We start from the raw sequence: 71,639 nt of genomic DNA, 5'->3' as shown, positions 1-71,639 counted from the left end.
AAGCCTGCTTCTCCCTCTCCTACTCCCCCTGCTTGTGCTGTCTCTGTCTCTCTCAAATGAATAAATGAAATCTTTTTAAAAAATAAATTAATTAAATAAATTTTAATAAATAAATAAATAAATAGAACTCAAAAGACGAAGCTTTGAATCTGGATCCTGTCCCCTTGCTTATGGATGGTTTTCCTCAGTTTCTTTTCTTTTTTTTTTTTATTTACTCTTTTAAGTTTAAAAAAAAAAAACATTTTATTTATTTATTTGACAGAGAGAGATAACAAGTAGGCAGAGAAAGAGGACGAAGCTGGCTCTCCACGGAGCAGAGAGCCCGATGTGGGGCTAGATCCCAGGACCCTGGGATCATGACCTGAGCCAAAGGCAGAGGCTTTAACCCACTGAGCCACCCAGGCGTCCCTCAGTTTCTTTTCTGTAAAATAAGGTTAATGATGTCCACCTCCCCTGATTCCTGAGCAGATTAAGTAATGGGTGAGCATCAATGGTAGTAGAGCTTGCAAAATTTAAACATGTATGTTTATATATACATATAATATATAGTGCAAAATTACTCTTTACTGCATATGTGTTACAATTCAGAGTTTTGCAATCATATACTTATGGCCTAAAAATAACTTAAGACCCTCAGATTTAACAAGTCATTAATTAACTTATTTTATCTGATAAAATTATATATAGAATGAATTTGCCTATGTTATTCCAAATACGAGCCTCAGATTATAAATTACCACTTTGGGGTTCACTTTAATAAATCCAATCCAAGAGGTGTATTTTTAATATTGCACTATAATTTTAGTTGAAAAATATAATAAAGAGTTGCCATACACCTTTTACACAGATTTTCCTCATACGTTAACATTTCCCCATACGTTAACATTTTACTAAATTTATCATTCTCTCTTATTTACATATATTTATATTTATACATTATTTGTATATATTTCTATATATGCAAATATATTATATATTTCTATATATACAAATATATTACATATTTCTGTATATACAAATATATTATATTTATTTTATATATCATTTTATTTTTAACATTTTACTTATATAAAAATATATAATATATAAAGTATTTATGACAAAATGTTATATTATATATAATAACATATTATTGTATTTATTATTAAATATATAACATATTTGTATATATAGATATGTAAATATAAATTTATATATATGTGAGAGAGAGAGAGATATAAAAAACATAAATCTAGATGTTGGTCTATATCCCTTATTCAAATGTTTCCTTTTTTCTGAAACATTTGAGACTAGTTTCAGACCTGATGTGTCCTCTTTATCCCTAAATATCTCAATGTATATTTCATAAAAGCAAGAACATTTTCTTACAAGATTCTAAAAATCAAGATATAAACATTGATTTGATATTGTTACCTAACATAGAGATCTTACCTAAGTTTTCTCAATTGTGCCACAACTGCCTTTTATAGCAAAATAACAACAAGAATTTTTCTGGTCTAGAATTGTGTTACACGGTCATGTGTCTGTAGTTCCTTTGATCTGAAACAGTCCTTAGTCTTTTGTCTTTCATGACCTTGACATTTGTGAAGAGTAAAGTCTGGTATTTTGAACAGTGCTCTGAAATTTGGACTTGTCCTATGTTACCTCGTGATTATGTTCAGGTTCTGCATCTTGGGCAGGACTATCACAGAAGTGATGTGTCATTCTCAGGGCAAAGTGTCAGGAGGCATGTGATATCATGTGGTTTTAACTTTAATCACTTGGTTAAGATGGTGCCTGCCGGAATTCTCTGCTGTAAAGTTATTGTTTTTCTCTTTGTTGTTTGTAAGTATCTTGTAGGGAGATACTTTAAGTCTATGTAAATATCCTGTTTTCCATGATACCTTCTCCTACCAGTTTTATTATTCATTGTTGACACTTGCCTGAGTAAATTGTTACTATGACAGCTGCTGAACAACGATTTTTCTAATTCTACCACTCCTTCTATGTTTCTTAAGTTGGGATTCTACTTATTTGCTTATATCAATATGGACTCGTGGATTCTTATTTGATTCTATGCGTTGTGATCCCTTACTATCATTATTTAATTTGATGTTCAGTTTATACCAAATTTGGTTCCTTAAAGCTGGTTCCTTTGTCCTTTTGACATGTTTCCATGATTGTTTGTGTGTTTGCTTAATTTCTGGAAACTAGATGTTCATCTATATTTCCCTTATGCAAATCTGGAATCAGCCATTTCTTCAAACAGCCCTTGTTTCTTTTAGTGGATAATTTATACCTCAACTCTTAAAAAACAATGAAGGAGAAGAAGAAAAAGGAGGAAGAGGAGGAGAAATGCCTAAAAAGGGGGCAGGGAGGTTTACAAATATTACAGTATGTGTTTTAATAAATCAGTTTTTTTTAAGATTTTTATTTATTTAGTTGAGTGATAGAGCATCCACACACATGCAAGCAGGGAGAGGGGAGAGGGAGAGAGATAATCCCCAGCAGACTCCCCCCTCAGTGGGCAGCCTGACTTGGGGCTCAATCTCACAACCCTGAGACCACAACCTGAACTGAAATCAAGAGTCAGATGCCCAACTGACTCAGCCCAACTGACCCAGGTGCCCCAACAAATCAATGGTTTTAAAACTAAAGGTATGGGGTGCCTGGGTGGCTCAGTGGGTTGAGCCTCTGCTTTCAGTTCAGGTCATGGTCTCAGGGTCCTGGAATCGAGCCCCGCATCGGGCTCTCTGCTTGGCAGGAAGCCTGCTCCCCGCCCCCCGCTCTGCCTGCCTCTCTGCCTACTTGTGATCGCTCTGTCAAATAAATAAAAATCTTTAAAAACAATTTAAAACAGGGGCGCCTGGGTGGCTCAGCGGGTTAAAGCCTCTGCCTTCGGCCCAGGTCATGATCTCAGGGTCCTGGGATTGAGCCCCGCATCGGGCTCTCTGCTCAGTGCAGAGCCTGCTTCTCTCTCTCTCTCTCTCTCTCTCTGCCTGCCTCTCTGCCTACTTGTGTTCTCTGTCAAATAAATAAATAAAATCTTTAAAAAATAAAATTTAAAACAAAAGGTATGACGCAAATATAGTGGTGCTTCTTATAAGACAGTTACACCAAGTCTGCATTTGAGGTTCTTCTGAATATGAGTCCAAATCACCTCCCTGTCTCCCCAGAACCTCCATAATGGCCCTATGCCAGCAGCGCTTAAATGTGGAGAGAAGGGAAACCCCCAGTGTGATGGTAAATCTCAGGGAGCTCAGGTCTTTCTTCTCTGAACCCTGACCTTGACCTCCTCACCCCCAGAATAGATGTTTTATATATTGATAGATTGGGATTTTACTCAGTTTTATTTGGGGGCATTTTAGGGCAGTGGGGTAGGGAAGGTGGGGTAGGGGAGAGCCAGGCTACTTGATTCCAAATCCTGGTTCTGGGGTCTCCTGGGTGGTTCAGTCGATTGACATCCAACTCGCTGTTTTTGGCTCAGAGGGTTGTCCCAGGATTGTGGGATTAACCCTGCATCCAACTCCACGCTCAATGTGGGATCTGCTGGAGATTCTCTCCCTCTCCCTCCTCTTCTGCCCTGCTCTCTAAAATAAATAAAATCTTTTTTAAAAGGTGGCTCTGGCAAGTGACTTAACTTCTCTATGTCTTAGTTTCCTCATCTGTAAAATGGGGAAGTATTGCCCCCAGAGGACTTTGAAGAGGGTGACACTGTCAGATGTATGTCAAGTACAAGAAGCAGCAGCTGGCTCGCAAGAGTTTTATGTTGGTGTCATGACTTCCCCTGAAGACTGCTGTCTTTAGAGACATCTTCCCATTCTAGATTTATCACTTCAATTTGGCCTCGGGATTTCCCCTGCCCTCAAGGACTGGAGCTCACAAATCAGAAGTCATGACCCACTGCAGCCTATCTTCAGCCCTGGCAACCTGCAAGCACCTGTGCCTCAGATGCCCACATTTGTCAGGACCCTTTCCAGGGTGAGTGACAGAATCCCAGATCCTACCAGGTGACACAAAGTAAGGATCCCACTGGCTCCCAGAGTGCTTTGTCCACCTTCAGGCATGGCTGGATCCAGGGACACAATTATACCACCTATGCCCTCCATCTTTTCTGGACTCAGTTTTCCTCTGTGTTGGCTTCATTTTGAAACTTCACCTTCATGTAGCAACAAGATGATCGATGGCCGCAGCTTCATGTTCGACCAGCTGAGGGACTTCGGAAAAGAGAGAGAATGTGTCTCTCCTAGTAACATTAACAAAGGTCCTAAGGCTGATGCCTATTGATCTGTTTGGATCATGTGATGCTAGACCTCTCCCATTTGCCCCACCATGGCCACTCTCCATCCCTTTCCACCCTCCTCTGTGCCTTGGGAAACTGACGCACACAGACTACAAAAGAGACTCCCTTGCCTTCTGGGTTGGGGTTGGGCTCAACGAATGGGAGGCACATGCAAGAGCTTGGAGGATAGAAAGGAGGTTACAGTTAGGGTGTGGATTTTCAAGCTCTTTCCCTTCAAGGTTGCTTTGAGCTGGCTGTGTGTTTTCACTAAAGGTCCCAGCTCCTGCCAAGGAACCTTCTCCACACAACACCATTCCTCTTAGACCCTGTAATCATTCCCTCTCCTTACCTCTCTGGGCTATGAGGATGATGGCTCCTAAAACCTGGAGGCCCCAGGGTACTACCAGCTCTTGTAGGTTTTCCTGGATCCTGCCTTCACACTTATAAAAGACCCTTGATTATACTTTCCTCAGTGACCCGGTTGAGCCTACCATCTGTGTCCTGCTGATGTCCAGACTCATTTCAGGAGCCCCAGGCTGGTCTTCAGTGATCACAGAAGGAACAAACAATGCAACAAAGATGTGAATGTCAGAGTATTTGTCAGTTTCAAGACACGAGACCGTGGTGATGGTATCAGTCTGGAAAGCCAGGGTTCCCCTTGGTCTTACTTTTTTAACCTCCCTCTTCTAAGGACCCCTTCTTCTAAGGTCCCCAGTTCCATTGAGTGGCAGGGTGAGAAACGGAAATGGATTTGGAGCCCAAGGCCAACCACCCCCTCTTTTGTATATCTCCCACTGATTGTGTGACCTGAATAAGGGACTCAGGTTCTCTGAGCCTCCCTTAAGCAAAGAAACCTTGCCTGCCTCCCTCAAAGGCTGCTAGCAGAATTGGAAAAAAATGGCTACGGGGAAGGATGGCTAATGTCTGGCATTCTCCATCTACTGTGTATTATGGGGCTTCAGGATTTCTGGGGTGTCCATTAGTACCACTGTGCTGTAAGTACCATTTCCCATAAGTACCATTTTGATTCCATTTGTTTCCATTTTGACCACAGAAGATTCCAGTCCTCTGTCACACACTTTCTACATGACCTTAGAGATAATCTCCTTCACCCCCTTCCCCTGTCACCAGCTATGAAGATCAAGAGCAATAATGTCTGTTTATGGTCTCTCTGGGCCATCCCCAACCAGCAGGAGACTGTAATCTCGTTGAAGGCGGGAACATCATAGTTTGTTCCTTGTCATATGCCCACGTCTAGGAGAAACGAGCACAGATCAAGTGCTTAGGAAGTACGTGCTAAATAAACACAGGCACACAGGCTTTAAGAAAGATCAACTCTTATTGTTTGATTCCTGGATGTTAAAAAGCAAAATGAAGGAGCACAGAAATGGAGTTATAAAAACTGCCCTCATGGCCAGACTGGCTATGGGAATACCTGTATTGTAGGCTCGTTTTGAGACTGATGTGAGATTGTACACATAGGGTGCTTGGCGCCATGCCCAGCCCAGAGCAAGGATTCCGTCAACCCTGGGTGGATGCAGAAGCAATGACCCATCCGAGACCAGTGCTTGTCTGAGGGTCCTTCTGCTCCTGCTAGCCTGGCGCTAGCTACTTAGCTAACACTGGATCCCAAGGACAGAAACCAATGTCTTGGGACAGAAGTGGCTTTCCTATGTCTTAAGGAGGGACTCTGTGGAAGATGAAAAAGCAAAGAGGGCCTATGGACCTCGCTCAGAGGACAGGGCACCAGCTACTAACTTGCCCTTTAGACAAGCGATCTCATCTTTCAAGGTCTCAGTCTCCTCATCTGGAAAACAGTGATGTTTATACTCAGTTCCATTTACCTCACAGGTGGTCCTGGGGACCAAATAAGAAATGGTTATACCTGGGGCGTCTGGGTGGCTCAGTTGGTTAAGTGACTGCCTTCGGCTCAGGTTATGATCCCGGAGTCCTGGGATCAAGTCCCACATCAGGCTCCCAGCATCATGGGGGAATCTGCTTCTCTCTCTGACCTTCCCTCTCATGCTCTCTCACTCTCTCTCTCTGTCTCTCAAATAAATAAATAAAATCTTAAAAAAAAAGAGAAAGAAATGGTTATACTTAAAAGCTCTTTTAAATTAAAGGTCACGTAAGAAGCTCAACAGAGGATGAGGGAAGGTTTTTCAATCACCAACGCCTCCCCCACACTCACACTTTCACGCCCAGGGGTGTTCAGACCTCCATGTTCAAGACTTGTCCCCAGGCCCACTCCATCCCTCCTCTTTTTCCTTTGCTCTAATCAATGAATCTTGATTGAGCAATGTATACCCCACCACCCCAGGCTAACACCAAGTGATCTTTGAGTAAAGGCCTGGGCTTGAAATGGTCCCCGGTTTCTATTGATTTGGAAAGAACTTGACTTGGAATCCTTTAGGATTGCCAAAACACAGAGCTCTGCAGGCTCTGGCCCCATGGGCAGCTCACGTGGGAGAAGAGGAGGGAGCCATCTCCACCCCTCCTGAAAAGTGAGTCACCCTATCGACATGCCCTTCTGATGTCACAGCTGGTTCTACCAGATCCCCCCTGGAGCGGAGCCCTGCCCTTACCAAGCCAAACCCTCTCCTTCCCCCTCTGTCAAAAGAAAGAAACACTTGCCAGCTAGAACTACCAGAACCCCAGAACCCCATTCTATTGAAAAGTCTTTCATACTATCATAGTTTTTGTCAACCAGTTCTTACTGACTGACACAAAGGAAAGAGAAAACTTTTGCTCCCTTTCTGCCCTCCATCTCAGTCTGTGCCCTATTATTATTAATAATAATTATTAATAGCTTCCTGTGGAACATTCCAGATTCCACATAAGGCATAGTCAGTGCTCTTTATTAGGACTTTATTTTTTTTTATTAGAGCGGTTTTAGGATCACAGCAAAATTGAAGGGAAGGTGTGGAGATTTACCATATCCTTCCTGCCCCTGCATATGTCCAGCCTCTTCCATTACCAATATCCCCCTCCAGGGTGGTACGTTTGTTAGAATCCATGAACCAACAGTTACACAGCACAATCACCCAAAGCCCATAGTTGACATTGCAGTTCATTCGCAGTGTTGTACATTCTATGGGTTTGCACAAATATATAGTGATCTGTATCTACCAGTCTGGTACCACACAGAGTATCTTCACTGCTCTAAAAATCCTCTGTGTTCCGCCTAGTCGCCCCCTCTGTTCACCCCCGACCACTGATCCTTCTACTCTCTCCACTGTTTTGCCTTTTCCAGAAAGTCATACTGCTGGAATCATACAGCATGCAGTCTTTACAGGTCGGCTTCTTTCAGTTACAGATATGCATATAGGGTTCTTCCATGGCTTTTCATGGCTTCGTAGCCCATTTCTTTTTAGCTCTGAATAATATTCCATTGTCTGGAAGTACCACAGTTTAAACATTCACCCACTGAAAGACATCTTGCCTGCTCCCAAGTTTTGGCAATTATGAATAAAACTGCTACAAAAACCCAAGTACAGGGGCACCTGGGTGGCTCAGTGGGTTAAAGCCTCTGCCTTCGGCTCAGGTCATGATCCCAGGGTCCTGGGATCGAGCCCCACATCGGGCTCCCTCCCTTCTCTCTCTCTGCCTGCCTCTCTGCCTACTTGTGATCTGTCTGTCAAATAAATAAATAAAATCTTTAAAAACAAACAAACATCCAAATACAGATTTTGGACATACGCTTTCAACTCTTTTGGAGACATATCAAGGAGTGTGATTGCTGGATCATATGGTAAGAGTATACTGAGTTTTGGGGCACCTGGGTGGCTCAGCAGGTTAAAGCCTCTGCCTTCAGCTCAGGTCATGATCCCAGTGTCCTGGGATCGAGCCCTGCATCAGGCTCTCTGCTCAGCAGGGAGCCTGCTTCCTCCTCTCCCTCTCTGCTTGCCCCTCTGCCTGCTTGTGATCTCTGTCAATAAAAATAAATAAAATCTTAAAAAAAAAAAAAAGAGTATACTGAGTTTTGTACGATATAGCCTAGCTGTCTTCCAGAGCGGCTGTGCCATTTTGTATTCCTGCTAGCAATGGATGAGTTTCCTGTTGCCCCACATCATCTCCAGCAGTTGATGCCGTCGGTGTTCTAGAATTCGGCCTCTCTAAAATATGTGTGATGGTATCTTGTTGTTTTAATTTGCATTTGCCTGACACACATTACGTGAAGCATCTTTTGTACGTTCCTTTGCCACCTGAGTATCTTCTTTGGTGAGATGTCTGGGAAGGTCTTTGACCCATTTCTGGATTGGGTTGTTTGCTTTCTTACTGTCGAGTTTTAAGTGTTCTTCGTATATTTTGGATAATAGTGCTTTATCAGATATGCCTTTTGCAAATATTTTCTCCCAATCTGTGGCTTATCTTCTCAGTTACCTGATGAATATTCAGTTTTAAAATTTAATTTGATTTTACAAGTAATACAGAAAGGTACTATCTGTGGGGAAGAAAATGAAACGGTACAAAATCTGCCTTGATGTTTATCCTCCATCCGAGTCCATTTTCACTACAGCCCTTGGGTTATGCCTATTATCTCTTCTGAGCGTATTTTTCCTCACCCTTCTCTACGTGTTTCTATTAGTACATATTTCTATTTCCATGGGGAATAAATAGCTCTATTTTGTGTGCACAGTTTACATAAATATTGGCATATTGCTCCTATTATTTGCCAGTTAGTCATACTGAGTCTTGAAAATTCATTGATGTCAGCACATACATAGCTACCTCATTTTAAGCATAGCATTGTATTGCATTAAATGAACATATTTCAATGTATTTCACCTTTCCCTTTTGATGGGATGCTTAGGCAGCTCCAATTTTTTCTTCAGTTCCTTTATAAAAATGATCTTTTCAAATTTTGGTCAAATTCATGCATGTTCACGGTATTTTAAAAAATCAAATTATATTATAAGGTTTCTAGCAAATACCAGTATTGCAACACACACACACACACACACACACACACACACACACACACCTGAGTCCTGTTCTTCTGAGAAAATTACTTTCTATTCTTCCAGCTGTTTCTTCTGGCATTCACCTCCATATTTGTGAATCAGATGCTTATATACTATTTCTTGATTTATCTACCTGAGATATGATATCCTGCCTTCCTGTTGAGGTAGGTATGCTTTATACACATCACACACACCCACTTGCTTCCCCTCTTTCCATTCTTCCTATATAATTCATGACAACTGTCTGGTTAAATCCATATTCTCTGTTTACATCATTGTCATTTTATTTTTTCCTGCCAAGCCAAGGTTCTTATCGTTAACTGCCCCCAGGGAGATTTTAAATCACCCAGGGAGCTTTTAAATAATCTTGAAGCCCAGCCTGCACCCCAGATCAATTAAGTCAGGCTATCTTCAACTTTTTCCTTGTCTACCTTCCATTGAATATATATATTTTTTTCTGCTCTTACATCTTTAACTTACAAGAACTCTTTCTTGCTTTCTGATTGCATCTTGCAGCAAACAAGGTAGGCATTGGCCCTTGGCATTCACCCTTGAGTCCTGCCCAAGGCTGTTTACTACAAATATCTATGACATTCTGCCCAAGGGGTATTTTCTTCCCAACAGCATCCTCAGCCCCAGTTCAGGACAAGCTGGAAGTAAGAAGGTCTCTCCCCCCGGAATCAGTTAGTGGATCCGTGTGCACTAGTTAAGATACCTCTGAAGCAGGTTCTATACCAGTTCCCAGGGTTCTCCAGAAATATCAAGCTCTGGGTGCCCACAGTAGTACCTGCCTAGGACAACACACCTTTTGCTGACTTCCTTCCCTTCCCTCCCTCACTCCCCAACTCCTCAACTCATATTTTCTGGGATTACCTGACAAAAATCACTTGCACTGGAATCATTATCTCAGAAACGGGCATATGGGGAAACCCAAACCAAAACACTCCTTTTTTTTCTTTTTAAATAGAATCTGGTGTTTCATGGATGCGATACCATATTATCTCTCCGAGGATATTAATTACAGTGAGATCTAACATTTGCTTAACATTGCTGCTATATGGAGACTTAGCTTGGCCCATAACATCTCCAGGTTAATTTTCCGGGGTTTCTCCACAGGTAAGTCTCCAGGTTCCTACCATAGTGAGGACATGTCTCAGACTGGCAGCACCCTTAGAGCCAAGGGGCTGGAGGGGCAGGGTTCTTTATGGTCAGCACACAGACTTTCACAGAGCTTCCCTGTTTTTTGTGTAGTATTCTGCCTTTTGCTGTGCCTGGTGTCCTTTCTTGGGGAGCCTCCCTGGTCCCATTTTTCTGTAGAACAAACTTCTACCAAGGTCGGGAAGGGGTAATTTATCTGAGAGGGGTCCTAGGTAGATGGTTATTCCAGTTATAATTTATAATCCAGAAATCACCCAAAACTAATCAAACAACAATATGCATTTTTTAAAATCTCTCCTAGTTTCTGAGGCTAGAGAATTTGGGAAAAGCTCGGAATGAGCATTTCTGGTTTCGGATCTCTCATGAGGTGATTGAAGCTGGAGTAACAGGGGCCAGGCATCTATATCTCTGTGTCTTTCCGTCTCTGTCTCTCTCAATTCTCCACCCCCATACCCATACCCATTCTCAGGGTCATTCTCGGGGTCATTCCATGGGTTCTTCCATCTGGGTTTCCTCACAGCATCATGGTCTTGGGACATTCTCACTGCTTAAATGGAGGCTTAGGTTTCGCAAGAGTCCCAGCTTCAGAAATTACACAGTGTCACCGCCCCCTGTGTTCTGTGGTCACAAGCGAGTCACGAGCCTGTCCCGTTCAAAGGGAGGGAACATAGATGCCATCTCCCAATAGAAAGGGTGTCACAGTCACCTTGTAGAACCCATCATGTGCAATGGGAGATATGGCTGTGGTCATCCCCAGAAAATCCAACCTGCCACGGCTTCTCACACAAGGTTTTAGCCGTGCTTCTGTTGGCAATCCCTCCCCACCTCTGACACATCACTTTGATTCAGTTCCTGGCATTTTGGGGTTTTGGTCCATGAATTGTCCTGCTTCTTTTGGGGGCTTCCCTGTGCAGATGCACAAGCTGGGCAGGGCATGTCCGGCCTGCGGCTGCTTGCTGGCTCGGTCTTCTATGTGCATTTTCAGCTCCACTTCCTCGTCTGCTCTCCACCCACCCCCAAATTTGTCTACACCTCTCATCTGCTACTGTCCTATCTCCTGGTCTTTTGGTTATTTGTGAGCTGATACCTGTTTGGTTCATTTACTCTGATTTTGGTTGGGCTTTGGGGAGGAGGCAAAGGAAAATACATATCCTCAATCTGTTATTTCAACTAACAGTGCCATGCTTCCATTTTTTCTCCTAATAGAAATTCCTGCAATAATGCCTCATTATGCACAAAAGCAGGCACTAGTACCTGTTTGTATAGTTTACCTTAAAAAAATGGATCATGATATCACTCGGCACCAGGGAAATACAAATCAAAACCACAATGAGATATCACCTCACACCAGTCAGAATGGCTAAAATCAACAAGTCAGGAAATGACAGATGCTGGCGAGGATTCGGAGAAAAGGGAACCCTCCTACACTGTTGGTGGGAATGCAAGCTGGTGCAGCCACTCTGGAAAACAGCATGGAGGTTCCTCAAAATGTTGAAAATAGAACTGCCCTATGACCCAGCAATTGCACTACTGGGTATTTACCCTAAAGATACAAATGTAGTGATCCAAAGGGGCACGTGCACCTGAATGTTTATAGCAGCAATGTCCACAATAGCCAAACTATGGAAAGAACCTAGATGTCCATCAACAGATGAATGGATCAAGAAGATGTGGTATATATACACAATGGAATACTATGCAGCCATCAAAAGAAATGAAATCTTGCCATTTGCGACAACATGGATGGAACTAGAGCATATCATGCTTAGCGAAATAAGTCAAGCAGAAAAAGACAACTATCATATGATCTCCCTGATATGAGGAAGTGGTGATGAAACATGGGGGCTTTTAAAAATATATTTTAAAATTAAAAAAATATTTTAAAAATATATGGTAACTTTGTAATATCTCTTCCTGCTTTAAGCACCAGATTTACTTTGGAATTATTTTTTTTCTTAAGATTTTATTGATTTGACAGAGAGAGAGAGCACAAGTAGGCAGAGCAGCAGGCAGAGGCAGAGGGAGAAGCAGTCTCCCCGCTTAGCAGGGAGCCCGACTGGGCTCAATACCAAGACCCTGAGATCATGACCTGAGTCAAAGACAGAGGCTTAACTGCCAGAGCCACCCGGGTGCCCCTGGAAAAACCCCTTATCTGTGCACCCAGACAGCTCTGCCTTACTGCTGCTCAGGTTTTATGGTACTGATAAGGAGATCCCTTGCCTCTACCATTGTCAAAATACAGCAAATGACCTCTGTTGCCTGTCAAAGTATAACTTGAGAACATTAAAAACATGGCACCCTCAGACAAATGAGCCCCCACCCCAGATATAATGAGGGAATCAGCAGGGTGGTAAAAACTGGTTAAACGTTAATTTTTTTAAATTAAAAATTGTTAATGAGGGGGCTCCTGGGTGGCTCAGAGGGTTGAGCCTCTGCTTTCAGCTCGGGTCATAGTCTCAGGGTTCTGGGATCGAGCCCCGCATTGGGCTCTCTGCTCAGCAGGGAGCCTGCTTCCCTCTTTCTCTCTGCCGGCCTCTATGCCTACTTGTGATCTTGCTCTCTCTGTCAAATAAATTTTTAAAAAATCTTTAAAAATTATTAATGAGGGAATCAGCAGGGTGGTAAAAACTGGTACATACGAGAAGTAGAGGAAAAGAAGTTATATAGTCCATCAAGAAAGACATATGAAAATTAGTGTGCTAGGTTTGAGGCAAAAAGGACTTCTCTCCTACCAGGCAATAAAACCATAACCTTTTAGGTTATCCTTCCAGAGAAAACTCATTTGCATCTCCACCAAACAAATTCTACAAATTAGCACACTGCCTTACAGAATAGGGGCCCCAGTCAAAAGGAAAGTTCAAGTCCAACAGAAGTATATTCCCCAGATAATGAAATAATCCCAGCGTGGTCAGTCTACACTGAAAAGGATGTGCAGTCCTCTTTTCACCTTGTTTCCAAGTTTGGGACAATTTTTCTGAATATTCTCATTCTTTTCCCTGGTTCCCAAACAAATTCTTTGTAATATTTCCCAAAGGGAAAGTGGCGATGGTTTCTGTGGGGACGATGGTATCCCTCAGGTTCCTCCCCTGTACCTACATTCTAAGGAGGTAAGCCTGGTCCCCAGAGACCTGGGTATTTCCAATTAGTCACTGTACCTAGCCAGATACAATTCACATACTGCACTTATTTAAAATGTGTGATCCCATGGCTTCTGGTATATTCACAGTCATGCAATCAGTTTTGAAACATTTCCTTCACCTCAAAAAGAAATGCTTTTGGCAGTCACTCCCCATTTTTTCTCAGCCCCTGGCCACTGGTAATCTACATCCTGTCTCTATGTATTAGTTTTTTCTGAACGACCTTTTCTACAAATGGAATCATACAACACAGGGGTCTTTTGTGTCTCATTTCTTTCATTTAGCACAATATTTTCAAGGTCCATCTATGCTATAGCATGCATCACTCCTTCATTCCTTTTTGTTGTTGAATAATATGCTGCTGGATAGATACACCCCCACTTTAATCAGTTGATGAACATATGAGTTATTTCCATTTTTGTCTATTAGGAAAAATGTTGCTATAAAGCTGAGTTACAAGATTTGTGAGGATCTATGTTTTCGTTGCATATCTACCAGGGAGTGGAATTTCTTAGCCTATGGTAACTAATACCTAACCTCTTTAGGAGCTGCCAAGCTGCTCTCCAAAGTGGCTTTGCCATTTTATATTCCTACCTGCAGCGTAGGGTGGGGAACTGGAGTTCCAATTTCTCTACATCCTTGCAACACTTGTTATCATTTGCCTTCTTGATGACAGTCATCTTAGTGGGTGTGAAGTCATAACATGATGCTTTCATGGTCTTTCTTCTTAAATCAGTCTTGCACAGAAAACAGTTTTGCATACAACTAAGGAGCGGAACACAGTGGCCTCATGGTTCTAAGCCTCTACTGTGGGTTGAGTCTGATAGATGAGTGAAGACAGTCTTACTGAGCCATTCCACAGGTGGGAGCTCCCAAAAGGGGTAGGAGGCTTAGACCAAACCTTACCTGCCCAGGAGGAAGCATCTAGAATGCATGATCTTCTGGCCAAACACGGACCACATCATCCTCATGGTAAAAGGAGGCAGTAAATACCCAGGATTGTTGTGTGAGGCAAGAGAGAGGAGACACGCAGTCTGCCCCTGGGCTGGGCCCCTTCAAGAATGTCTCCAATTGCTGCCAGGAGTCATCTGTGTGCTGCCCACGAACAAATGACCTCCTTCACCACCTCCTCATCACTCAAAGTCACTGTCAGAGATGCCACCAGATCCCCAAACTCAGTAAACAAGTTGCCACCTTTTTGAAAGTGTGAATACCTCTGAGAGGGGTAGGCATCTTGCAAGAAGTCAACAGCTGGTTGCGAATGAGCTTATCAGATGCCAACCCACACCCTGCCAAGACAGAGCTTGGAGCAAGTGGGTGTTTTGACTCACTGGACAGGGTGGGGAGAAATGGGAAGGAGCTCTGGTGGCAAAGGGGTAGCTCTGCTCAAGAGGTGGCATTCCAGGATGCCAGGAGCGGGTCAGCGCTGGATCTGCGGGCCCTTCACCTGCACCTTCATTCATCAGTGATAAACAGGGATCGTGATTAGTTTAGGGCAGTCCACGAGGGGTACTAAGTGCTTTGCAGATAATTTTCCCCTTTTATTTATGTAACAAGCCTACAGAGCCCACGTACTGCCACCCATCTCTCACACTCCATGTGCCACATCTATAATCTCACACAGATCCTGTTGACTTCCCGTACAAAATGATTCCCTAATCTGACCATTTCTCACCACCTTCCCAGCCAACGTCTCCTCTCAGTCTTCCTGCAGATCTCCCGCTGCTCTCCCTGCCTCCCCACTTTGCAGTCAGAGCAATCCTTCACCAAAGGACAGCCTTCCTGTATTTGAAATGCTCCATCGGCTTCCTATCTTTGTCACTATTAAAACCAATGTCCTTAGAATGGTCTACAAAGTGCTACCTGAACTTCCTTCTCTTACCTGGCTGACATCACCTGCCCACAGGCTCAGCCACAGGAATCCGGCTGCTCCTTAGACACAGGAGCTTGTTTCTGCTCAGGGCCACCAGGACTGCAGTGCTCTGCCTAGAACACTGTTCTCCCAGAATCTACATGGCTTCTGCCCTCATTCCCTTCGAGCCTCAGCTTCAATGTCACCTCCTAGAGAGACATTTCTTAGCATTCCCTCCTCCACCTAAAAGAGTCCTGCACACGCCAGATTGCTCACTGTCAGAAAAGAGGGTTACAAATATAGCAAGGGAGAAGACTAGAATGAATTCTGTGGTGATAGATTGGAATCAGAGATAGGGAGTGAACTCATGGTTTTCAATAGACACAGATATATATAGAAATAAATACAGATGGAAATGGGTGTGTGTGTGTGTGCGTGCACGCGTGAGTGTGTATATGTGCGCCCGTACACGTGTGCATACATACATGTAATCTGTAGCTGAGGCCATGGGAGAAGGCCTGGGAGTCCAATAACAGTGAATACACCTCATGCCCAGATCTTGACTTCCAAATATTATTCCCTACTAAAAGCAATCATGATCCCTTGGAGAAATGGTTGATTCCAGGTCGGGGGCAGGGAAAGTTCAAGAGGAGCCTGGAACATTCTTTGTGCCAAAAACTAAGAAAGTGCTGGAACTCCTGGGTGGCTCAGCCAGCTGGGTATCTGCCTTTGGCTCAGGTCATAACTCCGGGGTCCTGGGATTGAGCCCTACATCAGGTTCCCTGCTCAGCAGGGAGTCTGCTTCTCCCTCTCTCCATGCATGCTCTCTCTGTCTCTCTCAAAAAACAAACAAACTGGGCGCCTGGGTGGCTCAGTGGGTTAAGCCGCTGCCTTCGGCTCGGGTCATGATCTCAGGGTTCTGGAATCAAGTCCCGCATCGGGCTCTCTGCTCAGCAGGGAGCCTGCTTCCTCCTCTCTCTCTCTCTGCCTGTCTCTCCATCTACTTGTGATTTCTCTCTGTCAAATAAATAAAATCTTAAAAACAAACAAACAAACAAACAACCTAAGAAAGTGCTCAAAGGATGGTATTACACATCAAAAGGATACAGGAACTAGTTCGAAGGGTCCCCCATTAGCCAAATAAAGGACAGCTTGAATACCAAAATACCTAATGACAAGAATCAATTACAATTCACTGAATAAACTAGGAATCCATTGAGTCCCTGCCAACATAAATAAATAGTTTGATAAGGACCAGGATAATTACACAGTTTTCAAAATATTTCCCCATAAAATAGTTCTTAAAAAGGTAAAAAGAGTAACTTTACAGTGGAGAAATCTGGCAGATGTTAATCAAGTGATTGAACTTAATACCTCAAGTAATGGGGCAAATAGAAATTGTTCCGCATTTAATAGGAGGCAATGAGAAGTACACAGCATTATTTTTTTAAACTACGTTATTTTTTTTTAAAGATTTTATTTATTTATTTGAGAGCGAGAACAAGCGATTAGGAGAGGCAGAAGGAGGGAGAGAGAAGCAGACTCCTTACTGAGCAGGAAGACCAACACAGCCTGGATCCCAGGACCTGGAGATCATGACTTGAGCCAAAGGCAGATGCCCAACCGACTGAACCACCCAGGCATCCCCACAGCATTATTTCTGTGATAATACATACATATATATACATTTTGTATATATTTTTTTCTGTCATACATAAGTTATTTTGGTGATTATATATACATTTTTCTATGATATGCATTATTTCTGTGACTTATTATTATTATTTCTGTGTTCAAGATATATAACCTAAATCAAATCATGAAAAAACATCAGATAACCCCAAATCAAGGAACAGATTACAAAATAACTGATAATAATCTTTGAAAAGAAATGGAGGAACTGCTCTAAACCAAGAAAGATAAATGAAATATGACTCTGTAGCTATGTGTGGCATTGGATGTTAATCAGACTTAATACGGTCATGGTTTCATGGTACGAACATGTATGAATCATTATGTCATACACCTGAAACTAATACATTATATGTCCATATATCTCCATTTTTTAATTTTTTAATTTATTTTTATTTTTATTTTTTTTAAAGATTTTTATTTATTTATTTGACAGATAGAGGTCACAAGTAGGCAGAGAGGCAGGCAGAGAGAGAAGGGGAAGCAGGCTCCAATTCGGGGCTCGATCCCAGGACCCTGGGATCATGACCTGAGCCAAAGGCAGAGGCTTTAACCCACTGAGCCACCCAGGCGCCCCCATATATCTCCATTTTTAAACAGTGCCAACTAAACATGGTTTAGTAAACATGGTTTAGCAGAGATGTTTTGGCTCTAAAGGACATCACTGGAGCAAATGGAAAAATTAGAATAGGGTCTAAGGATTATGGTGTTGGCAGAATAACACGATTCTTGCTCCAATTAAGGTGAGTCCCTGCCTGACTCCGTGATGGTTCCACCAATGCCACCGACCAGGACCAGCCAGGACCACCTTATCCCAACCATCTCTGCCACTGTCACCAGCATCCCCTCCTCCACTCTCTCAGTGAAGTGATTGATCCCACCTCAGGGGTTCAGAATTTGGATTCTCTTCTTGGGCTTGGATTGTGCTTTCTGGGGCTGGCAGTTCATCCGTGAGGACTTCTGTGGTCCTCTGTGCCCACTGAAGGCAGCCGAGCCTTGCAGCATTCCCAAGGCCCATCACTAGCATCTGGGCTTCCCAGACCATCTTCCAGTCAAACAAGAAGACTTCCACAAGGACCCAGAAATGATGTGTTTCCTAGAACAAAGATTAGAGCCTGTAGGTGCAACATCTTTTAGTTTTGTTACTATTATTATTGCTGTTCTGTGGTTTTTTTTTTTAATTCCTTGGTATAGTCATTAGTATCTATTGCAGGAATAAAAAGCTATGAAATCTCAGGCTCAGAATCTTCTAAGCAGATGCCCTAAGATGAGGAAGAGTGGGAACTAAAACCTAGGGGAGGGGAAGCCTAATGTCGAGAGGTTCCTGCATGTTCTTTTGCCTCCAACAGTTAGAGCAGCTGGTCCTTCTGGGCAGCAAACTTTTCTGCTTTAACACCAACTGCAAAGTGGTAAGCGAATATCTGTGATTTCTAGTGGTGACAGACTCCCAGGTACAGCTCATGTGCTTTGTTCTTATTTTTGTTTTTGAGCATTTACTATATCCATCATGGAAGGAAATGCTAAATTTCATTTAAAGGTTTGTGAATAAGGATGTAATAATTTTCATCCAAGTTTATGAGAATACTGAGTCCTAGCCACCTACCCCAGTTAAGGACCCTGAGTTATCATGTGGGGAGTCTGACAGCCCAGAAATCACTTCAGAAAAGGACCTTCGAGATGCCCAAGGAGATGAGGCGGGCTTAAAGCAGGGCAAAGGTTACGGGCACCCAGACCAGAGGCTAGAAGTGAGTGGTCATCTGGACAGAAAGCCAGCTGGCTTGGTGACAGATGGGGCATGAAAGGTGATGGTGATTCTGGACAGTTTGGAAGAGCAATTGGGCAGGAAACAGATGAAGCTCCACAAAGTACAATGGCCTTACCATGGGCGTGGCACCTGCTACTTTGGAGGTTAGCCCACTTCCCTCCAAATGCCTCCCACAACCTCCCTGAGTGGGTGTGGCCCTCAGAGAAGTACCATTTACCCTCCCTCCAAAATATCCCTCCCCCATCCAGGATTTAGGACCCATTCTGCAAAATCTCTTAGTTCTGACCCTCCTTAACCCTTTTAGAGAGCTGTTATTCATATTTTAGCCCAAGTGATCTTATCCATCCTTCCCTGAGAGTATTAGGAGAATCTGAGTTCACCAAGCTTCTGAGAATAGGTGGGTATTGGGGCACCTAGGTAGCTTGGTTGATTAAGCATCTGCCTTCAGCTTATATCATGATCCCAGAGTCCTGGGATTGAGCCCTGCATCGGGTACCATGCTCAGTGGGGAGCCTGCTTCTCCCTCTCCCTCTGCCGCTCCCCCTGCTTATGTGCTCCTACTCTGTCAAATAAATAAATAAAATCTTTAAAAAAATAGGTGGTTTTGAGGAATGGGGGCTAAAAGTGTGCCCCCTTTCCAGTTGGGCAACCTTGAATAAAGGGGACCTCACTGAAGAACCAGATGAAAATTTTTATTTCTATCACTTCTAGCCTGGGCAGGCTGTGCCCCATCTCCCCCCCACCACAACTGCCACCTCAGTCCCCTCACAGGCACTTTCTGGGTAGAGGGCAAAGTGGGTCACACTGTAAGGATAATTAGGGGGAAAAAAAGAATAAAAAAGTGATAGCCCTAAGCAAGTTACAGATAAATGTACAGAGGTGAATTGTTGCCAGTGGGACCTAATTAACATATTGTATTCAACTGTCTGGAGCCTCAAAGACACCTGAGATGAGGACCCGCATTCCCTGTAGACCCCTTCCTTACAGAGAGAACTCAAGATCCTACTGTCCTACCATCTATTCCCTTCCCAACCAGGAAAAAGCCTCCATTAATTCACAAGTTGTTGGGGGAAGGGCTAGGGTAATCAACAACCTGTAAACATCGGTCATTTGTTCTGATTATAAAAGACTCAAATGCACTTTCGTGTATTTCCTTCCAGTTCTTTCCCTATGCATTTGTTACGTGCCCGAGAAAATCTATACATACACCCCAGTACCCTGCTTTGAGACTAAGTGAAGCAATACAGAGGAACGCGGGTTGTAGTCTATGTCCTTACTACATACATAGCAAAGGACCTTGGAGGAAACACGCCAACTTGTGGGAATGTGAAAGGCAAAGAAGGGCAACTTTCACGAACTTGGGCATTTCCCGGTAAATGTTGAGTGACCGTATATCACTGAGTGAATTTCCTATTCCTATTTCCTATTGCTGTCACAGACTTAGTGGCATAAACCAACACAAATTTCTAATTTTATAGTTCAAGAGCTCAGAAATCCAAAATGGGTCTCTTTCGACTAAAATCAAGGTGTTGGCAAGGCTGGATTCCTTCTGGAGGCTCTAGGTGAGATCTTTGTGTCTTTGCCTTTTCCCAGCTTCTCGAGGCTGCCCACAGTCCCTGGCCCATGGCCCCCTTCCTTCTTTAAAGCCGTAATCACACCCTCCTGACTACTGTTTCCATCACTGCATCTACCTCTGATGCTCCTGCCTCCCCTTAAGGACCCCTACAACATTAAAGCCACCTGGATATAACACAGGATAATTTCTCCATCTCAAAATCCTGCATTTAATCACATCGGCAAAGTCTCTTTTTCCGAGTTTGGTAACATAGTCACAAATTCACAAGCTACAGAGATTAGGGAGTAGATTATCTTTGGAGAACAAGGCAGGGAGGGTGGTGTTATTCTGTTTACTGATAAAACACATTTTGGGGCACCTGGGTGGCTCAGCCGGTTAACCGTCCAACCCTGGATTTTGGCTCAGGTCATGATCTCAGTCTCGTGCGACTGAGCCCCACGTCAGGCTCCAAGCTCAATGTGGAGTATGCTTTTCCTTCTCCATCTACTCCTCCCCCAACTTGTGCTTACATGCTCCCTCTCTCTTTCAAATAAATAAATAAAATCTTTTAAAACTAAATAGATAACCCTTTTAAAAAAACATATGATAAAATGTATTGCATCACTAAAATTTCAGGATAATCATCATTTTTCATGGGGCCTAATATTGTACTGTAGGGATATACCACAACTTATTTAAGCAGTCCTGCAATTTGGGATATTTGAGTTGTTTTATCTTTCATGATTTTCATGATGAATGTCTTTGGGTCTTTTGGGAGGGGGATGTGTAGAATTAGAAAAGGATTACAGAAATGGAGTTGGTAGTCAGAAAGGCCTTGGTTCAAATCCATTCTCTGCCTCAATTCTCCAATGTCATTAGAGTCTCGGTTTCCTCAACTGAAAAAACAGGATCCTTACAACTCCAACCTCAGCATTTTTAATAGCTCTCTTGAGCTATAATTCACATACTATATAATTCACCCATTTAAAGTACAAATTCAGTGGGTTTTAGCCTCAGGGTTTTTGCAAGTTTCAGTGATACTGAACATGTGAATTGTCAGCACTCTTAATAATTCTTTGATCATAATTTATATTATTTTCTTAGGCTAAGTTCTTAGAAACAGCCATGTAAGATAAAAGCCTGAATTCTCTCAAATGTTTTAGAAATAGACCTTGTGAAGCTAGAAGGTATTCTTCTGAGGGTTTTACATTTTTGTGGCGTGTGTGTGTGTGTGTGTGTGTGTGTGTGTGTTTAGATAGACTTTGGGAGCATAAGAGTTGGTATGAAATTGTTAACCTATTTGACCCAAGATGCTCTCTTTCATTCTCCCTTGTGTAATCCTGGATTGTACTCACCCCTAAACCCACACACACATAGTAATTAGGGGAAATCAATTATGGTTCACTGTCACCCAAACTTGCAGAGCTACCGGCCTGTCCCTCTCCATATCCTGATGTGACTTACTCCAGTGAGGATTGCATTGGTACCATCCCGAACTGCCAATCTTAATTCATATACTGTGTGGTGGGCTGGCAGGAAGGAGAGGTGGTAGGTCTCCACCAAGGCCACAGGGAGCCCAACCTACCCACCAACACATCATAAAAACATACTCAGTGTGGCTGTGGGAGGACTGAGTGCAGGTTTCAGGGCTGAGTTAGTGAAGTGCCAGCCAAATCCAGGAGTGTGTTGCACCAGAGTAATGTGTGGGTGAATCCTTGGCATCCCAGCAAGTGTGAGAGCAGGTTACGTGAGATGGGTGTGGGTTAGGTGTTGAGGGATGAGAGGAAGGTGCAGAGAGGATGTGTGGGGTCAGACATGGAAAGGGGTGGAGCTGAGGAATGGGACTCCCCCTGGGTTTGGACCTAGTAGTCAGACCAGGGGTTTGGAACCATTTTGGGGTCCCAGTGTCCTGTGAGTATCTGATGGACGCTAAGGAAAGAATGCACACATGCACACACACACGCATATGCAGTGACCCACACGTTTTGCCTATTGTGTGATGCATTCCTGGACCCAGGAAGCTCATTCAAGGGCTCCGGATTAAAACCTCTGGCCTAGACTAGTTCACAGGGACTTGCCAAAAAAAAATCCAAATGCTCATTAAGAGCTGGAGAATGTTTGTGCCTTCTTGCATGGAAGACATTTAGAGAGGTTTAGAGGTTTCAGACTTAAATTCCAAAGTGCACTTACTCTATAAATGCTTTGTTTATCTTCTTCCAGCTTTTGTTTTGAAAATTTCAAATCTACCAAAAAGTTGTGATCTCATGTAATCTTCAACTATATTCTACAACTATCAACGTTTCTGCCCTAATTGCTCCCCTCTCCCCATGTATGCTTGGGCCCTAGGGAACCCACGTTTCTCTGGAGAACCATTTGAGAAGAAGTCGCAGATATTATGATACTTCATCCTTAAACACTTGGCATGTAACTCCTAAGATCAAGAGACTTTCCTTCATAACCACAAGATAACCCTCAGACTCACAAAATTTAACATTGATGCAATACTATTATGTAATGTACATCCTATGTTCAAATTGCCCCAGGAGTCCCATTCATTAGGGTCCTTTTGGCTGTATTTCTCCTTCCCTTCCTCCCTCCTTTCCTTCCTACCTTTCTCATTCAGGATGGGATGCAGAATTACAGAGTTCTCTCTCTCAGGCTCCTTTAATCAAGAACACTATTCCGGAGTTTTGTTTTCTTCTGTGTTGTTTTCTCTTGTGACACTGACAGTTTCGAAGAAACCCAGACTTTGCTGTTTTGCAGAATGTTTCCCTGTTTGGATTTGTCTGATTGTGTCCTCATAATGAGATTCAAGTTAAGCATTTTGGGCAGATGTCTTGTCCCTTCTTGGTGCATCACTTTACAGGGTCCGTTGGTCCTTTATTGATGATGTTAAATTTGACTTGTGGTTACAGCAGTGACCTCCACTTTCTAATCAGTTAGTGATCTGTAGGGTAACACCGTATTTGCTGAAAGCCTCTAAATGCGGCAAATGCTGGTGAGCCAGTGGTGAGCATTCAGATTCAGTCCTTGCTCTGATGCTGTTTCTACACTGGAGGAGAGAGAATTACAATTACAAAACATGCAGCTTTCCGAAGGATAGAATGCTGAGATAGAGAAGTATCAACTCTGCCATTTAAAGTGAACTTAAAGGGGTGCCTGGCTGGTTGGCTCAGTCCATAGAGATGCGACTCTTGATTTTGGGGTTTTGAGTTGAAGCCCCATATTGGGGCTTTTCTATTTAAATTATAGATTTAAATAGAAAATCCATTAATTTTTTGTTTTTAATATGGGGCACCTGGGTGGCCTAGCGCTTGAGCATCCCACATTTGATTTTAGCTCCGGTCGTGGCCTCAGGGCTGTGAGATCAAGCCCCATTTTGGGCTCTGCACTCAGTCAGGAGTCAGCTTAAGATTCTCCCACTCCCGCTCCCTTCTGCTCCTTCCCTTCCTCAAATAGATAAACCAATCCTTTTTTTTTTTTTTAAGCGTTTTTTAAATTGATTATTTTTTTTTTTTTTTTAGTAATCTCTACACCAAACATGGGGCTCAAACTCACAACCCCGAGACTGAGTGACATGCTCTTCCAACTAAGCCAGCCAGGTGCCCCCCCGCCAAAAAAATTTTTTTAAAGATTTTATTTATTTATTTGACATAGACACAGCGAGAGAGGATACACAAGCAGGGGGAGTGGGAGATGGAGAAGCAGGCTTCCTGTTGAGCAGGGAGCCTGATGCGAGGCTCAATGCCAGGACCCTGGGACATGACCTGAACCAAAGGCAGATGCCTAACGACGGAGTCAGCCAGGTGTCCCAAAATAATAATAAAAAAAAATTAAATTATAAAATGAACTTAAAGACTGCTTGGGAAGATGTCAGAGTAGGAGGACCTTGAACTCATGTCGTTCCATGTTTACAACTAGATGTAATCTACATTCCAGTAAATAAAATGAGCCTTAAATTTGAGACTTGAGGAGGAGAAAGAAGGCAGGCACGGGAAGGTGGGGATGGAGGGATTGGAGGCAACCATGGCCAAACTTGGAGGATGGAAGGAACCAAAAGCTGGGCACGTGGTGGTCTCAGGGAGGGAAAAATGATAGGAAAAGGGCTCTGGGTCTGCTAACAGTGGTACTGAGCACCTGGTAACTGCTGGACACTGTTTTAAGTGTTTTACATGGTTTACCTTGTCTAAGTCTCCCCATAGCCCTGAGAAGAAGGCCATTACTGCTTTTATGCTGTAAAATCTGCAGCACAGAGAGGTTAAGTTATCTGCCCAAAGTCACACAGTTTATAAGCAGCACAACTAGGATTCAACCTGGGTGGATCTGACTCTACAGTTTATGCTCTTAACCATAAGAAGGAGAAGCGGGGTTCCACCTAGAAAACAGAATATAAAAAAGCACTGGAGTCAGAGCTCCAGTGGGAAGTGCTGTTGATAAAGGATGTGGAAGGGGAAAGCAAGACAAAGGAAAGGTCCAGAAGATCAAAGAGAGAAGAAGGTCAGGAGCTAAAAAGCAACATGATAAAACAGGGCAAAGGTTGCCTGGCCAACCTCCCCCTCCGTCCATGCCCAACTGCTCGCAGGTCCCTTCAGGGAGGACTCACTATTCTTCTGCTCTGTCCTTCCCCCCAAAAACAGGACATGTTCATAGTCTCAAAGTGCCTCCGCACATACCGCTTATTAATTACAGAGGGGAAGGAAAATGGGAACTTTACAATGAGCTACCTGGCCCACTCCAGCTTAACCAAGTGACAGAAGTAAGCATTCGGTGGGTTCTCGGGGAAGGCTCTGGAAGGGAATTAGGGGCTCGTGTAAGAGAGGGGTTTTGTGAGGAAGGAAGGCTCTGGTTGAAGAGAGAAGGGGGAGTCTTGAGGTTGAGGAATCCTGGGTGATAGGGCAGGATCCATCGGAGAAAGAGGAGGTGTCTCCGGGAGGGAAGAAGAAATCTTGAGGTGAGGGATGTGCTCAGTGGTAAGAGTGAGTCATCGGGAGAGACCTGATGGGGACGGGTCGGTTGACGGGAGGGTCAGAACGGGGTCAGTATGGGGCGGGTAAACTCTGCATGACGAGAGGGTGGAGGGCTTGAGGCAGGGGTCGCCAGAAGAGTCCTGAAAGCGCCCGCCACGGGTAAGGCTCAAGGCAGCGGTCAGCGGCTGAGTGAGGCCCTGTGGCGGGCGCCCCTGCGTCCCCTCAGCAGGGCAGCTCTGGGAAGAGGGCTTGAGGCGGCGGGCGGCCGGGGGCGGGGCCGGAGGCGGGGCCGGCGCCGCCCAGCCGGTCCCCCCGCGCTGCAGGGGGCGCTGTGAGGCTGGGCGGCCCCGGGCCGGGCGGCGGCCGCTCCTAGTGAGCGCGGCCCCTTTTCCGGGTTTCCTCCTCCTCCTCCTCCTCCTTCTCCTCCTCCTCCTCCTCCTTCTTCTCCGCCGCCGCCGCCGCTGTCCCTTTCCCGGCCGGCGGCCGCCGCTGCTGGTGCCGCCGCCGCCGCCGCCGCCGCCTCGGAGCCGCGAGCCGAGCGGAGGCCGCCGCGGAGCGCGAGCGCCGCCCGCCCCGCCGCCCCGCCGGCCGCTCCAGGGCCCGGCCGGCTCGGCCGGAGCCCCCCGCGCCCCCAGCCCGCCCGCCCCCGCGGGCCCGGCCTGGCGTGGCCGCCTGCCGCCGCGCTCCTCCTCCTCCTCCGGCGCCCCGCGGCCCGCCGCCTCCTCTGCCCGCCGCCCCGCGCCCCCCGCCGCGCCGCCGCCCTCTGCGCCCCGCGGCGCCCCCCGGTCCCGCCCGCCATGCCCGGCCCGGCCGCGGGCAGCAGGGCCCGGGTCTACGCCGAGGTGAACAGCCTGAGGAGCCGCGAGTACTGGGACTATGAGGCTCACGTCCCGAGCTGGGGGTAAAGCCGCCGCCGCCTCCCCCACCCCCGTCCGACCGCTCCCCGGCGCAAACCGCACTGGTCCCCCACCCCGCGGTCTGCCTTCCCCTCCGCCCCGCCGCTGGCCGGCGCTTTCTCGGGTCTGGGGTAGGAGGCAGAGCCCCCTCCCCTGCCGCCCGCCGCACATGTCCTCTCCGGTCTCCCCTTCTCCCCGCCTTGCGCACCCCTCTCTCCCCCTTACCCAAGGAATGCTTTCTTACTGAGAAGTGTAAGGTCCAGGGACTGAAGCCTGGTGGAAATGAGGGAGCAGCCCTTCCTCCTTACACTTCTGGGTTTCTATTTGGGGTGGGCAGTCAGCAGCTGTCCTCTGGAGCTATTAAAATTCTCTTGCCTTTTTAGTTTTTTGAAATGAGGCTGGGTGGGAGGAAATCTTTTAAAGACATCCACATTTCCAAAGCAGGCGCTGGTACCTTTGGGGTGTGAAATACAAGGCGGTTGCTGTGGAGCTCTAGGCAGCGGGGCACCCTCTGAACCTCCACGATGAATGCTTTGCTCACCCTTCTAGATTGGCTCAGAGCCGTGCCTTCCTACCTCTGCTCCCCAAGTTCTGATGGACCAATAAGGTTAGGAACTGTGCGCAGAGTGAAAGGAGCCAAGTTTATGTTGTGACTTTCATTTAGGGAATGAGTCGTGTCCTGATGTATAGACGCTTCCAACACTTGATTAATGGAAGTGGCTGGATGGGGGTGTATAGTGGGCATAGGCTTGGTTAATCCCAAGTCCTGGCATTTATGTGTCACTCTTCCCTTTCACAGTAATCAAGATGATTACCAACTGGTTCGAAAACTTGGTCGGGGAAAGTATAGTGAAGTATTTGAGGCCATTAACATCACCAACAATGAGAGAGTGGTTGTAAAAATTCTCAAGGTGAGTGTCTTATGAGTGGTATTAAAAATGTGGTCCACTGGTCCGGACGTAAACTTCAGCCGCATTGTAGAACGAGCAGTGCAAGCTCTCATTTCACATATGATTCTGTCTGATGTCCCTTCACTACTCCTCCCACCCGTTTTCCTGTGAACTTTGAAGTACCTCCGTAGACCTGTTTCAAATCTAAGCATGGTCGTTCGGGAACATGTTCTGAAATGCCATTGTGGGCTCCCAAAGTGAAAATTCCAAAGGGTTCATTTGTTAAAACAGGAGATAGGGATTCAGATGAAAGAAAACCTTTTCCAGTGAAGATCCTGTCAATTGAGGGGTTCCTTGAGTGTGGGATTTGTTACCCTTGCTGCTCGAAATTATTCCAGAAAGAGAGCTGGAAGAAATGAGAGGAGCTCCAAAGATGAATTTGAAGCTTGGGTGGAAACACCTCAGTGGCTGATCAGTTGTTTCTTCTCTCTGGCAGTAAGAGTGTGTCAGGTGGGGTTGGATATGGCGAACCAGTAGTGCCTAGAAGGTTCATTGTTGCTTATCAAGAAGTTAAAGTGAAATTGGGAGCAGTAAGGAGTATACTTACAATCACTAAAATTAATGCTTGGAACAAACAGTCTTGGGCTCTGGTTTAGTCTGCTTGAGTTTAATAAAGATACGTCTTTTATGGTCTCTTTGGTGAAGACATCTTAATGAGCATGAAGAGTTGGCTAAATTCTCCTTTAGGTAACTGGTTGGATAGCTTTAATAATGTTTGATAGGGTGTACAAAAAAAAAGTAATTCTTAGGATCTGTGAAGGGTCTTCATCGTTGCCAGATCACTTAATGTGTGCGCATGTCATTTAGTGAAATATTGAAAAGATTAAAGAGTGATTAATATAAACACTTTTGCATATATAAGATATCCGATGTGGCCATTTTGCAGAGGCTCAGTGAATAAGGATATGGGATTGGAGAGCTGTTTTTGTGTGTTAAGGACAGAGTTAGGGTAGCTGTGTCCCTGTTTAATATGAAGGGTCAGGCTTACACTGTCTGAAAAATCAGTTTTCAGAAAAGTGATCAGCTTTGTTACTCAGTGCCATTTGAGCCCAATGTTGAAGAAACAGAGTTGAAGTAGAGAGAAGTAGGCAAAGTTATCTGTGCCATCAGAGGCACTGGAGTGAGAAGTGAGGAATTGATACTGAAGATGGGGAGTTTGACTCCCCTCTTCCCCAGATGTGAATTGGACCTCAAAAGTCACATGGTCTTTTTTTTTTTTTTTTCTTTACAAGTATAAATATTTAAAGAAATGTTCCCTTCAGGGAAGTCACCATATGATTTTTTTCCTTTATACATGAGCATAAATGTTTTTAATATAAGCTGCTTAAATCCTTCTAGGAGTGAGCAAAACATAAAATTGAACTTAGGAATATCCGTATTCCACTGCTGTGCATTTGAAAGAATGAAGTGCTGACTCCAGAACAATTTCAGAAAAATACTAAACTTTTATGCAGTAGCAGCATTTTTAGAATAAGTGTGTAACTTCCTGTCATGTCTTTTTTGGAGGAATGGCTTTAGGTATATACGTAAGTGAAAGTACGTTTATTCATGAGAACATCGTATTACTCTTTAGTCTTCCTTCTAGAGATCTTCATAGCATCCGTTCCTGGATAGTTTTTCCCCGGGAGAGTCGCAGGATATGTTTAGGGAACCCAAAATGGAAGCCTGCTTTTACAGGCAAGAAACCTAAGGACAGGAAAACTTACTTACCTGATACCACTATGTTGAAATGACCCTTAGCCAGAACTCCTATTTCCTATTTCTTCCTCTCTCTCTCTCTCTCTCTCCCCTCATTTTAATGTGTGTTTTTAAGATCCTCAGAATAAGGTCCTGTGTTCTGGAATAAGATTTGGAAGGCTCCTTTGATGCTCTAGTTAATGAAGTGTTCTTGTATCTTTTCCATACAAGTTATCTTCAGGATACAGCCTGAACCAACTTCGTTGCCACTGGTGAAAACCACCCTCATTTCTTTCTTTCTTTTTTTTTTTTTTTTTAAAGCCCTGTGGCATTTCTGTCTAGATTTTGTTTTAGCTGAAGGATAGGTAAGAAACTACTAATGATATTGTGGTTTTCTTGTTTTCACAGGCTGAATTAAAGTGGATTAAAAATATTGGGGGTTTTTTGGTTTTTTTAAGAGGACAGTGTCTTGATCCCGTTTTCACCCCTGTTCGGATAAGTTATGACTAATATCTTTTGTTACAGTGTTTGGTCATAGGAAATTAGGCCCTTAACAGAGTTCCAGCTGCTTATAATTCAGAGGAATCTAGAAAAAAGTTCTCTTCATAAAAGGCCTACTACTGTACTTTAACTGCAGGAAGGGTACTCACATACACACGGTGGCTGAGAGAGAAGGTGTATACCTTAAAGACAGGGCTGTCTTCCTTTTTGGTCAATAACATTTTCCTTCAGTTCTTTGCAGTAAAAGAGAATGGTCACATGAATTAATTACCACAGAATTCTCTCATTTAATTTGCAACTGTAGATTTTTTTGGTCAAAACACATTGGAACTCTTTAGAGGTTTTAGCAATTTAGAAGTCGGTGAGCAAAATTTTACTCTCTATTTTGAAGTGAAATTGTGAGGTTGAAATCTTAAAATGTTCCAATTAATAGGAAGGTTATACCTTTTTTGACCAAAATTGTTTTAAGGAGAAAAAGAAGGGGGGGAGGTGGGAAGGATTAACATAGGAGGGGAGAAAGTTACTTCAGTGCCCAAAATTTCATCTTTTGATTTTGAAAAGTCCATTGCTCAGTTCCTTTGTAGTACCACTCAGGAGGGTATACACAGAAATAAAAGCATTTGGCCATGTTGGACAACTTGTAGCGTTTTGTGGACACCACCTGTGTATGGATTTCAGCCGTTCTTGTGTTCCTTCAAGTGAAAACTCCCTATTTCCTAAATAGAAGTTAAGAACAATACCATTTTTAAATAAACGTGTACAGTGTTTTGAACCCATGCTGCCCTGACTTGGAAATTCTCATGTAAGCGAGCATAAGGTAGTCTTATGAAGAGTTGGATAAGTTCATTTTGCCCCCCAGCAGTTAATCCACAAATTAAAAAAAGAATGGTGGTAATATGTTTACTTTTTAAGTGTGCTTAGCATATTTGTAGATGTTTCTTAAGTGTTGTGCGGTGAGGAAGTAGTGGGAAAAGAAGGATGGGAGGCCTGCCAGTGACCCGTCTTGTGGGGTTACTTTAGAGTGAGCAGGTGACTGTCTAGGTCATATCAGAGATGTTCACGCATGCTGGTGCTGGGCTTTCTCTTGTATTTCTACTTTCTCCGGTGGTAGGTGTTTTCCTTCAAGGTACTATGTTAAGCAAGTACACCAAGATGTCATTTTCCTGAAGCAAGATATTAGTATTGATTTTTCTAAAATTTTTGTGATTCTTTTTCATTCCTACAAATGTTTTATGGTATAAAAGTAGTTAAAATTGTATTATTAAAGTGTTACTAACATCAAATAATATAAATTTTAAAAATTGTGTGAACTAGTCAGTGCTGTTTCTTTTAAGATTTTATTTCATTTGAGAGAGCACGCATGTGCGCAAGCAGGAGCAGGGTTGGGGAGGGGCAGAGGGAGAGAATCTCTAGCAGACTCTCCACGGAGTGCAGAACCCAATGAGGAGCTCCATCTAACAACCCCAGGATCATGACTTGAGCTGAAACCAAGAGTCGGATGCCCAACCGACTGAGCCACCCAGGGGCCCCTAGTGCTGTTTCCAATATTGTGGTTGTAGTGTCTGAGCTTGAGAGTGTGGTGAAATAGAATCATGAAATAAGGGAGCAGAGAAACCTTAGGACCCAAACCCTTTTTACAGATAAACTGAGACCCAGAGCACACAGTTTGCTCAGGGTCACATAGTTAGGGGGAGAAAGCACAAGGGTCCTATGTCCTTCATGGAATCTTGTAGCTGTGAGGAGCAGTTAATGACATTTGCTGGATATTTGACTTTTTGAGGTATTGAACTACCCTGGAAAGATGGATAAACATTCACTAGAAGTCAAGTGAATTTGTTTCTAATGGTTTTGGGGACTTACTCTTCTAGGAAATGCTTGACTGGGATGGGTACTAGATGGAGTACAGAATAGATGAATACCCAGAGAGCTACAGGGACCCAGCCAGGGGCTCTCTGGTTTGAGTCTGCAGCAGCATGGTGAATGCATTGTGAAATGTTACTTTGTTGCTTTGAAGCCACAATAACCAGTGCTTTTACACTTTTATTAACCCATACAGTTCCCTCATCCTGATAACTTGCCAGATTTTGGAGCTAACAGCTTTATCCCTCTAATATATTAGAGTTTGTTGGAGAGTGAGCCATGTGTAAAAAGAGTATCTTGGCATAGAGGACCCATTTTTTATGTGTATAGCATGGCTGTAGATAGTTTCTAGAGCCTGATTTTAGGATCTGCCACCTCATCATGAGGGCAGTATAGTGTTAAGAATTGCTATAAATGGAGGGCAGGAGACTTGGGTTCTAGAACCAGCTTCCTCTTTATACCCGCTTGACTCTGTTTTCCTATCTATAAAATGGATATACATTTCCTGTGGAACTCAGAGGGTTGTTGGGAGAATTAAATGTTTAGATCAGAAGGGATGGGTAGGTACATGACAGTGTTTTAGTCATCTACACAGTGTTCCTTTCCCAAAAGTAGCCCTGGAAGTAGACTGCCTGCATTCAGATGGGCTTTCCCAACACCTGGCAACTCTATGACCTTGAGCAGGTATTTAAACTCTGCCTCAGCGTCCTCATGTAAAATTGCACCAATAGGAACTTCTCTCAGAATACTGTTAGAGGTGGATTAAATGTGCTTAAAACAGTGCCTGCACATAGAAAGCAATAAAATATGGTTCTAATAACAGTATTTCAGCTGGGCTACATGAATGATTTCAGAGGGCAAAACCAGGAGTAGAAAAGACGATACCATTCTCTCAATGAAATTCAAAAGGCCTGCTGTATGCCTTGCTTTTTTAAATTAAAACACACACACACACATCCTGACAAAAAGAGTCTCAAGGAGTCGATAACATAATTGGAAAGGGACTTGAAAGACTAAGAGAAAAGTTGCTGTGAAGAAATAACACCACTCAGATAATGTTTATATTTGGGTCAGTTGCAGTGGATTTGAGGGATGCCTCAAGGTGGTAAAATAAATGCTGTCATCCAGGCTCAACTTTCCTTTCTTACTCTGTCCCACATCCCTGGCAACCGGTGTTCTTTGTGATTGTTTACTGCAGGCGATGAAGCTAGTCTCTCAGTTGTCACTGTGGCACTGGAATCAGAGTAGTTCCAGATTTGCAAGTTCTGAACCACCTTTCTGCCTGTCTTGAATTTATTAATTCAGTTGTGCTTAGAAATTAAAATGGAACTTTGCCTGTTAACATGTGCTGGGATTTATTGAGGTCCTAATTCTTAAGCCTTGTGTATATGTTAGTTCAGAAATTCAATCACAATCAAATGCTAGTAGTTGAAATCATTCTCAGATCTGGCTTTTTAAAAAAATCAGCCCTAAGTAAGTAGGACAGATCATTGACTTCATTAATTAAGCAACTTATCACTAAATTTGTCTTTTAAGTTTTTCAATGTTGGTCAATAGGGAGAAAGAAGTAGTCTTAATTTTTGGATTATGTTGAACAAGGTTGTCCTGAATCACTGGGACTCTCCACCATGTGGGCAGAAACTGTTGGGAAAGTTCCTTCCTTTCATCCCCTCTTTTTCTCTTCCTTTCTCTCTTTCTTGTATTTTCCTTCCCTGTTTACCTTTTCCTTCCTTTTTCGGAGCTCATGCACAGAAAATTTCAAATTGAGTTTTTTCCCTTTTATTTATTTATTTTTTTAATTTTATTTATTTATTTGACAGAGAGAGATCACAAGTAGGCAGAGAGGCAGGCAGAGAGAGAGAGAGAGGAGGAAGCAGGCTCCCTGCTGAGCAGAGAGCCCGATATGGGACTCGATCCCAGGACCCTGAGATCATGACCCGAGCCGAAGGCAGCGGCTTAACCCACTGAGCCACCCAGGCGCCCCGTGTTTTTTCCCTTTTAAACGTTCTCTCTAGGTGTGCGCCATAATTCATTTATTATTGAAACTTGATTTAATGCTTTAATTTCTTTCTTTTTTTTTTTTAGCTTTTTGCCATTTTTCTCTTCTAGACTTTGAGTTAAAAAGAATATTGGGAAACAACTAAACTGATTCATTTTGAATCTTTTTAAACCTATTCTCTGAGTTGGAATAAATAAACCTTAACTGGGAGAGACTTTGTCTAGCAGGATGAAATGATGAGACTGTGAGGGAAGTGCATATTTTCTCTGTAGCTCCAGGTGGATGAATGCAAACACTGGGCTACAGTCTCGAAGCTTTTTTTTTTTTTTTCTATAAAATCCATGATCTGTTTTCCACAAGATGTGAAGGGTCTTCCTTTATAAATTCTAACCTTTTCTCTCTCATTCTGTTTACAGCTTGAAAATGATCACTTTCATTCCCAGGGAGCTCATTGATTTTTTAGCTTCTAAAGCATGTCCCAGGTTCAGAGGAATAAGCTTGAGGCAAAAGGAAGTTCCCTGTGGTCTGGTTCCTGTAGAGAATGGATGTCCATGCTTTGGAGCAAAGTCCTGGGTTGTAGGTCCCTTTTCCATTTTAATGGTCTCTTGGTCATTTGTCAGGATGTGAGGATTCCAGGTGCTGTGAGAGTCTGTTGTGCCACTTCAGAATTGCCCTGCTGTCCCCAGTCTTCTAGGTGAGGAGGTTGTTGGACAGGTGATAGTTGGGTAGCAAAATACGCTCTCTTGCTCCATAAGTTACCTTAGGACATCATGAAAGATACCAAAATCTTAGTGGCATTGTCCAGGAACCATGTCCCTGCCTGACCTGTTGCTGACTAACAGGAAGGCAAAGCAAGGCTTTATATGGGGCATCGTCATAAAGGCAACTTAATGGGTTACCCCGGTACTAATTCACTGTTAGGGGGAGAGGAAGGTTTTTGGTGTATACAGATCTCTGGCTGTGGGGTGTTTTTTCCTCTGCGACCACTCTCACAGATCTGTAACTGCTTTCCAACCCTAGAATTTTCTTACATTGAATATGCTGGTAGCATTGGCTAAATTTATAGATACAGTAGCCAGCTTTTATTTTTCTTTTAACTTTTTGATATAACTTCAGCTTTAAAGAAAAGTTAGAAGAATTCCCATATGTCTTTCACCCAGATTTCTCAAATGTTAACATTTGCTTTATGCTTTTCTCTCTTTTATATATAAACACACATATGTGTGTGTATAAACACATGTAGTTATGTGCTTGAGAGTAAATTGCAGTGATCCCTACTGTAATGTGCATTTCCTAAAACCAAGGACAATTCTTATGTAACCCCACAGTGCCATGATCAAAAATCAGAAACTAACATTGATACAGTGCTGTTAGCTAATCTGCAGCCCCTGTTCTCATTTGCCAATTGTCCATATAATGTTTTTATAGCAAAAGAAAATCCCAGGTCATGTGTTACTTTCAGTTGTCATATCTCTTTAATCTGGAACAGTTGTTCAGTCTGTTTCCTGACATTGACATTTTTGAAGCTTACTTATTTTGTAGTATGTCCTTTTCTGGCTGTTTTGGTTTTTGTTTTTTGTTTTTGTTTTTTTTTTTTTAATTAAATTGTACTTCATGTTTGAGTGCTTTATTTCCCCCAAAGTATTGAGCTCCCTAATTATGAAAAAGGGAATGAGTACAATTCCTAAGTGGAAGTGGGTGAGAGACACAGTAGTTAGATCTACTCTCCCGCAAACCCAGACAAAGCAGAGTGGACGTAAGTGTGGCAGCTGGCTTGGAAGAATGCAGCCAGATTCCAGCCTGTCAGTCAAACACCCCGTTAGAGGTGATGCAGGTGCTCTGTGTTTCATAATCTCCCTCTGTTTTGTTATGTGTGCAGAGCTGTAGCTTAGTGACCAGCAAAAGATGACGATGTCTCTGGCATATGTATATTTCTCTCCCCTCCCACCACCAGCACACACACGCAGGCTTTTAAAATCTTACTTCTTTGAAAACCCATTGGATTTTCTTTACCCGTGCTACCAGAACAGTGTCTAGTGTCTCGGTGATCGAATACTCCTTTTCCCCAGTTCCCTTTCTCTCCTAGCCACGCTTGGGAAATGAGAGCAGCGTGGCCAAGAGGGAGGCCTACAGAGGCACTGTCTAGATCTGAATCCTGCCCCCATACTTCACCATCAGCTGTGGGACCTTGGGCAAATGGTTCAGCTAGGCTGAGTCCACTACATAGGAATTTTGTGGTTTGTTACTAACTAAATACATGAAAATAATGAAGCTTCCATTTATTGAGTGCTTACTACATGCCAGTTAAGTGTTCTGAGTACTTTATAAAATGTAATTGTGATGTGACTATTGTTCCAGAACTGCTTACATTCTTCAAATTCTTCAAGACAAGAAATAGCACATGTAATGCTAGTATTTCTGATTGCGATTTTTAATTTTGCTACCTAGCAGATGGAAAGGTTAGCAAGTAGTAGAGGTTTCCAGTCGGTACTGGATCAGATACCCGTTTTCTCCTCTGCTGCTCCGTCATCTCTTTCTTTAGGAGTGGGATGTGTTGGGGAGTTTTAGTAGGTCTGTGCTGATTTCAGATTCTAGATGTTGAGGAAATGGGAGTGGCCACAGGAAATGGGAGCCAGCAGCTGGGAAACAACTTTGTAACTTGATGTCAGTGAACTGGTCTTCCCTCCTGGAAGACAAAATTACATGTAACTCATTGGAAGAGCAGGCGTCTCCCCATTTTGTTTCAGTTTTTCCATTTGCAAGTGCATGATATACAGCTGTTCAGAGCTGTAATGCACGCCTTCCATTTGGCAGTTATCTAGGCATTTTATTTTTAAAGTATGACATGGGTGTTCAAAATTTGTAAGTGACCTGAATGTAACTACCTAAAGATCTGACACATATGCTGTATGAGTCTGTATTTAACTTAATCTCAAACATTCTCAAGGGCAGTCCCCATTTTTATCTTGATTTCTCTTTTCTAATTTAGACACGCTCTCTAACGTGACATGGTGTGCAAGATAGCCCGGTAGCCACTTGATTAGCTGACATTGTTTTAAGGTTTTATTTATTAACTTCAAAAGGAATCTCACTTCCGATTACTCTTGTGTATTTAAGCCAGTGAAGAAAAAGAAGATAAAACGAGAGGTTAAGATTCTGGAGAACCTTCGTGGTGGAACAAATATCATTAAGCTGATTGACACTGTGAAGGACCCCGTGGTAGGTGCCTGACGGTTGGGGGAGAAGGAGCAAGTGAGTGCGTGAATGTGTGCGTGGTGTGACACAGAATGTCAGAATAATGAGAAACATCATTACATATTGGGAATGACTGTGTTCATCTTCTACTCCTGAATAGTTTTGAAAGCCAGAAAAAACCATGGTGGCCCAAAGATGAAGTAGTCACCACCACTATTATGAAACCTAAAAGTGTATGTATAGAAAAATCCCTATCCCAGTTTATTACCTTGTTCCGGTTCAGCCCACAAATGTTTGCTGAATGTCTTCTTTAAGCCCCGACTTTTCTCCCAATTTTGAAAGCTTATTACCTCCAGTTGGCCTTATTTTGCTTCACTTCATTAAGCCTGACATCTGAAAGTCTGGGCTTACAGAGGGAAATACCAAATATCTCCACGTGGACACCTGGCATAGAGATCACAACCCCACAGACCCTTTGAGGAAGGCATCTTGCTATTTCTCCTACTACAATTTAATTCAGTGTCTACCCCTGGGGCTCGTGTTGTATATTCTGATACAACTAAATATTTTTTGTTAAAAACGCTTACTTTGTAGCCCTTTTAGATGTGCTATTTAATTTTGTTTTCTTGGGAGGTGATTAGCCAGAGTGTTCATGTACCACCTCCCGTCCCATTTCTGTTCTTCATCTTTTCTACTTCACCTGTTTTCCTATCCTCCCATGCTGGCTGTTCGTTGAAGAGGTAGGTCTTTGCTTCTGTCTGCTGAAGACATCATAAAGAAACGGTGCGCTATTGAACATGCACTGACTGCATACTGTGGAGGGCACTGTTCTGGACCTCAGGACAGTCCTCAGCAGTCCACTGGAGTCGGTGCTGTGATTGGCCACATTGTTACACTGTACAGATAGGACAGCTGAAGGCTCTGAGGTTTGGTGATTTGCTCAAGATCATACAGTATCATTAAACTGAAGAATCAGGAAAATTTTGCCTTCGGGACCCTAAGAAGACTGAAAAGAGTGCTTGTATGCTAGATTCTAGCTTATTGCCATTAAAAATATATCCCAGCCAGAGGAGTTTGGATTGATTTTAGAATGACTAACTGTGGACTCCATCATCACTGAAAACGGCCTGCAGCGTGACCCAGTACATATTACGGTTGCAGCGGCCTCTGCACTTTGCCTTTAAGTTAGTAGAACTTAGTGAAACTTGTCTTACTGATGTTGTAATGTGTTGCTTAAGGCATGTGTGTGTTTTATATAATATGGAACACGAGTAAATTAAAATTGGATTGAAACCATGGAGGGAGCCCTCCTTCTCCCCTAAGTTTTAGGGAGATAGGCTCACTTCCAGGCAGTAGAGAGATCTGGTGGTCTTGATGAAGCCCTGTCCCCTTCAGGCTAGTGAGGAACCCTCTGACCAGTGCTCCTGGGACTGCTGCTCTTTCTGACAAAGCCCCATGTGCACATACTGTGCCTGTTTCTAGGGGACTTTTACCTGCTTCCTTGAGCAAAACTATTTAGCCATAAAGATTTCTAAGGTGATTTTCTATAACCCTTTAAGGCCCTGCTTTTCTCCTAATTTTCAAAGCTTATTACTGTTAATGAACATTATTTTACCTTACTTAAGTAAATCTGGCATTCGAAAAATTTATACAAGGAAATATTAGACATTTTGTACTCACTTCATTAAAGATTATAGCATTTTAGAAATACTTGGTTATGTATAATTTGGGGGTGAGGGGGATCACATCTACTTTGTAAATTGAGACATTCTCTAGTGGTATGTAGCCAAGGCAGTAATTTCACATTATAGCCTGCTGATTGATAATCATAGATATTTTCCTTTTGGATCCTGAAAAGGCCTATGATAGATTCCCATGACATATGATAATTCTGTAAAATGCATCTGGCTTGCCAAACCAAGATGAAAACATGTCACTCCTTTTGTGGCTGGCAGACTGGAATACTGCAGAGTGTAATTCTTCAAATAATGTGCCAGGCCCACTGACAGGTTGGTCAGAGAATATATCTCCTTTAAAAACAAAACAAAACAACTTAAGAAAAATGTCAACCATTTACAAAAGTAAAATGAGTAAGATAATGAACCTCCCTGCACACATCAGTCAGCTTGAGCAGTGCCGCAAGTCGTGGCCAACTTTTTTTTTATCTCCCTGCCACCCACTTTCCCACCACCCACTATGCCCACTTATTTTGAAGCAAATTCCAGACGCAGTCTCAAGAGGACACTTTCTTAATAGGCTCTCCCTGATGAGTGAATCCCTTTTTCATTTAAGTGGGATTTGGGGATAGATCGGTACAACAGAAGCAAAGCACATTTACTGTTTGAATACTTATAAGGCATTACTATTCTCTCTTGCAGTCAAAGACCCCAGCTTTGGTATTTGAATATATCAATAATACAGATTTTAAGGTGCGTATATGCTTTTTCTTTCTGGCATGGGGTTAACGGGGGATGGGTAGTTGGCAATAAGTACTGTTGATACTCTAGAACCCGAGGGGACCAGGAAATCATTGGTGAGAGTGGGAAGTAATAAATCCGGATTCCTTACCGCATGAGTATAGGGATGCAGAAAGTGGGTAGGGTTTTTGCATTTGGTGAAATTACTCATCACCCTTTGCCTTGCTTACTCTGGGAATAGCTGCTGGGCTGGGTCTAAGTTAATACCTCGTCTGTAACACTCCTGTTTTAGACAGCATGGTTTTAGGGAGATAACTTGATTTGCATAGGAATCTACCCTTGCTGATAGGAAGTGATAAATGGTTACAGGGCTCCTGTGAAAAGAAGCAGTCTGTAGGACTCAAGCTGTCAGAGTGTTGTGTGTTTACCAACACTGTACAAAGCAAATGATCCAGAAAAGCTAGTTAAGTGTCCCTGTGCTATAGAAAAGCCCCATCCAGGATTATTTACATTTCTTATATTTATAATGCGTATTAATTTAGACTTGAAGTGTTCTTCTGAAAGCATGGTTTTAAGCTGGTTTTCCTGAGTTTGTTTTTATTATTGTTCAGACACTACAACCTTAGCTTCTGGTAAGGTTTTAGGGACTAGTTATTCTAGACATGGTAGAACATAATGTGAATCCATGTATAAAAACAAAATAGTGGTGTTGATTTTGAGGGGTCTTTGGAGAACTTTTGGGTGATTATAATCACTCTGTCAGTGAATCATAAGCTTGTGATTTTGTTGTGACGGAAGTTAGGGCCAAAACCACATCAGCAGTTGAAAGATGCTGGTATCAGGAGTGAGGCTTTTGGGTGAAAATAACAACTTTATCTCACATTTAATTTGTCTTAGGTAGTCACTCTAAAACAACTCTGAATTAGGTTAACTAGTGGAAAATAAGTAAACATGGATATTATAATTTGTGAAACAATAAGCAAGTTTTATGTACAGTGTAGCTCTCCCATGTGTAACAAGTTTCCTTGTTAGAGGGACTCCTTAAAGGTGAAGTCAGCAGTGAGCTCTTGGCGGTAGATGTCAGTATATTCGTCAGCCTGCCAGTGTTTAGCTAGTAGAGTTCTCTGCTGATACACATGGCCAGTCACACTTTCGCCATGAGAGACCCGGGTTTATCAAGGTGTAAGTACATGAGTGGGAATGTGTATGCAATTTTTTAATGAAACCAAGCATTTTCCTAAATACCAAGTTTAAAAGCTGGTCTAAATGAAACTTCATAGTGAAATACCCTAAGTTTTAAATGTCTCTGCTTCCTTAATGAGTTTTTATCAGTTGTTTGGCCACACATGTAAAATTTTCACGTCAGTATTTTGTGTTTCTTAAATTGACAACTGCCCTGTGAATTTAACAGCACGTAAAAGATCGGTTTGGAGGAATTTTTAACTCCCTGGAGAAATCTTAATTTCTCTTGCATCTTAACTCTCAAAGGGATGTTTTAATGGCACATGTTCTCCAGGAGCTTCCTTGAAAGAGGACATGGAAAATTCATGGTTTTTGAGGCTTGCATATCTGAAAACGTTTTTATTTTATCTTTCCATTTAACGTACTAGCTGTGGCCTAGAATTCTAGGTTGTAACTAATAATTTTCTCAGAATTTTGAAGAGCTTTTTCCAGTATTACCACTGAAGCCGTTCTGGTTTTACCTTATGTGATCTGGTTTGGGTTTTGGTTTTTTCTTTGGAAAGCTTTTAGGATTTTCTCTTGAGTCGCAGTCTGTGAAATTTCACAATGATGTTCCTTCGAATCGTCACTTTTATCTTTTGTTCTGGACACTTGCTGGGCTTTTTCCATCTAGAAACTCATGTCCTTCCGTTTTAGAACAATATTTTTAACATTCTTTTGATTTTCTTCCCTTTTCTTCTTTGTTCTCACTTTCTAGAGCTCATTCAAATGTTAGACTTCATCTCTTAGCTCTGTTCTGTTCTCAGAAGTTTTAAAAGTAGTGTCCTGTTCTTTTATGTAATATCTTCTATTTTCTCACCGAGAATGTGTGGATTCCCCCATCCCACAATGTTTTCTTCTTCATGCTCTTTTCTCGGTTTTTCTTTCAAATGCTTTTGTGTGTGTGTTGTTTTTTGTCTGTGTTACAGTTGTCTGAAATCTCATGGTTTTTGACTGTCTACTCTTTAGAGTCATGAAATGACTGATGACTGCTTGTCAGCCCCTGTCTGGAGGATGCAAGCCTGGCTGCGGGCCTCTTGGCCTCCAGCGGAGGAGCCCCGTGGGCAATGTTAGGTGCGCTTTCATGTAACTCCCCATTTTCAGTGTGGTGTTTTATTTTTTTAAAGATTTTATTTATTTGACAGAGATCACAAATAGGCAGAGAGAGAGAGAGGAGGAAGCAGGCTCCCTGCTAAGCAGAGAGCCCGACTCGAGGCTCAATCCCAGGACTCTGGGATCATGACCTGAGCCAAAGGCAGAGGCTTTAACTCATTGAGCCACCCAGGTACCCCTCAGTGTGGTGTTTTAAAATTGTTTTCCTGTTTTCAGCTGAAATCTGTTGACTCTCTTTCACTGATATCTGGGGTCACTGTGAGCCTTTTTCCGTAGCTCTTCCATGTGAGGTTGTCTGCTTCTGGACCCCCTCTGCTCTTGGCAGAGTTTTCAGCTTTGTCAGTGGACATTTTTGTCTTGCTTCAAAGTGTTGTCATCTCTTCCATTCTCTTAGTTACCGTGAATGAATCCCCCAACCCCCCCTCCTTTCACTGTTCCTGGAGAGGAACTTCAGGAAGATGCAGAGTGTAGGATGTGTTTGGGCTGCAGTGTCACACTGGGGGGCCCCTTGAATGGTCAGGCCCTACCATTTTAATCAGCTTACAAAATTGTTAAATATCCAGATAGTAGATGTGTATTTTGGAAAAGCAGATCATGACAGGATGGTCGTTTTCTGCTCCAGGTAGTATGACAGGCCACAAGTAGGGAAATCAGCTAGTTTAATGTCCTCATGCCCTTCAGGCTTTTTTTATTTTGTCCTGTGTTTATCTTTTTACAAAAGCTTCTTTTTATTTTTTTTCATTTTACTGTTAAGTGTATTAGTAACTGGATTTAAGGTGTCGCTCAGAGGAGGTTTGTCCCAGGTTTAGTATCTGATGAGTCAGCAGTGATAGAACCTGCAGCCTATTCTTTTCAGCATTTTTTGTATCCATAATTTCCTTCTGTTGTAGACTCCTGATTATCCTAACGTCATAAAATAAGTTGGGCAGCTTTTCCTTTCTCTTCTCTCAAAGTTTATATGAAATAGGGATTATCTACTTGTCTTTTGGGAGGAAAGGGAGCCTTTGGACTATCCTTCCCTTTTCAGAATGTATGTACATGTAAGTGAAAGGTTTATCCTGGTTTCTTGTCTCTTCATGAGTTTATTTGGATGGTATCTATTTCTAAAATTATCCACTTTCATATTTACATAAAGTTATTAATAGAATTCTCTGAGGGCTTAAAGACTGTAATATGTTTGTAATTATGTTTTCCTTTACATTTCCAACATTATTTGTGCCTTTTGTTTCTTTTTCAAAGTTACCAGTATTGCTAGAGATCTCTCTTATTAATACTTTAAGAACGGCTTTTGGTTTTATTGTTCAAATGCTTCTGTTTTTACTATTTCCTCATTTCTGTTCCTGTCTTAATTATTTTCTTTATTCCTCCCTTCTTTGTTCCTAAACTATTTTCTTTCTTGGATTTTCATTGTTTCCCCCCTACCTTCTCGAGTGGAAGTCTGCTCATTTCATGTATTTCTGTCTTTCTTGATTGACGGTAAGTGGGCTTGAAGTCTGTGCCCCCCAAGCACCATCTCAGCTACACATTCCATGGTTATAGAATTCATTCCTGTGTAGTTTTCACGTTAGAAGTACAAATTCCAGGGGTGCCTGGGTCGCTTAGTGCGTTGAGCATTAGACACTTGGCTTTACTTTGGGTCATGGGATGGAGCCCTCCATCAGGCTTGGCTCTTAGCTTGGAGTCTGCTCATCTCTCCCCTCCCTCTCTCTCAAATAAATAAATAAAATCTTTATTTTAGAAAAGAAGAGGTACAAATTCCAAACTTGTGGATTTGGGTTTTTCTCCCCCGACTTTGTACTTTGAAATACTTTAAACCTATTGAAAATTGTAACAAGTAGCACAGGTAATACCGTCATGTTTTTCCCCTAGATTTATCAGTTGCTAATAATTACATTTGCTGTTAGTTCTCTTTCCCACCCCAGCCCCAATCTCTTTTTTTCTCAAAGTAAGTTGTAAGCATCATGATACTTCACTCCTAAATATACTAGCACTGGAACTGGATAGGACCTTTTCCTACCTGCCAATACTATTAGTACTCTTAAGGCATTTAATACTTCTATGATAATGCCATCTGATACATGGTACAGAGTCCATATTCAAGAGTTTTCTGGTAATTATTGTCATAAGAATGTCCTTCATAGCCATATGTTGGTGAATAATGTGATAGAGGAGCCACATGGTTTTTCAACAAAAATATTCTTTCATTGTTGATTCCTGATTTGGCTGCACTGTGTCCCGAGGAACATGACCTGCATAATGTTCGTTATTTGGACTTTGTTGACAGTGGCTTTGTGACTTTAGTGCATGGCCATTTTTTTTTTTTTTTTTTTTTTAAAGATTTTTTTATTTATTTATCAGAGAGAGAGAGGGGCAGAGAGCGAGCACAGGCAGGCAGAATGGCAGGCAGAGGCAGAGGGAGAAGCAGGCTCCCTGCTGAGCAAGGAGCCCGATGTGGGACTCGATCCCAGGACGCTGGGATCATGACCTGAGCCGAAGGCAGCTGCTCAACCAACTGAGCCACCCAGGCGTCCCAGTGCATGGCCATTTTTAATATCAAGCTTGTTAATTCAATTCAGATCTTCTATGGCCTTCCTCATTTTTCCCCTTGATACTTCGTTTTATGGTGGAGGTACTGATTTGTTTGGTTTTTGCCTTGAAATTATCAGTTATGCTTCCTATGTATCAGAGCAGTCATAAAAGGTACATCATGACATTTACCAAAAAAGACAAACTTCTGAACAAAGGAGTAGGAAAAGCCAGTCTCTCTAATGTTTGAAATGAACAGTTCCAGAAAACTCTCAAACTTGACAATTTCTCAAGGAAGCTGAAGTATAGTTGTGGCAGAAAAAGTTTCTACTGAGACATGCTTCTCAGTTTTCTATGCTTTTGGAGGAATGTAAATTAAAATATACATTTTAATTTTTGTGACATTATAGTGATACAAAATAGATCATCTGGACATTATAAAGATTGGTAAGGGATCCTGAAGAGGGTCCTTTTGAGAAGATGGTAGACGCATACTGCTCTGTGGAGAATTTCTAAATCACTCCCAGAGAGGTGGGCCTTGACTAGCTGATGTCTTGAGGCCTTGTTAATGCTTGTAGTAGTTTTTTTTTTTTTTTTTTTTTTTTTTTTTTTTTTTTTTATTTATAAATATTTTTATTTATTTATTTGACAGACAGAGATCACAAGTAGGCAGAGAGGCAGGCAGAGAGAGAAGTGGAAGCAGGCTCCCCGCTGAGCAGAGAGCCCGATGTGGGGCTCGATCCCAGGACCCTGGGATCATGACCTGAGCCGAAAGCAGAGGCTTTAACCCACTGAGCCACCGAGGCGCCCCCTGCTTGTAGTAGTTTGATGTGGAAAGGATCTTCTTTGTAAGACATGTTCCAGTGATTAGTAATAACTTTGATTTTCTTGATTAGTGATTTGTTCTGCTTCTGTAAATTTCTAAAAATATTGACCTTGATTTTATTCTGGATCTTGGGGGTTACGTTTTAATGCCAGTACTGGTGACAACTGCATTAAGCACCGTTCACACTATATATCCCACTGCCTCTGCATTTTCTTCTCCCTCTTTGGGGACCACTGGGACTTCTGGGCACCGACTGAGCTGTGTGTATGAGGGAGTCTGCAAGCTCTGTGTGCAGGGTGAGAGTTTGCTGTGTCTGTGATTCCCACATGTGGCTGGGAACCTTCTTGAGCTGCGTAGCCCTCCTGAATGACAGTCCTCGGGTTGATCATGATGCAGCCGAAGTACACCCACAGTCTCTGAGGACCAACAAGTATACAGTGAGAGTGAGGCCACATGGGGCCATTCCGTTCTGGGTGGCAGTTTTAGACCAAGGAGGGTCTGAGGCAGTTGACCAAATTGCCATTTTTCCCATTGTCCTCCTCAGACTTTCTGAGGTTAATAAAAAGTCCCAGGATATTTCCACTTTGGGCCTCTAGAGCCGTCCTGGAGTAGGTCTGATTTCTGAGAAAATGTCAGTGTGTTTGAGGCTTTGGAACCAAGCTAAGATTGGTGAATAGTATCTTCCTCAGCACCTTTGTAATCTTCTGGGAAGCATAGGCTTGTTTTGCTTTTGATAAGTCATTTATTTCATGAAAATATAAGCAAAGCTAACTTCCTGCCAACACTTTGCACTTGGTTGGTTAACAATGTTCTCCACATAGCTGGCCAAGAAGAATGGAGGGAAAGTGTGGTTCTTGTGAAATTTCCCTTTATAACTCATCATAGACTCTTCACACTTAAGTTTCCTGGAAGATAGTTTTAATTTTGTTCCATTGACTGGTGAATGTTATCAAAGACAAATATTTATCGATTGCCTTCTGGATGCAAGCTGAGAACCACCATTGATGGGGTGGAATATAGACCACATATGCTCCTCCTTTGTCGTGTTATCTGAGCATTTAGCATATGGACCAGGTTGTACAGTGCCCCTGGCATGCTTGGAGGAGGGGAAGCAGAGATCCTGAGTCAGCCAGTTGGCGACTAACCACCAGCCACAGTACCCTTTTCTTCCCTACCATGTGTGTCCTGGTATGTGGGGGTGCTGGCGTGGGACTTGGGGTGCAAGCAGAGTGGAGCGGCCTCTTGTTGCTCACAGCCGAGTGAGGTTATCTTGAGAACCTCAGGTCGCTGCCAGTACCTGAGTGGAGAACATTAACTTTGGGGACATGGCTGCTGTCTGTGTCCTCTGAACACTGCAGAGGACAGTAAATAGCCAGAAGGTTCAGAGAAGGAAGGGACACCTGTCAGCTGTCTTGACTTGCAGGCTAAGGGAGCCGGGTGGGATCTTCTAGGTTTGTGGGGAGGTGGGGACGCTGGAGAAGGAAGAGTGGAGGGGGCCAGCAGGTTCGTTTGGTTGGGGTTGGTGACCCCCACCTGCCCCAGGGTGGCAATAGAGACAGAGCTGCAAAAGTTGGAAGAAGCCAGACTGTGGACCCTGGCAAGTCTTGAATTTTAGGCCCAGGTGGTAAAATGTTACAGGTGTAGTTTGGGCTCCTCCTACCCAGAGCTCCTGAGAAATGAGAGTGAATGTCAGCCTGTCATTTGGGACTTCATAATGTATTAGACCTAACCACTATATTCATTTGTTGTTTTATATTACATAAAATTGATACTGGTTGGAGTAGCTAGAAATATTATATTGGCAGCCCAAGAACATATATTGTTAGGCCTTAACACCATTTACACAGATGGCTTTGTATAGATGCCACATGATAGGAAAGGAAAGCCTTCCACAGATAAAGGTCCAAGTGATAAAACAGCCCATATTTGTTCTCTGGAAAGAAAATAGTCCAACCCTTTGCGGGTTAGAAAATGCTCACTTCACTTTCATGGCCTATTTATTGACTTGGGGTTCAACTTGGCACCGTATCTGGGAGCGATCTCCTTAATTCTCAGAGGAGGAGCTGATTTGACACCCAAAGAGATAGTATCTTCAGCCTGCATCTGTGCATCCAGGCTGTTGGTGTGCTGGCCCAGAAGTCTTCCATGCAGTGCAGAGCTGCAGGAGAGCAGAACACTTGAGTGCTTGGCTGCTCCGCAGCCAAGTCCCACCTGAGCAGGAGAGGTGGTGCCCCTTGTTCCTGAGTGTAGCTTCTTCCCAGCCCAGACACCACCAGTGGACTGGTCTGTATGGGCTTATGCCCTCTGCTGCCTGAGGTTGATGAAGGTAAATGTTTTTACTAAGCTAGAGGGAGAACTACTTTTATTTAACAAGGGAAATTTGAGAAATAAGCTAAATCCTGGTGGTCTTAGAAGATACTAAATTTAATTCTTGGCAAATTGTTTTATCTTTTTGAACAGGTAGTGTATTTACATGGATCTAAAATATAAAATAGTATGCAGTGAAAAATCTCCTTTATTTCACTGTGCTCCTGCTGTCCATCCCCCCCACACATATATATGAAGCCGTGTTTTATTTATGTCTTTATATCATTCCTGTAACTACAGACAAATAGAGATGTGTAGTTTTGCTCCACACAGACACATCATATAGGCTGGTCAGTGCCCCTTTGAGAGCTCTCCTCTGTTGCCGGAGTCTTCCAATAAAGAAATAAAATATGTTTAATAAAGTTGTGCTGACTAATTTTGTAGAAAGTGCTACTTGTGACTGATGGGGAACAGATCTACTTGGAATTGATTACCTAAAATAAAAGTGTTGGTATAGTTTCTGATGAAGATTTGTGATGATTTTAATGAACCTGGATGTATTAATGCTACTCTGCCTCTTGGAAATGGAAATTTAAAAAATAAAAAAGAGCAGACTCCCAGTGGGTGTGCCTTTTGTCCCAGTATGAGAACTCTTTGTTTGTTCTTTTGGCCTGGAATCATTTTCAGTACCTGTCTTTCTTCTTTTTTTTTTTTTTCTCTCTCTCTCAACTCCCCTACTCCTTTCTTAAGTCTCTTACCATCTCCAAGAGCTAGAGCAGTCATTTTCCTCCTGTTTCTTTTTCTCTTTTCTCTTTTCTTTTTTAAGATTTTATTTATTTATTTGACAGAGAGACAGCAAGAGAGGGAACACAAACAGGGGGAATGGGGGAGGGAAAAGTAGGTTTCCCACCGAGCAGGGAGCCCAGTGTGGGGCTTGATCCCAAGACCTTGGGATCATTACTTGAGCCAAAGGCAGACGTTTAACAACTGAGCCACCCAGTCATCCCTTCCTGTTTCTTTTTGAGCAAACACACTGTGTTGCCACGTTTTACCACATGGGCCAATGAAGTTCTGATCTCCACTCAGAACATAGTTCTCTAACGGACACTGTGCTGCTCCAGTGGGGTTAGTTTGAAGTGTAGTAAGAATATGAGGATGGTCAGACAACTTGGACTTCATCTCCACAATAATGTAACTTGAGGTGTTGAAATCATGGAACATTGAACCAATTTTTTAAAAGATCCAGGTTGAATTAAATGTTTCTCTCCCTTGGAATTCCTCCTCCCACCCCCAACAAAGGCAGAAGTATTACACCCTTGCCCTTGGCCTTTATCCCCATTTGTTCCAGACAGGTAGTAGAAAAAAGTTCTGGGGTTCTTTAGGACTTAAGTAGTAAGTTTACAGAGAATGATGAGCAGTATTTGGGATGACAAGATGCGATGAGACTTAATTAACTTTCTCTTTTCTGAAATCTGTTTCAGCAACTTTACCAGATCCTGACAGACTTTGATATCCGGTTTTATATGTATGAGCTACTTAAGGTAAGTGGCATTCATATGCAGTGAATTTTTTCAGGTATATTCGTTAAAGAAATTTCAGAGAGGACAGAGAACTCAGGAAGACTCTTTCTTGATACTTAGAGAATTTCGTGAAATGTTTGTTTTTGTTTTTTTAAATTTTTTTTTAAGTAGCCTCCACACCCAACTGGGGCTTGAAATCATGACCCTGAGATCTAGAGTCGCAGGCTCTACTGACTGAACCAGCACGTGCCCTAAGGGATTTTTTTTTGCTTCTCTTTTAACCTACATTGAGATCTCTGTCGTGGGATCCTTACATAGGAACTTTCCAGTGGAACTGAGAAAGGTGGCCGAGTCAAGAGATAACAGGAATCAGAACCTCCTTCTTTGTAGCTCTTGTTGGCCATTGGATTTTCTTTTTGCTGTTTAATTAACACTGTTAGTTTTCATGGTATAACATGTCACCCAGAACTTAACACTTTTTAAAAAGTAATTTATTTTTTCTCCTAATTCTATGGGTTCCTGGGTGAGTCTTCTGCCTGGGTCAGCATGACTGGGGCACACTGGTCCAGGATGGCCTCATTCACATCTCGGGGGTGGCAGCTGGCATAGCCAAAGCCTCGTTCTACAGAGGTGTTAGTCTAAGCTGCTTCTTCCTGTGGTGGCCTCGGTTCCTACTTCCACGAGAAGGCAAAGTTTGATGTGTAAGCGCTTTTCAAGCCTCTGCTTTAATCATTGTCTCCTAATGCCCTTTTGGCCAAAGAAATCCTGGCCAAGCCTAGATTCAAAGAATAGGGAAGTAGACTTCGCCTTTTGATGGGCAGAGCATTGAAATCACAGTCTGGAGGGACGTGAGTGCTGGGAGGTAGGCCTCTGTGGCCATCTTTCTCTTGCCATCACTCACAATCCCCTTCCCAGCCTACCCTCCAGCCTTGACTGATGTGTACACGCACGGAGAGGTGATGGCAGGTTGGGGGTTTGGGGGTGGGGCAGTGGCCCTCTAGCTGTCTTAGTAATCTGCCAAGACGGAAATTTTGAAACATTACTGGTTGATGGAGGAATGGTCTTTTTTAGTTTTAGTTTGTCTAGATGAACACTTAGGTAAAGAATTCTAAAATGGCTTATCAAATGGAATAGACCAATGGCTCCTAAGTAGTTTTGAGTCATGGATCACTACGAATCTAAAGAGAACATATAAACTCCCCCTGAAATACATGTATAAATATACAGTATTACATGAAGTTTTATGGGGGGTGTGGATCTCAATTTAAGAACCTCTGAGAGATAGAGATGACTGAGTTATTAGCATTATTGAAGAAAATTGCCAAGAGGAGTTTAATGGGATTGTGAACAGTTACTTGAACAAAATCCCTTGTTTAATTAAAGCTAAGCTTTAGGGAATGGGGGTTTGGAGAACTAGCTTGTGAGGTAAATGTGTTTTCTTAGAAGCGCTTATACAAACCACTTTTCATTAGTACCAGGGTGGCCAATTTTCTAAGAGTCCACTCTTAAAACTAATGGGTCTTTCTTTTGCCAGTAATATCAGAAGCATGTGAAGGTAGAGCTTGCTTTATCACACCTTTCTGCATGTCCTCTCCAGACCAGAATGGAAGGTGTCCATGGGGAAGAGGTTTGCAGTGTTGTATTCTTAAAAGCAATCTGCTAGCTCCTTCTCTGGAGGTGCTTGCCGGAGAACCCAGTGCATCCACCCAGTGAGAGCAGCAATCCAAATCCAACAGTTGGTTATTTTTTTTTTTAAGTAAGGTATTAAGATTTTGTGGTTTTCACTTAGCACACCAAAGATGAAGATTTAAACCTAGTACAGCTGTGCTTAAGTCATGGGAAGACATCCCAATGATGCAGGTCTTCACAGGCGGGTCATGTAGATGGTACTGTGTGTCTGATATCCCTTCTGCTTTCTGGAGGTAACAGCTAGCCAGTAAGGGCATTCTTTCTGCTAATGAGGCACAGAACCCCAGACGAAGTTTGAAAAATGTTTTTCATGCTTAATGGTCAGATAATACCAGATTTTGAAACTGAAATAACTCCCCCAAGGAATTTAAAAGCATGTCAGTGACTCCACAGGGAGTCTGACTAGTGAACTTGGCAAAAGAGTTAATTCCCTTACTGTCCTTGTTCAGCCTCTGCTCTCCTTAGGTTTTTCTTACACCCCAGGTATTATGGTACTAATTAGTTCATTCCTTTGGGCAAAGACTAGGCAAAATAACAGAATCGATACTTGCTGAATTTTTTCTTTGGGGTAATAAAATGGGGATTGAGGAAGAGGAGATCTTCAGCTTCACGGAAAATGTCAAAGAAACTGAGGCTAGGGCTATTGAGTGGTTGCTGGGTACACAGTGCAGTCTCCCGATTCAGATCCAGGGAGGTGTGTCCTCAGGAGCCCTGGTTTCAAAAGACACTGCCACAAAGCCATTGTAGAATCTTGCTACACCTGTTGTTGTGAAGCAAAACAAAGAGAAAAATTAAATTGAAGTAGAACTTCTATAAATGAATAATTCTTAAGCGTACAGGTTTTTGGGTTTTTACATAAGTGAAACCTTCACCCAGATCTATATGGTACTGTGCTGCCCAGTATAGTAGCTGTTGCCCACAGGGAGCTCTTTAATCCATGCCTTAATTGCAGCAGCCGTATTTCAGTGTTCAATGGCCTCCTGTGGCTAGTGGCTACTATATTAGTGCAGCTGTAGAATATTCCTGTCATTACAGAAAGTTCTATTGGACAGGTCTGGTAGAGAATATTAACAAATATCCCAGAAGGCTCGCATATGCCCCTATGCCCCTTCTCTTCGGGATCCCTTTTCTGAAGATGCTTGTACCACCATAGTTTAGTTTTGTCTGTTTTTTAAATTTTTTTTTTTTTTTTTTTAATTTACTCGACAGACAGAGATCACAAGTAGGCAGAGAGGAAGGAAAGCAGGCTCCTGCTGAACAAAGAGCCCGATGCGGGGCTCGATCCCAGAACCCTGGGATCATGACCCGAGCTGAAAGCAGAGGCTTAACCCACTGAGCCACCCAGGCGCCCCTTGTCTGTTTTTTAACCCTCAAATATTAAGCATCGTATGCTATCTACTTCTTTGTGTCTGGGGAAAGCAGAATTTGTTTATTCCTGGAATGCTGATCCTAGAGCTCATTCTCTGACCTAGTCCAGTGGTTCTCAATCAGGTCAGTTTGGCAAAATCTGAAACCATTTTTGGTTGTCACAATGGGGAAGAATGTAACTGGCATTTGGTGGGAAGAAGCCAGGGATTCTGTTAAGCATCCTGCCGTGCACAGGACAGCTCTCCCAGCCAAGAATTACCCCAAGTCCCAGGTGTCCAAGATGTCAGCAATGCCGAGTTGGAAAAACCCTAATCTTGTCTTGTAGAAAACTCCCCTAAAAGTACTCAGTGCCAGGCACATAGTAGGAAGCACGAGATGATGGGTTGCTATGATTCTTATTACCTAAGGAGGAAATCATGGCAGTCAAGTAGGCTGCAGTGCTTTGAAGACAAGCCAGAAGGCCTAATTTAAAATGTGTGAGAATAGTTACTGTATTCAGAAAGGGAAAATTAGAAGCAAATTTTTGTATTATCTAAAACAAACAAGGCACCCAAAGAAAAAAATGGTAAAAGATAAAAATGACAAAAAAAAAATTTTTTTGAATCAGTATTTATCCAAAGAAGATGCAGGATGACCACTAAGACTCAAAAAGATGTCCTCTTAAAAAAAAAAAAAAGATGTCCTCTTGATCACCCATTTAGGAAATACAATTCAGATCCACGTGAGGGCCCACGTGAGACCCTCCAGAAAGGCGCAAATCCCGAGGATGAACCAGTGACAAGTTGTTGGCAAGAAAGTGATGAAACCGGAACCTTCATACGTGACTGCTGGGGATGTAAAATGGAGCAGGCACTTTGGAAAACGATCAGGCAGACTTAAAAAGTTCAATGTAAACTAACAGACAGCTCAGCGCTTCCACCCTCAAGAATCTGTGTAAGAGCAATGAAAGCCTGTGTCTTCTCAGAGACCTTTACGTGAACATGCATAAGCAGTGTTCTTTGTTTAGCCCCAGACTGGAGATAACCCAGATGTCCGTCAGCTAGGACAGCCCTGCAGCGGATTACTACTCAGCAACACAGAAAGGACAGAGAGGAGTCTCGGCAACATTATGCTGAGGGAAGGAAGGCAGAGTACTGTATATTGTATTATCTCACTTTAAAAATGCCCAGAAAAGGCAGTTCGGCAGTAACAGCAGGTTTGTGGTTACGGCTGAGGTAGGGGCAAAGAGGAGTGGGGACCGATCACAGGCAAGCTGACAGGGAATTCTTGGGATGGTGGCAGAGTTCCAAGACTGGATTGTGGTGCCGGTCGCACAACTCTGTGAGTGTGCTAAAGGAAATCATGGACTTCTATGCTTAAAATCGTATCTGCGTGTCATCTGTCTTGTAGGGAGCAATATCTTCCCTTAGAGTAAAAATAGAACTCTTAAAGGCCCCTGGCTTAGGGGTTGTTTGTAAAAGAAAATATTAATACTAGAACACTGGGTCCATGTTGAACGACACGTCTTCATTCCCACAGTGACTCTTGCGTGCCATTTGAACCACTGTGAGAGGGGACTCTGGTGAGTTTCCCAGATCTGGTTTTAAACCCATCAAGCTAGACCAACAGATGAGTGTAGGATTTCTAAATCTAGGTGGCTGGTGAAGTGCTATCTACTAACACCTAGGTAGGAAGCGTCTCCCTGACCCCTCCCTCACAGAGCCCCCTCTCCACCAGCTGCCGGCATAGGGTGCCCCCAGAGCAAGGGGAGCCTTCTGAAGCATGCCTATTCTTCTCTCTCACAGACCGTAAGCTGCTCTTTGGGAGAGTGCATCCAAGCCAAGCTGTCACAAATAATAAGAATATGCTTGCATCGCAGTTGGTAGATGGTTTGCTTACTTTTCTCTGTGCTTTCTTGTCTAATAGGCCCTGGATTACTGCCACAGCAAGGGAATCATGCACAGGGATGTGAAACCTCACAATGTCATGATAGATCACCAGCAGAAAAAGGTACCATTGCAGCCAGGCAGCGACAAGGCTTTCCGTGGAAGGCCTAGGGCAGACTGCAGGTGGTACTGCAGACCCATTTACCGCTGTCTTTGGCAGACTTTTGTTACTGTTCCCTCTTCAGTCTCCGGTGTTGCTGTCTACTTTGCATAGGTGTACGCAAGGAAAGTAGGCAGCCGAGCCTCACTGTCGTCCCGTGTTTACTTCGATCATGGTTTTCCAGAAGGCCATGCAAAGAAACTCCAGCTGATGGTTTCTCCTCATTTTAATGACTCTAAGACCAATCAGTGTGCCTGGCCTTACGAGTACACTTGGGTCTCTCCTATTTTCGATATCTGGTTCTAGTTGTCCCTGATAGGTGAGTGGACGAATCCACTGCTAGGAGATGAACGAAAGGCTGGAGCAGTGCTTCAAGCCTGGACTGGGGCCTGTGTCCCCAACCCTGTCAGTCGTGGCAGCTGTTATTGACAGAGGAGTGTGTTATATATGCCAGCGAAATGGACAGAGTCAAAGGCTTAAGCTTGACTGATCTGAAGAGAATGAAAAAACAGGATCATTTAAGTTTTAAAAAAGAAAAAGCAAATAAGATTCTGAGTGCTCTGCTCTAGAAGGGACCCTTCCACTGTTGCTGAAAGTGTAATTTTTGCTAGCATTTTTCATGTGGCCCACATAATTGTTAACTGATGTGATGTGGCCTTGTTCTAAGGCATGGGCATCTGGAATCACTCCTTTACGTGTTTGATTTCTGTCATGTTTGTAGCTGCGACTGATAGACTGGGGTCTGGCAGAGTTCTACCATCCTGCTCAGGAGTACAATGTCCGTGTAGCCTCGAGATATTTCAAGGGCCCGGAGCTCCTTGTGGACTATCAGGTAAAACTCCTAGCCAAGCATCTCCCCCGCCTTTGTGTGTTTTCTTAGAGCTTCTCCTCCTTTGTTCTTTGGATACATTCAGAACCAAGCCTGAAGTGTTAATTTCAGACTTTTCTCAGTAACTTTTTTTTTCTTTGAATTCTAAAATATATGCCAAGGTCAACTAAAGACTAAAAATCCAGATCAGAGAAATGCATTTATAACACCCTTCACTGACAGGCTGACCTTATTTCCCCAGATGTATGATTACAGCTTGGACATGTGGAGTTTGGGCTGTATGTTAGCCAGCATGATCTTTCGAAAGGAGCCCTTCTTTCACGGACAGGACAACTACGACCAGGTGAGCAAACAGTGACTGGCTCTTCCCCATGTGGGGCAGATGCCAAGAAAATGGAGTCCTATGACAGGGATGTTGTCCTCAAGCCGCTAAGTGTCACTTAGTGTCTGCACAGAAGTTTTCCTTCAGGGTAGAGAATTGTATGACCCTTTGTGGTTACCAGGTCCCCAAATGTAGAGACAGATAAAACTCTCTAATGCGCAACTTCCAGAGAGAGTCCTGTGAAGAAGTCGGGCAGCCCTTGTCTAATAAAACCAGACTGTAGTCATTAGATTGTGATGTCCCCAGAATTGGTCAGCTTCTGGAAGATTATTGTCGTAAGTTGTTACCATTTTAAAGGCGGTTTGGAAATTTGTGTTCTGTGACCATCATGTCCTGGGGTCTGCTGCCTGTGTGGCCCAGGCTTCAGCCTGCATCTGGTCCCTGGGAACCCAGTGGTGTGGAAGTCCCCAGTGCCTTGGGATCGTGTCCTCCCAGGCCTGCAGTGAGCTCTGTGCTCAGTGATTTGGTCAGTTTGTTTTGTGTTTCAGCTTGTTCGCATTGCCAAGGTTCTGGGTACAGATGAGCTGTATGGGTATCTGAAGAAATATCACATAGACCTAGATCCACACTTCAACGATATCCTGGGACAGTAAGTAAGAGAGGGAGAGAGAATGAGAGTTTTAACTTACCCTATTTCAGAACTGGGAATGTCGCTGCAATCACTTGCTAATCATAGCAAAATTGAAACTTCCTCCCTTTTTTGCCTGTATTTTTTTTTTTTTAACTTGCTTTGAGGTATCTAGGCATTGTTTACATGTGTCTTCTGGTCACTGTACTTCTCTAAGAGATAACCTGTCAGTAGAAAATGGAAGACAAAATCCTATTACAGGAAAAAAGCTTTCTGATACAGCATATGCTTATTTTAATGGAAAAATCTTAGAAAGCTGTGTTTCTTCTTTGAGTAAGAGCTTTATAGTTTTTTTTTTCTGTGTAATGGATTTTTACAAGATAGCAAATTTTGGGGCACCTGGGTGGCTCAGTGGTTAAGGCCTCTGCCTTCGGCTCAAGTCATGATCCTGGGGTCTTGGGATTGAGCCCTGCATCGGGCTCTCTGCTCAGCGGGGAGCCTGCCTCCTCCTCTCTCTCTGCCTGCTTCTCTGTGTACTTGTGATCTCCATCTGTCAAATAAAATAAATAAAATCTTTAAAAGAAAAAAAAAGCGGATTTTAAAGCATATTTGCAGGTACAGTGCAATAATATTGAAAAGTAAATGCATTGGGGCATCTGGGGGGCTCAGTGGATTAAGCCTCTGCCTTCAGCTCAGATCATGATTTCAGGGTCCTGGGATCGAGCCCCACATCGGGCTCTCTGCTCAACGGGGAGCCTGTTTCCCTCTCTGTCTCTACCTGCCTCTCTGCCTGCTTCTGGTCTCTCTGTCAAATAAAGAAAATCTTTTAAAAAAAAAAAAAAAAAGGAAAGAAAGAAAGAAAAGTAAATGCATTGGCAATTTTCAGTGTTTTATGGAGCCTCTAGATTTCTGAGGTTGGCTCTCTAAATATTTCTGCTGAACAAAAATAACTCCATCACCTCTGTGCCTCACCAAATGGACTAAAAGCCTGATGCATAAAAGGTGATCTAGGAAGGTGCCACAGATTGTAAACGAGACGTCAAAGTTTTTGCTCCTTTTATTTGTCAGAGAGCATGGTTTTTGTTTCAGGATGCTGCGAATGTCCCTGTGGGGGGTGGGGCAGATACGGTGAGAAAGGGATTGAATGAGATTGAAATCAGTGCAGTAGTCTAAGATTTTGTTGCCTTTAGCCCTAGTAACATCAGGAGTCTTGTTGAATAGAATCTCGGTACTAACGCTTCCCTTTCCTTCTCAGACATTCACGGAAACGCTGGGAAAACTTTATCCATAGTGAGAACAGACACCTCGTCAGCCCCGAGGCTCTAGATCTTCTGGACAAACTTCTGCGATACGACCATCAACAGAGACTGACTGCCAAAGAGGCCATGGAGCACCCGTACTTCTGTGAGTCTCCCGGGGTATAGTTTATTACAGGAGAAATAGTTGCTTATCTTTGAGGCCAGTCAGAATTCTAGCTGTTTGGATTGAATCATCCGTGGAATTTGGCCTCATTGGTTCTCGACTGTTGAGACAGTTTTGCAGTTCCGTTTCTTGGTCTGCAGGGTGTTTGCTTGTCCGCTCCCTTAGTTCTCCTTGAGTCTGGTCTGTGGACCATTCCCTGTGGCCCTGAGTTGGGAGATCACGAGCACCTGAACATTGTTTTCAGATATATACAATTGTGTGGGACCCTAACCCAAGATACCTTCCCCTCAAAAAACAAGTAGTCTAAAGTAATAAGGTGACTGTGGTATATTTTTAAAGAAGGAAATGAGTTAAATAAATAGAAGGAATTTGAGAAAAGGAAAGCAGGTGTGGAAAGACCTCACTAAAATCCTACTTCAGTTAAAGAATTTTGGGGCCTCCCTTCATAGTGTGGGTATGGATTAGTGCCTGGGTTGCTTATTGTCTGCATGTGTACCACCCTCCCCCACAATACGGGAGGTCTCAAATAAGCTTTCCTCTTAGTTGCTGGCAACATGAGATGATATGGTCCAGGCACAGGAGACTGGGGATAAAGGTTACAGGACCTGTCTTAGCTCACTCTCTGAATCAAGAAAAAAACCTTCAGCCTGTCTATTGGGTTGGCTAGTATGCTATCTTCCTTTCTTTTCTTCCCTTCTAGAGATTAAGCAAATCTTACCTGTATTATACAATTCTTGAACCAGCTGGCCTGTAAGCATTAGTGGACAACAAATTGGAAAGGTTTTACCCTTCGGCCTTCTGGACCTCAGATAAGCACAACGCAGGGGTCCCTCTTTCCAATTTCTGGCACAGGAAGCTATTTTCACCCTCTGAGTTAGAGTCAGTTAAGAATTCTGATGTTTGTAATACGTAATTAATGATCTGTCTACTTTTCTGAATACACATCTTCTGTTTAAAAAAAAAATAAAGTGTTTCAAATGACTGTTGCTTAAAATTGATAGGTCTTCTAATGGCTCTTTTCATTCCTTTGCTCCCAAGTGCTCATTACTGCCCATGATTTGAAGAAATTGGGGGTTGGACCTGACATTAGTATTCAAGGAAAATAACACATAAGAAGATTAGTAGTGATTTTGAACAGTGGGAAGGAAGTCAATGTTTGTGGACCTCTGTTTTCCAAGAGTCTCCGTAGTTGAACTTGCCCTTTGAAGGAAGTGCAGGAACTGACTAGAAGAGCAAATTCCCCTGATTAGTTTTCAGTGTCTGATTTTTCTCTAACCTTAGTTCTGTAATTTCTGTTGTCCTTCTGACCCTGGCTTTCCCGTCAGTCGTCCGTCTCTCTCTACCCCACTGCAGAAGGGGGATTGTCATGATGGTGCCTCCCATGGTTTCCAGCCCAGATTCGGCTGACTTCCATCCTGTTTTCTTGCAGACCCCGTGGTGAAGGAGCAGTCCCAGCCTTCTGCAGACAATGCTGTGCTTTCCAGTGGCCTCACGGCAGCCCGGTGAAGACTTGGAAGGCGACGGGTAATGCGGCATTGATGCTTGCCAATAAAACCAACCAACCAAACCCAAATCTTGAAGGAAAACTACAATGTGATAAAAAGAAATTCTAGTCATTCCTTCTAAATGCAAAGAAGAGTAAAGACCTAACTGTCTGTCAAAAAGAAAGAAATCCCCCAGTACTAGTCTACAGGGAGCTGCCGTTGTGGCGGCAGGACGATGCCCATAGTTCAGGATCTGAGGGAACGCTCCCTTTGGAATGCATGGGAGAGGAGAGACTCGGAGTTGTTGTCCATTTACCTTTATTTAACAGGAGGCCACTGTTGAATTAACCCGTTCAGTCAACAAGCTCTGAATATCTGACTTCCTATCTATTCCACTGTGGTCTGGGTTTCCTTTGGTGTGAGATTCAGGCTCAAGATTTAGCAAAACGTCAGCAGTCTATACTGACACACCAGCCTCATTTATGAAAAGGAGATATTAAAACAGTGACAGTATTTTTTTTTTAAAGCTCTTTTACAAATTCATGTTTTATGTATTTTTTTATGACATGAGCTCTCTGGGAAATGTACCTCACCCCTGCAGTTTTCTTCTAAGTGTATTCATTTGGGAGCACACTGCAGGCGCTCACAAGAGGCCCCTTTGCCATCAGCAGGCATCACTTGAAACCTTGTGACGCCATGAACAGGTCCCTCTGTCTCATCAGAAGTTTGATGCGAAGTGCATAACTTGGAGCTCACTGTAACCTTTGTTGATTTACCTAACCATAAAATCTTGTTGCTATTTTTTCCGTGTAGCCTTTTTTTTCTTTTTGCAGCCTTGTAAGGAAAACCTCACCATTTCCCAGCACATACATCCCTGTGTGTGCACCTGTTTTCATGCACCCCCCTGAAATAGAGACTTTTTGGTCATAACCATAATGAAAGCTGGAAAGTAGGTCTTCAGGCAGGTTGGGGAATGAGGGTAACATCCTATTAGAATGTATTTAGGAAAAGACCTATTGAGTGAGAAAATGTACTCTTCCCCCACCCCCCACCCTTTTTGCCTTTTTATCCCCATGAGAAGCAATTTCCCTCTATAATCAGGGTAAGCTGCATTTGGAAGCTCCAAGAGGTCATATGTGAACGTGATGGCAGAGCTGTCCTTCTCACGGGCAGGGACTGGGGTTGTGTGTGCAGGGCCAGCCCGTACCCCAGTGACGGAACAGTCATCATCTGGGGAGCCTGGGGGGTGGGTTGGAGCTCCTGGAGTCAGTGTCAAAGCTCGGGATCCATTGTGCCAGCCTTCGTGTTAGCAAAGGAAGCTGGATTCTGTTTTAAAAGTAAACAGGCTGATTTCATTTTGGGGACTTGTCACCAGTCTGGTTTGCAAGCAGTCTCCTTCCCCAGCTGCAGAGCCATGCCACAGCTGTGGGGACTTCGAGCTAGGCTAGAGCTCGAGGTGTCAACCCACATCAGACTGTAGGATTTCTTTATTAACTATTTAATAATGCCATACATTTTTATAAGGTTAGATTGTTTGTTTGAAAACATCTGTTTACATTCCGTATTCCAATAAAATCGTATTGGTATTGGTAGCAGGTCCTATCTCTATATGTAGATTGTATTTTTGTCGTTTGGTTGGTGGGAATTTAAAATGCAAATAAAACTCTTACTAGAGTTGACGTTACAGATTGAAAATTAAAAATAAGACCCCAAAGCCAGGAAATGCATTCAGTTAAGATTCTCATACCAATACTACCTGCCTATATTGCACACTCTGTATATTGATGTATGCATTTGTTCTACCTGAAAACGGAAGCCAAGGCATGAGCTCTCAGCTGCACCTGTATTCGTATGTCAGGCATGGAAGCCTTCTGATGTGCCCTTCTAGGCAGCGCTGTTGGTAATTATCAGGGAGATGTGCCGCTGTGTGTCTTTTTTACCCCCTACCTCTCACCTCCTCCTGTCATTCTCGCCCACCCTTGTTTTTTTTTGTTTTTGTTTTTGTTTTTAAGTTGCCTGTCTGGACCAGGCAGGAGGAGTGTACTGGAGGGTCTTGATGAAGTAGTAACCCCATTTCTTTTCCTTGGGTTCCCCAGACGCAGCGAAATTATCTGGAGGAGTATAGTCAGGTGATGGACGTACTTCTGCCTCTCTCCGTTGATCATGATTTAGTCAGTGCAGACACAGCTAAGCTGCCTATCCTGGCTCTGTGACTGCGGCTCTGACACAGGAGGAATTCTTTTTATGCATAGTTTACTTTTCCACCACCTATGCTTTTCACTTCTTTTCCTGCCTTAGACAGTATGACTGAGTTTAAAATGCCCATCCCTTTCTGAGTCTGGTCTTGACAACTAACTGGCTGGCTGGCTATAGGTTCTTTCCCAAATTGAAGTGAGTCCAGTCCTAACCTTTTCTCTTACCCATCTACAGAGCCATTTTGTGGCCAGATGAACCTAGCTCCCTGGAGATTTCCACATACTTAACCTGGCTTAGGAGATGGTCATGAAAAGTTCCCAGAGTGGGGGGCGTGGGCAGGGAAAGAAGATGTGTGAGAGCGAGAGAGAGAGAGAAAGAGAGAGTGAGTGTGTGTGTGTTTGAGTGGGAGTCTGCTCTTATACTTAGACTCAGCTGTGGTATATTTACCCACCCAATATCCTGTCTGGTCAGCAGATTATTTCTTAAGTTCATCTCAGTATTTTTGATTAGCCATTTTGTTTGCTTTGTTACTTTATAACTGGTTAAAAGTGCCTACGATAAGGACTTAGTTATTTCCTAAAGAAAAGCAAAAAATGTGGGGAACAGGGTAGTGTTACACTATCATCTCAGGTCCTGCCTGTGTTCAACGACATAGGCCTGGTATGGTGAGAACAAAATGTTCCTTTGCCAAATACATATCAGTCTGTCAGGGCTGATGGGCCACAAGTGAGCATAAGTGCGAGGCTTGGCTTCAGCTGACAAGTCCCATGGCGAGAGCAGAACTGATGAGATGCCCAGTGATCTTTTCACCTGCAGCTTGCTTGCAGTTCACTCTCCCCTGGATCGTATCAGCTGCCCGCTCCTGTCCCATCACTGGGAGGGGACTAGGTGGGAGAAGTCAAGTGGACAGCGCAGACCAAGCATTCCTGGGTCTTCTCACCAATGACAGCAGTGCCGATGGTGGCTCTCTGAGGCGCCTGCACACCGGCCGCCGCGCCGGGTTGAACAGACATCCTCTAGCACGCCGCTGCTCCCGGGGCTCAAAGCTACTGTGCTCCCTTGCAGAGAAGGAAGGGACTCAGACTACTTGGCTGGAGAAGAGCTTATAATCCTTGGGGGCTCAGGCAGGAGGTGGTTAAAAGAAAGGGAACCAATAAGAAAAACAGTCAAAGGGTGGATCTTGAGGAGGGAGCATGACTTCTTGACAAAGTTCAGGGACACCACCTTCACGAGCTGGAATGGTGTCCTGAGATGGTCATGGAGCCTGGAGTGGTTCCAGCAGGACTGGAAGTGGTGCCCTCCAGGCAGATGCTGAGTCCTAGAGAGAGCTGGCGGCCGTGGGTCTCGGTCCACACCTACTCAGGGAAATGACTTAGGTTCTCCCAGGTGCTGTATTAAGGATGGAAGCAAAATTCTTTGGGGAACACAAGCAGCAATTGGAAGAATTTTTTTATATGCACTGAAATGGTTCTAAGAGAGCCCACTTGGCCGTTTCCCTTAATGCCAGTTCAGACTGCACAATTTGTTTAGAAACCTGTGTTACTGCATGAGCACCCACAGGATAAAGCAAATTTCCCTCCTACAAATAAGTAGGGGTGGATCATAATGGAGCAGAGTCAAGGTCATTGAACTCTAAGCCCTTCCAAAAGCAAAAGCAGGGTCCACAGGAGCGTATGAGAAGCCAGAGTTGGTCAGAGAGCTTAATCAACCTAAGATGGCCTAACGTCCTGCTTTTAAAAAACTAATCCCAGGGTGGGAGTGGGTGGGGGGGAGGTGGCGGTAAAACATCTGGCCAAGAAAACCAGTAATAACGTATACTTCTGAGCTCTATGGATGTGTTCATGGAAACGACTACGAGCAGGTGCCGTGGAGGCTGGGGAAAGTGATGTGATGGGTTATACAGCTGATGAGCTGAGTACTTCTGTGTAGAGACTCAACAATGTGCTACAAATGTGATACTTAATCCTGAACTGCATGTATTGGGGATTGTTCCAAAAAAATAATAACTTTCATTGAATCAATAAATTAACAGTTTTGCACTTGCTGGCTTTTCTTGCTGTAAATGGTGACTAAGAGGTTGGGACAGAAATCTTGCCACCCCCTGGAAAGCTTGGATAAATCTTCAAGACCTGTGGAGCCAACCATTTCCTTCTGTTCGCAGAAAAGCACCACTGCCTGGGTTGTGATCTTTACCAAGTCACCACTTCTGACACACTTGGCCACCTCTTTATCACTGGATGACTGATACAGGACTGATGTGCTGCTGCCCTTAGTGGAAAGACAAATGCATGTTCAGTCCTGTTTTCATAAATAAAAATGTTGACAACCACCAGCTTCCCAAGCGGGAGACCAGCCACTGCTATGGGGACCTTAGGCTTGTGTTTCCTGTGTCTTGGGGGAGAGGCGGGGTACACCTTGAACTGCGAACATGGGTGTATGGGCGATGCAGTGGATCCCTACCTTCAGTCCTATGAGGTGGGGCCAGAGTGGGGTCCCGGTGGGGCGGTTGTGGTTCCTTGGTACTCGCTTCCGCCTCAGGCACCTGCTTCTGGGATCGGCCCATTTTAGTGCCCGACTCACCCCTGTGGCAGAGTGCTCTGCGTTCATGAACATCTCTTCTGCTCGCATTCCGTGCATCACAAGCAGGCACACGCTATTGTGCATCTGCATTTGGCAGATGGTGGTGTCTTTAATTAGCGTGCTTCTCCCTGACGGATCCCTCTGTGGCGCTGGACGCTTGGAAATCAGTTGCCAAAGTGCTTAAAGGCAAATAGGCCTTTCTTTCTTAGCCTTCCGCGCCATGTGGCCTTTCTTAAGAACGTAGGATCTCCCATCCTTGACCCAGGGAAAGTTTTCATGAAATGATGTTTCTGTGACTGCTTCCCGGGGGCATAGTCCTTTCTCATTGCTGTAGTGCCCATCTCTGAGCACTGCTTCTAGAGTTCTGCCGCTGGCTTCTTACCGCCCACACCACTGTGCTGGACATGGAAGGAGAAACGGGGTTTTCAGGCCATGCCACACCGCTGCTCCCAGGGGAGAGTTAAAAATATTTGAGCTCCCTTTTTGCTCTTTGTTTGTTAGTGGACTCGGCGCTTCCCCAGCGTAAATACAGTCATCTGATTATTAGTCCTGAGATGTCCTCAGTGAACTGGGTCAGGGCTGATGGGGATCTGGAGTTGGACTGCTGAGCTTGTGGCTCGGCTGTCAGAGAATGGTCCATGGTGGAAGCCAATGGTGCTTCCAAATCTGTGTTCCGGACCCAAGAGGTGGGAAAGAGGCCTGGGGAACACATGCCATGTCCAGAGCTTTCCCCTTGCTCTCCCAGAAGGCCATGCCTAAGACCGCCTCTGTGAGTGGCGATCACAAGAGGAAGGAAGAGGGTATTGCTGAAACCTGAGACCATAAAGTTAGCTCTTACTAGGTTTTCCACTGAGTGGCATGGGAAAGTCCAGCTTGCACACTGCTCCCACACTCTTACAGAGAAGGAAGCCGCAGGCAAGTGAAGGCCTGTCCTCACTCCGGGTCAGATTGATTAATGCCGTCTTTCCCCTCCTCCCGTCTCTTTCCCCAGGTCTGTTGCGGTTCCTCCCACTTTTCCATAAGCAGAACAAGAACCAAATCAAAACGTCTTAACGTGTGTAGAGAGATCACGTTCCGTGAGCAGACACAAAATGGTGGCAGGTTTGGCCAGCACGAACCAGACCAACTGAAGGGGCAGCCCACCACCGTATATCAAACCTCACTTCTGAATGTAAAAGGTTCATACGCCTTTGGCTTCCTGTTGACTTCCTCCTGACCCAGAAAGCATGGGAAATGTGAAGGGTATGCAAAATGGTCGTGGGTTACTGTTGCTCCCCTGCTCCCCCTTGACTCGGCCTGTGGCCACCAGCAGACCACGTTAACTAGCCGACCACAGACTCCACAGTGGGGGTACGGGGGCAATCTACGGCATGACGGGCAGTTACATATTATAATTTTAAAAGTATATATTATTGAATAAAAGGTTTTAAAAGAAATGTATGGAGAGTTTTCAGTGTGGAAGGGGCCATTAACCGAGACCCGTGGCCGCAGAGGACTGAATGAAGAGCATTTGTGCCAGGTTCTAGCCAGAGGAAAGCAGGGGGAGCCCCAGCGGTGAGAAGGGCTGGTTTGAAGGACACTCTTGGCCAGAGATGAGAAGTTGAACAGGTATCGTGAACTACTCCTGAGAATGGGGCAAACCTCAGGTGACTTAAGTAGATCAAGCGAGCCAGGAGAGCCATGTTTTGCCTTGACCCTTCTAACCCAGTGATATGGTGGTAGACAGATGTCACCTCTAGTGACCTCCAGGAGATGCCTTAGCCCCTTCTTTGCTTTCCTATTACCAGTGTCTCTGTAGTTCATTCCACCTCCCCATCCCCCACCTTCCCTGTGGTCCTTCTGGAAAAGCATCTTAACATGGAGCTTGCTTGAGTGTGCGGTCTTGCAGCAGGGAAGGGGTCAGAGGGTCTCAGGTCCAGACCAAGGGCTGCTTCTCGTGGCATTTGGAAGCTCCCATGGGCTGGAAGGAATTGTGGCCCACATGACTGTAAGAGAGTGCAGTGGAAGCACCGGGTGTATTATGTGAAAATGAAACCTGCTTTACAAACAAGTCTTCCCTGGCTCCCTCAGGCCTGCTGTCTCAGGACAGCTGTGCCACAGGGAGCTGAAACCAGCCACAACCTGGTGGCTACCCAGCTTTGCCTCTGGCTGTGGCCTGCGTCCTCCCACAGCCTCTAGAAAGCAAGAGAGCCGGGCAGACCCCGATGCCCACGCGGCTCAGGGGAGCCCACTAGTTCCCCACAAAAGCCACTTGGTCCCACAACATTCCTTCTTCTTTCTTTGCTGCTTGTCCTGAACAGGTGACTGTGGGAACCCAGGTGTGGACACTCACAGTTTCTGAAGCAGTTGTGGGGGGAGAGCAAAGAGGCCCCTCAGGGTCATCACGGCGTCACAGTGTCCCTTGGAGCAGCCTCTGTCGTATCCAAGCAGTTGCACAGGTGTGGGAGCCCGAGACAGTGCCTGGCCCCGGACACCAGCGACGAGGGCCGGCAGGCCTGCTGCCAGCAGACTTTGTAAGGCCAACGGGACACTGAGTGGATGGACTTGGGACTTTGCAGCACCACCGCTGGCCTGGTTTTCTCAAGCAGGCTCTCTCATGCAGCCCTTTTGACTCAAGGCTCTGCAAATTTCTTGTGGTCTCCCATCCTCGAAGCTCCTACAGACATGGTGCTTCGTGTGTGCACGTTACCTACCTAGCCCATCACTCCATGTTGACCCATCGGCATTTGAGAACCTTCCCAGATGAGAAGGGTCTCTGCAGAGTAGATGTTGATTGGCTCGGGAACTCTTAGATGCCATGCAGAATATGGATGCTAGCTCCCTGTTTATCTTCTCAACCAAGGTGCTCTTTAACTTCCCCATGGGAAAGTCTTGTTTTCCAGAAACCTCTCAAGCATTTCAGATAAGTTTCTTTTTTGTCGATGACTACTGTTGGGTGGGAGAGAGTTTATGGAATAAAGGGAAAGAAGGAGTTTTTGCTTAGGCTTTTTTGACCTTGAGAAAAGGGGACAGGGGACCTGCTTACCCAAAAACCGTCTATAAGGCTCATCTGCAGCATGCTTGGAAATCCAGAATATCGATTCTCATCTCAGTGCTCCTGCTTTGTGTTTGGGCTGTTTAAAGTAATGTTTGTTTAACTTTTCTAATTACCAAAGTACTATATGCTCACGGCAAAAAATGCAAATGTTACCTAAAAGTCAATCATGAAAGCTTTCCCCCACCTAATGCCCACCCCTAACCCACCACACACAAACACGTACAAAATCTCTTTTCTCTCTTGGAGGTAGCTGTGGTTAAATTTGGCGTATATCCTGTGATTTTTTTTTTCCTTCATGTTTATGAAGTTAAAAAATGGTGACAATTTTTATTTTTACAGAAATGTCTTCAAACTATACGTCGGTTTTTGGTTTTTTTTTTTTTTTGCAACTTGTGGTTTCCCGAAGTTGTGACAGTTTCACCGTCAGCACGTACAGATCTACCTCACCTGTGTTTCGTGGCGGGGTGGTATTCCAGTGTGTGACGTACTGCAGGCGAAGCAGTCCTTACCGATGATAGAGTCTTGGCAGAACTATTACCAATATGCCGCAGTGAACACATTTGCACATATATTTTTACGCAGTACATTGTGTTTGTGAGATAAAATCTTAAAAAGGAATTGTGCCATATGTTTTGTTTTGTCTTAAGGCATTGCCATGATTCAGAGAAAGCAGGCTTCTCTTCCCTTCTCTCACCGGTCTAGGTTGGAACTGTGATGCCTTTAGTGGTGGAACTCTTGTGGGACTCTGTCAGGCACTCAGAACGTGGTGCCTAGAGTCTTTGAGCTTTCCAGGAAAGCAGGAATGTTTGAAACCTGAAAAAAAAAAAGTATTGGCGCTCACATAAGAAAGTTACAAAATAAAAAAATTAATAAATGTAATTATCTGTCTTTCCAATCCTATGAGCTTCATTGTTATTTGCTTTAAAAAATATTTCTCTTATGGTAGTGAAGTGTCACAATCACCAAATCAAATCATTTAAAAGCAATTCTTAAAGATCTTTAAAAAAAAAAAAAACAAGAAAAAAGTTACCTTAAATATGAAAAATGGCTACCTTTTAATACGTTTGATATGCTGTAGGGAAGCCTTCAAAAGTAAGCAGGGAGGGGGCTGGCAAATGTTATAAAATATCCCTGGGCAGAGGGTGGGTATAGAATAAATGAGCAGCACTTTGAGGAATATTCAGGAAGCTTTTAAAATGTGCATTTGAAACACATAGTACTAAGTGAAGACGCCAGACTCAAAAGGCTACTTGCTAAGTAATTCATTTCTGTGACATTCTGGGAAAGGCAAAATGTAAGATGGAAAACGCATCTGTGGTCGCCGGGGATTCGGCATGACCAGGACAGGGTTGGGGGCTTGATAACAGGAGGAAATTTGGGGGTTGATGGAACTGTCTGTATCCTAAATGTGGCGATGGTTATGTGACTCAGTGCCTTTGTCAAAACTGTACAGCCCCCCAAAAGAGTACATTTTCCTGTATGTGGATTAAAAAATAAATTTTAAAAACAACAATAATGCGCAGAGGCCCAACAGAGTCCCACTTGAACTTCACTCTCAGATGAGCAGGAGCGTTTTCTGCCCACCGTTGTATCTTTTACTGATGTCGTCAGGGCTGATGGTCTTTGGCTATAACGACTGGTGATGGCAAGCAGTGGTCCTTCACCCACCAACTGAACACCCACTTCCAAGGCAGTCTTCCGTCTTTGCTCTGAGCTAAAGGGTGATTCTTCAGGCAGAACTACTCCCTTCATTACTATGCCTTCCCACCCCGATCAGCAAGGAGGAATAAGGCATAAACTCTGCCTTGCCAGTGTGTGGCAAGCCCCTTGTGTCTCTCAGAGGCCAGTGTTCAGAGTTTCTGGGCTTTGACATGAGCAAACACTGTCCACTGGGTTCTGGTGTCTGACCAGAGCCTCTACACACTGAAAAGGATGCGTATAATTACTGGTGTTTCTAATATCTTAATAATTAAAGCTGTACATTTAAAATCTACTCTGTGTTTCTAAGATTGATTTCCAAATCTTGTTCTAACTACCAACTAGTTGGTTTTATATATAAACACTTTTGCTTATTCCTTGATTGTTGCTCAATCAACTCAAAACATAATGGGTTAAACTGTAAATATTGCTTGTACACTTAATCTAGTTTTCTTAGACATTTCAAAGTCAACCATATATTTAATCTGTTTGATTTCTACAAATATTTCCAGTAACTAAAAGGAAAGACCTAAAATCGGATGAAGTCTTCCTAAGCATTCAAATGCAAACATACTTAAACTCCTAGACTTAATAAGTCAAAATCTTTAAACAGTAAATGTTTATAAACTTAAAATGTCTTCAACATTTTTAAATTAAAATCACAGACTTAATTTCACATTCCTTTAAGAATTTCAAATGAAATTCAAAGTATCCGATTCTCCAATACATTAAGTTATCTTAAATAACAAAACGTCACAATAATCGGAAGCTTACTCCTCACGTTGACATGGGTTACTGATATCATGGGTTTGACTTACTTGTATTCATCTCTGCGTGGGTTGACATCCTACCAAGGTAACCTATCTAAACTCAGGACTGTGATACATCCATGGCCCGAGATTCTGGGATGGTCAAGTACTGGTTGCTACTTCTACAATGGTTCTACCCAAATTTCAGGTCAACAAACTAAGCCCCTTGCAGTAGTAATGAGGTTTTCAAGACCACCCCTATCTTGTACCTCATTTGATGATAGTTAGAATAATGTTAACCTCTTCTGAAACTCTTAATGGCCTGATTTGTATCATTTGAGCTTCCTCACCCACTATCCAGATTGGAATCCCTTTACTGTCTCAGTAAATTCTGCTTCCTTTCTATTTATTACTTTTTAAACTGACTCATCCACCCCATTCTGATTATAGGAATCATTGAAGAAAGCAACTCATTAGCAAGATTTTTCTTGTGTTTTGTCATTAAATGACTTCATGTTGATGAAGGGAAAGCAGTCTTAAAGAATTATAGTGTTGTTGTTGTTGTTGTTTTAGTTTTATTTATTTATTTGACAGACAGAGGTTACAAGTAGGCAGAGAGGGGGGCAGAGAGAGAGGAAGGGAAACAGGCTCCCTGCTGAGCAGAGAGCCCGATGTGGGGCTTGATCCCAGGACCCTGGGATCATGACCTGAGCTGAAGGCAGAGGCTTTAACCCCCTGAGCCACCCAAGCGCCCCAAGAATTATAGTGTTTAATGCATTTTTCTGTGAGAGGCAGTTTTAGGTTAATTTGGTCAATGTTAACTTTGAAACGAAAGTAAATGTCAGAGATGAGCATTTGGCTCTACTCTACTCGTCCATCCATCCATTCAGTCATCGTGTGCTTGCCATGATGTGTAGGTGCTGAGACACATGCGCAAAAGAAGACACAGTTGCACTTGAAAAGTTTGCACACCAAAATTAAGCCTACAATGGAGCCAACTCACTAATTTATGTTCTCCAAACCTTTGAACAAATCATCTTTACTGTAGCCAAAGCCATAATCACAATCAACTTTGAATCCCAACATAAGAAACAACTGAAGACAGTTAAGGCAGATGCTTACTGAGAATGGGTAGTTAGGAGAAGAAAACATTCATTTTCTCCATCAGCTCACTCATTGATTGGCTCCCTGTTCAAGGCCCTTGGGCCCACACTCGCTCAAGGTGTTCCATGTTAGTTAAGAACGCACTGTTACTGAGAGGAATGTGAGCAGGCAAATGGGATAGGCGAGCCCCAATTCAGAGTGGAAGGAGACTTCTACTGGCTGGCTGGTGTGGAGCTACTTAGGCCAGGAGAGACAGAGCCTGTGCTGGGCCTGCATTGACCAGGACCACAGGTCCATGACTCTGATTCACTGATTCAACACATACTTACTGCATTCCCACTTTATGCAAGCACTTGGATTGGGTACTGGGAAGACAACTATAAGCAAGACAGACCAAATCCTTTCTCCCAGAAGATCAAAATCAGAGGAAGGGAGATAACAATAAGTAATATAGATGATGAAGGGATGACAAATTCTATAAAAAAAAAATAAAGCGGGGTAGGGAACAAATAGTTGGGGTGGGAGTGGTGCCATTCCAGGTTGTTTGTCAAAGAAGTCCTCTCTGATGAGGTGTATAGTGAGTTGGATAGTGTCCTCTCAAAATTCATGTCCACCCAGAACATAGAAACGGGCATTTATTTGGAAAGAGGGACTTGGTGGATGCATTCTCAAGATGATGTTCTACTGGATTCAAAGTAGACACTAAGTCCAGTGACTGGTGTGCTCATAAGAGGAGAGGACACATGGGAAGTTTATGTCAAGATGGTGGAGAGAGGGTGCCTGGGTGGCACAGTGGGTTAAGCCTCTGCCTTCGGCTCAGGTCATGATCTCAGGGTCCTGGGATCAAGCCCCGCATCGGGCTCTCTGCTTAGCAGGAGCCTGCTTCCCCCTCTCTCTCTGCCTGCCTCTCTGTCTACTTGTGATCTCTCTCTCTCTCTCTCTCTCTCTGTCAAATAAATAAGTAAAATCTTAAAAAAAAAAAAAAAGATGGTGGAGAGATTGGAGTGAGGATGCCATAAGCCAAGGAACATCTAGGGCCATCAGAAGATGGAAGAGGCAAAGCAGGATCCCTGAACATTTTAATAACAAGGCATAAATTGTTCACTGGCCTAAAGTGAACAAGTCATCCAAAATAAGTCATCCAAAAATAAGTTTCATATAAAAAAATTTGACTTTCTACTCTAATAAGATCCATATATTCCACCCCCCATCCCCCACCCCACACCATGTTTGGAAATTCTGGTTAGATTGTTCACAGGGTTGCTGTGAGGATTAAATGATCTAGTGAAGGCTAAAGCTCTTCTACTAAAGTATAGTGCCTGACACCTAATAAATGCTCAACTGATCTTAGCTATTTGTAGCAGTTTTGATGAGGATGTTAACAGCAAACTCCTTTTCTGGCAGCCACAATACCCAGCACAGGCCTGGGCACACAATGTAATATTGAGGAGATGCTCAGGAGCGATTGGTCTCCAACATTCGCGATTTCTTCCACACCTGAAAAATCAGAGCTTATTTTATGTCTTTTTTTTTTTTTTAAGATTTTATTTATTTATTTGACAGACAGAGATCACAAGTAGGCAGAGAGGCAGGCAGAGAGCCAAAGATCATGACCTGAGCCAAAGGCAGAGGCTCAACCCTCTGAGCCACCCAGGCGCCTCTATTTTATCTTTTAAAACCTGTTCTAAATATTAATTGATTTAAAACAGCTATTGATTCAACTCAACCAACTCAACTTTATTTTGTTTAATTTTATTAATTTCTGCTTTTATCTTAATGCTCAGGCTTTTGGTTTGCTAGTGCATTGAAAGAAATACATTTTCTGAGAGCACTGGTTTGCATCCCACGAGATAACGGGGTGTATTCGTAGCGACTCCCTTGATAATTAAGCAATGATGCGTATAAGGCGCTTAGCACAGTGAGTGCACAATAAGGGTCGGCTGCTTTAATATTATCCTGCACTTGGCCAACATCTATTTGACATTCTCAGGACACCAGGTAAGCAATTGCGTAGCCACGCTACCTTCCGCGCCTTTCTCCACTTTCCTTTTGCCCTTGTAACTCCTCCCAGTCCCCCAGGGGGCGGGGCCAGGTCTTCACTCCCCTGACCCTACCCAGCCACGTTTCCTTGACACCGGGTTCGCGTACC

General features: G+C 43.5%; 1 protein-coding gene across 2 annotated transcripts; it reads left to right on the top strand.

Annotated features, from left to right (window-relative positions):
* Positions 1-26,089: 26,089 nt before the first annotated feature.
* Positions 26,090-66,598, top strand: CSNK2A2 (casein kinase 2 alpha 2). Of its 2 annotated transcripts, XM_045076129.1 has the most exons (12): positions 26,091-26,252; positions 27,047-27,158; positions 36,352-36,453; positions 38,808-38,858; positions 48,321-48,380; positions 53,322-53,405; positions 54,163-54,273; positions 54,512-54,613; positions 55,141-55,241; positions 56,476-56,624; positions 58,072-58,166; positions 63,894-66,598. In XM_045076129.1, the coding sequence occupies exons 1-11, from the start codon at positions 26,149-26,151 to the stop codon at positions 58,146-58,148; spliced, it is 1,053 nt and encodes a 350-aa protein (XP_044932064.1). In that variant the 5' UTR covers positions 26,091-26,148; the 3' UTR covers positions 58,149-58,166; positions 63,894-66,598. The 2 variants fall into 2 exon arrangements, with proteins under 2 accessions (XP_044932065.1, XP_044932064.1); XM_045076130.1 differs by lacking the exons at positions 36,352-36,453; positions 38,808-38,858 and having other exon boundaries at positions 26,090-26,252.
* Positions 66,599-71,639: the final 5,041 nt, after the last annotated feature.

The sequence above is a fragment of the Mustela putorius genome, unplaced genomic scaffold (assembly GCF_011764305.1).
Source record: "Mustela putorius furo isolate JIRA1106 unplaced genomic scaffold, ASM1176430v1.1 tig00000174_pilon_pilon_pilon, whole genome shotgun sequence".
Classification (NCBI taxonomy): Eukaryota; Metazoa; Chordata; class Mammalia; order Carnivora; family Mustelidae; genus Mustela; species Mustela putorius.
Note: the sequence above shows the minus strand (reverse complement) of the source record. Positions and strands in the feature narration are given on the sequence as shown.

What these genes read in the sequence shown, in the direction of transcription:
- CSNK2A2 (XM_045076129.1), top strand. Translation starts at nt 26,149, where the DNA reads ATGCCCGGCCCGGCCGCGGGCAGCAGGGCCCGGGTCTACGCCGAGGTG. An exon ending in TCAATAATACAGATTTTAAG is followed by an intron (nt 38,859 to 48,320) that starts GTGCGTATATGC and finishes AATCTGTTTCAG; the next exon opens with CAACTTTACCAGATCCTGAC. An exon ending in ATATGTATGAGCTACTTAAG is followed by an intron (nt 48,381 to 53,321) that starts GTAAGTGGCATT and finishes CTTGTCTAATAG; the next exon opens with GCCCTGGATTACTGCCACAG.